Raw genomic sequence first — 72,089 nt, forward strand, 5'->3', positions numbered from 1 at the left:
ACATGATGGGTTTGCTTTTCACCCATTTGGAAGATACTCAGAACTGTATGCGTCACCTATTCATCATGAGCTCTTTAAACGTTTGGCCTAAAGGTATATCTTTATACATTTGAAAAATATAGCTGTTATTAAGCCTGGCTTTTCTCAACACAACATTACAGTATCAAGATTGCTTCAGACCTGGGCAAGTTCAAAGGTTTACAAATTGCATTTTGAATTTGCATTGGCAGTTTATGCTGTAGTTTTTGAAAGTGTTAACTGTAGAAGTTCTCAAATGAGGAGGAGCAGCAGAAAATACAGCTCGCTGTAAATGCTGTTAAAGTTGGGCTAACCCTTTTAACTCCTCCCAGAGGACCTGTTCAGCTGCTGCTTCTTGCAGACTTCAGGAACCAGGTCCCCACAATCGCCTTAATGTGACATCAGAACGTAAGTTTTTCAGATCCACTGACATTACTTGTACTGCTCCAGGATCAAATCAAATCCCTATTACGAGACTGACATCTGACTCTCTGTGCCTCTGCAAGAGGCAGCCGGGGTGTGATCACCATGTGCGTGCAATTCTGGAAATGTCAGTGTCTTCATATGTGGATGACGTCACAAGGAAAGATGACATGAATTACCTAATCTGCCGATTCTGGAGGAAGGAGACCAATTCAGAAGTCTTCTGTTGCCTGTTCTCTTGGGTCTTAGGGCTGGAGAATTGCATTGAAGCCAATCCTTGATTTGATCCAGTGTGTTCTGTATCTCTGCAAAGGGCTCTCCCTCTTGTTTCTCATCCATCCCCTTTCGGTCATGTTATCATCTCCTCACAATTGCACAAGTGTCTTGGGGATTTCCTGTCGGTGGTGCTACCCGTGCTCTTCTGAACCCTGTACTGCTGTGTGCAATCTAATTTTAACCCACATGTTTTGCTGCTGCATATCTCATTCTGTTTTATGCTCCTGACTTTCACTAGGTAAACACTTTCAGAACTTCTATTTATGGGATATTGATTTTGTCAAGTGGAGAACAGGCAGGGATTACTAGCAGATCTACTGAAAGTGCAAAATATATCAGTATCACTTCCAAACTGTGACACAAAATTGCAGTGTCTTGCCTCACAAGAATACGTACGGGGGTGGGGTGGGGGTCGGTGAGTTTCTGGGCTATGTATCCTTCTGTTCTGATGCAGTTCCAAACCAATCTAAAATGAAGATGTTCATCTCTAGTGTAGCTAATCACATAGCAATATGTGGCTAAGTACACAAATGTGCATTGAAACATCAAATACTTTAACTGTACACTCTGCTCAATATTTCCCAAAAATCTTTTTGTTATTAAAATACTATTTTCCCAGAGGCTATAATCTGTTCTTTGCCTTTTTGGCAGCAGAATGTTAATTGGATCTCCTTTGAGTTCACCTTGTGGGGAAAAGTGGGATAGGCTCTTCCTGGACCACAACAGTCAATTGATAACCTTTAAGTCGCTCGAGTGTCATTCCGACACGCAGGCAATCACTATAATCTAAATTATATAAGATCACCGCCGTGTCCGCTATACCGTAAATTAAGAAACGTGTAGTCAAAATTCATCAATCCCTATTTATTTTCAACCTCTCACTATTATTCATGTTTATATAGTAGTTACTCTGGCAGTCTGAATTTAAAAACATCTCTCAGCTTGGGAGTTCATTGGCTGGAACTGTAAATTCAGCAAGTGAGGGGCATAGAGAATTTACCGCCTTGAACTCCCTTTCCCCTAGAAAGCTTGTGTTCGGCCTGTATGACAGCAGAGATGGTTTTACCTCAACACTTACTGTTCAAATCAAAACACTCTAATGATGCTCTGAAATGATGGATATGGTCAGACCTAACCATGGACGCCATGTAACGTATGAGAGTCAAAAACGTATGAGGGTCAAAACAGAACAGACGTGAGGTTTTAAACCTGTGAACTCTGACCGGACACGACAAGGGGAGACATACCCAAAAGTTTAACACTGAAAATTTACACAGGGATGCAAAGAGAACTAAAATATTCCAGATAGAGACTCATTATGAAACCCTTGGACGGGAGATTGTCAGATCTGAAGACCTCTGATACAAGGACACCAGGCCTCGAAAAAATCAAAGGGTCCAGGGACATCAGTCTCTTACTTTCCCCAAATGTCTATTGTGTTACTCCTTCTGTCTTCCCTCCTCTTCTTATGCTATGTTCTTCTACCAAAATACATTTCCCCTTTCACTTAACTGTGGAAACAAGGCGTGGCTTTGACGTCATACCACTGCAGGCGCATGGGGACACATTCGTCTGTCACTGGAGGATCACAAACTTTGGAATGAAAGGAAGAAAGAAGGTATGTGATGGACGTCAGCCCAGCTTAATTCTCCAAATCCTCGGTTATTTCACAGGCTGGCTTCTCGGCCAGCAGACAGGGAATGTAAGAAGCCTGACTTCTCAGAGCCTCAGAAAATAAAGGAATTGTGGTGTTGGATAGCGTCACCTTCAAACACGTGTCATCACAAATACAAGCAGCAAGCCAGACAGGGTAAATCATGTCTGCAATCTTAGCCATGAGAGGCTGAGTCAGAAAGATCATGGTAAGATCCTTGGAGGTGAGCCTGAGGTACAGAGTGATCTCATGGTCAGCTGGAACTCCACAGTGAGATCCTGATTTTTTTAACGAGGCAGTGAAGAAAGGACAGAAGTAAAAGGACACTAAAATGTCTACATCGAGCTGTGGCCAGTTCGTTGGCTGTCTGCCTGGTGGGGCCCGCAGTTCACCTGCTTGGAACATTAACAGAAGACCTGGAATAGTCTGGCTTTAAAACGTTCCTGTCAATCTTTCTGTGCGTTACCCTGGGAAACAAATAAAGGGCGCTTTTGCGAAAGCCTTCTACCCGATGCCTGCTGCATGGACGTTGGAAGTTTCATTCAATAGTTAATTAAATAATAAATGACTTGTCTACTTGCATACTTGGTGGAGGTCACAACCCTCCTTGATATTTGTCTTATGGTGTTTTAAAAAACGACTCACATTGTTCAGAGCCTACAGCACATGTTTATTATTTGCCCCTCTACACATGCCTGGACACATTGGAAAGTCTTCGTGATTCCACATGAATGATTACATGGTGTGCCAGCGAGTGAACAATCACAGGACAAATGAAAATGCTGGCATCCGAGCCCACTCGGAATCCCAGTGATTGGTCACATTAGAGCACACAATACTGTTTTTTTTTCTCTACGAGCCACAGAATGCAATTATTCCAAAGGAATAACAGAGAGAGAGAGAGAGAGAGAGAGAGAGAGAGAGAGAGAGAGAGAGAGAGAGAGAGAGAGAGAGAGATGTGCAACCTCAAACCTTACTCAAGTAAATGCCCTATACCATAAAAGGGTCTGGAAGCTTACAAAACTCCTGAAAACTTAATGATAATTTTTAGAAAGCCAGGCATGGTAAAACATGCCTATAATCTGAGCACTTGGGAGGTGGAGAAAAAAATCAGGAGTTCAAAATCATCGTCAGCTGTGTACTGAATCCAAGTCCAGGCTCGCTGTGTGAGATCTCATTGCAAAAAATAAAAATATTTAAAAACACTTGTTCCTTTAGATGAAACAAGATACTAAATAGGCAGTGCTGTAGTGAGACCTCCCCCTCTGGTCTCTTAGGTGAAGAAGGACATGCACTCCAGACTTCCAGTAAGAGAGACGGAGTTGGCAGCCCTTGAGCGTGGTAGGTGGCGGCTACGAGGCTGCAGCCCCTTCTCTCCATCAGAACCTGAAAACACAAAAGGAGAGGCCAGAGCCAAATCACATATGTGTCGTCACCCGGCAGACCCTCCCACTTTGGTGACGCACCCAACCTAAGGTTTGTCCCTGCATCTGGGAACAGACACGTCCCCTTATCTCTGATCTGGGCTCCACCATTTTTCCGTCACAGTCACCAAAATACCACTTTGTCAAATCTGGGGTCTGTAGATAGGATCCTCACTGGGTAAGGGACGTTCTGCCCCTCCTCACACTCCTCCCCTAGATTTTCTGGCCTAGTGTCCATCACCATTTCTCCCAGACCTCTGTGAGAAGCAGAGAGTCAATTTTCCCTCATTGCTCTTCATTTTAGTGTTTCGACCACCCACAGTGGTCCCCACTAACGCCCTTCATCAGGTTGTTCTTCCTTGTTGTTTGGTTTGTTCTGCTTTGGTCTGGTTTGATCTGGTTTGCTTTGGTTTGGTTTGGTTTTGTCATCAGGGCTCGGCCTTCCTTCCCAGCCTCCACAGCTATGGAATTCTCTCTCCTCTGAGCTCATGACTGGAAGGCACGCAGCCTCCATATCTATACATCAAAATGCTCTGAGGTCATCCATCCCCACGCCCTCGTTCCCTTTCAGATCATTCCTTCCTGTGCATGACCTCCCAGGCCTCTTCAGTCTTTAGTGAACAGGGAATGCTGACCTGGGCTGGGAGTCACATGCCTAAGTCTATTCCCTCTATTTAATATGCTCTTGAACTCAGATAAGACCTGGCCACTTTGGGAGCCTTAGTCTACCTGGCTTCTTAGTTGTTGTTGTGATGGTGATGGTGGTAGGGTGTCAGTTTTGTTGTTTTTGGTTTTTTGTTTTGTTTTTTGTGTGTTTTTTGTTGAATTTAGGCACTGGCCATTTGCTGTTGAGCAACAGTTGCTAACTTAAGGTCCACTGAGCAGCCCCTGGAATACCATCTCCTAAGACAGACTGAGGAACTAAAGTGTCAGAGAGAAGACAGTTCAAACTCAAAGGTCCCAGGTCCAACTACATTACCACAACCCCTCCAACTTCCCAACTCTCTCCACCTTGTGGTCCATGTTCAGGAAGATAGCTATTTGGCATGTTGCCAAGCGGTTGTAGAGAGGCAAAGTTAGGAGGAGGCAGAGGAGTGTCCCTCAGAGCCAACAGAGCCTCAGCAGCCTCCAGCTTCCTCTGCCACTCTAAGGCAGCAGCAACAGAATCCTGCTTGTTGACATTAGGGACCTGCAAAGGAAATGACATTAGAGGATGACAGCTGGGCAACCACACCTCCTCCCACCAGCACAAGCGCCCCCTCTAAGTGCCCAGCTCCTCCCAGCGACACCCCCCATGGCTTCTACTCTTCCCATCCACTAAGCTCATTCCCTCCAGGGGACCTGGACCCCACTACTTTGCCAGGACCTGTGGCTGCAGTAGAAGAGGCCCAGAGATGGCACGGTTTTGCACGATCACACTTGAGTATCTGGAAACAAGGAGACGAGAGGCCAGGGGATTAAACCCTCTCTCTGGTGGACAGCTCCTACCAGAACACTTGGAGGACCAGGGGTTTGGAAATCTGGCTGGACACATCTGAATGGCTTTGAAAATGTTGGTGTTTTTCACCTTGGGACCCTCTTAGCCTGTTTCCTTTTAAAACTTTTCTATTTTTCTCGAGACACTAATTCATACCTCATCTTTCCTCCCAGAGCTACCTTGAAGAAGATGAAGGCTTCAAAGTGACTATGCTCTAATCTTCAAAGCATCTGGAAAGGTGTGAGTACCCTCCTTGTTCAGGGACTGACTCTTGCTTCCATTTTACCCAGTCTTCACTGGTCATGAAGGACAAGCCAGGAGTTTCTCTAGGAAGTTCTCTCTGCTGGCTTTCAGCCTTCCTCTGGGCCTCTATGGCCCATGTCCATCATGACCTCACCTCCCAATAGAATTGTCTCCCATATCCATCTATTGTACTACGGAGTAAGAGTCCAAGCCTAGTGGAGGTTTACTGTGTGGTAGGCCTTCTTCTAACCCTGTTGTCAGTGTCATAAATGTATACTGGTTGCCCAGAATGACTACTAGAGACCATATTCTTCAGTAAATGACATCAGTGACCCAAACTCTCAAGATTAGAACTTGTCAAGGCTGAGAGTGTCCCTCCCTTCACTTCTCCTTCCGAGGTGCTGCCTCCTTCACCCACTGCTTTTCTTCTTCCTTGTCCTCTTTCTTCTTTCGCCTTCCATGGCATCAACTGCAGTGTTGAGCATGGAATACTATGAGACCTTTCTGGCTCTTCATCCTCATTCAACTCACCTTTTGGGCCTGACAAAGGAATGGTGCTGCTCAGCAGGAAAAGAAATCACAGATTGCTGCTGCCAAGTCACTGGAGTATAGGACAGAATGGCATGTTCGCGTGGCTTGTTGCTCATCAGAGTGCCATGAGAACTTCCCTGCAGAAGTAGAGACAGCAGTAGAAATTTGGGTATCAGACCAAGCATGACCAGAGGAGAGATGGGCGTGTTGAAGGATGAGTACAGCAACCCAGGATGTCAGAACTTGAAGACCTTGAAGATCGGGGAGGCTTACCTTTCATACTGAAATGCAGGAAGATGTTACACCTAAGGTCGCATGGGAGGTCATGGTAGATTTAGTGATGGAATGCATGTTATTAGGACATAATGCAGGGGGACTGGCGAGTAGCTTCTGGAAGCACGCCCCGTAAGCAACAGAGTCTCCTTACCTCCCGTGGGGTTTTGTGGGGCCTGGCCTCATGCTTGCGCACACTGCTCTCCTTCCCATCTGCAAAACACCAGGTATAGCTTAGATGAACTTCATTGTCCCCACCATTCCAAATGTGAAGCATGAGTGTATCATAATGACGAACATCACTGTCCTCATCATTCCAACTATTCCAGTCACATCCTGGAGGCTTTGTCACATTATGTATCTTTCCCAGCTCTGAGATAACTTTCTTTTTCTAGTGAATGGCCACTAGGGAGTCTATGCAGAAGGATCACTTGTATGAGAACACTTTGGGTTAACTAGCAACATAGTGTCCCCAAAACAACAAACTTACTGACTCAGCAACAAAAATCTACCTCCGTGAAAACATAAGGAGTTAAACAGACATTTCTTCAAAGTGTCTAATTCCTAATATTAATAAGAGGCATGACTACCAACTGTCACACTACAATTTCAAAACAGGGTTGCTGACAGAATTACGCGTGCTGCCTCCTCCTAAACTTGTGTTCCTTCCCCAGTCAAAGACACTCACTGCGTTTTTCTGCTTCAACAGCCAACCTCTTGGCATGCTTGTGAAATTTAGGTGGAACGGCCATATTCTGTATCACTCCTTGATCCAGGGACCTCTTCAGTCGTGTACCCTGCTCCTTCTTTGGGGCACTCCCAGCAGGCAAGAGCCCATGCTGTTCCCTGAAGTGAAGGATTTAAGACTCAAGATGAGTCATGTGCCAGACATGATACTCACAAGAAGGTGCACCACTGACATTTGTGGGCCTGAAAGAGGCAGAGATGTTTTTGATCCCAGATTTGGATAGTGATGCAGTGGCTGTAGAAATAGTCAGAGTGACCTATATGTCTTCTCGAGCCAAATTCAAGCTCCCCCGGGAAGCTCTGACCTCATGCCTATGGTTGTACGTGGAGTCAGAATGGCAGCTGGGTACATCAGGTACGTCTGTGTTCCATGGCTTTGGGGTCTGGAGTGGAGGTCAAATAGCACCTGGACCCCCTATCCTCCAGATACTTACTCTGCCCATCGAAAACTACATTTTCAATGACTAGAATTGTTCTCTCCACTCTGCTCACTGTTGAAATAAGTTTTCACTCCCTTCTTTTTCTATTGCTTCCTCAACTTTGATCTAGATTTTCTTAATTACATAGTCTGCTTTCCAGAATTTCCAAGTGTGGAAAACTCTTCACAGACCCACCGAAGCCCAACATGATAATGAGTTTTCCTGCTTACCTTCATTCCTCACAATTCACTTTCATGCATAAATAGTCCTGAATCTTCAACAGTAACTATACTCCATTCTGTCACATTATTAATTGTCTTCCTTTGGGCCTGTATTCATTTACTTCCACCATGGGATATTATGACCCATGCTCTCAGTCTGTAGTTTCATAAATTCCATGTTTCTTTTAACTTTCCATTAAGGTTGCTCTCAGTCTTAATCTTAATCTTGATTGTTTCCTTGATTCCCCCTTTATACTGACTACTCTCTTCCTTCTCATAACAAAAACTCATATCATTCTTCTGAATCAGAGGTGATAACCGAAGCCATTGATCCCAGTACTCAAGAACTCAAGAAGCTGAGGCAAGAGGATTCAGAGTTTAAGATCACTTTGGATTCAGTATCTCAATATATGTAATATATATTGTATATTGTATATTATATACAATATATTGTGAATTATATAATTTAACAGTACAAAAACCTACATAAAATGTAAGCAAAGACAGAAATAGACATTTCTCCCAAGCATATAAATGACAAAGTGAAAAGATGCACAATCATCATCAGTGGTGAAATCAAAGCCATAATGAGGTTCTACTTCATTCCACTAAGGTAGCTCCTCTCTAAAAAGTTCTCAATAAGTCTTGAGCAACACAAGGAAAAACTGGAGCATTTGTACACTGTTGTGGGGACTATAAACTAATGAAATATGAAACTCTGTTTCAAAAACAATGTATTCTTCTCCCACATTTCCAGACATTGCTCAGTTATTACTGTCCCCACAACCCTTCTTTCATTTCAAGCCTTCTTCAGGCTAACAGATTTTGTTGTTGTTGAAACTCTATGAAATACTGGGCCTTGTTAGAAACAATAAACACTTCCTCAGTGGACTAATTTTTCTCTCCTTTGCCAGGAAGTAGCAGATATCACTTCCTCCAGTAGTGCACTACTTTTTTTCAGGAAATAAAACTTCTCAATTCATTTTATGGAATTAACATATTATGGAAAGGGAGGCCAGCAAGATAGCTCAATGGATAAAAGTGGTTGTTGAGTAAACCTGAATCCCAAGTTTAATAAAGAACTCACTCCTGAAAGTTGTCCATTGGCCTCCACATGCATGCTCTGGTGTATGTGCACCCTTGTATGTACACAACACACACACACACACACACACACACACACACACACACGCACACTACTTGCTGATGATACTACTAGTAGTAGTCAAAGAAATTTTAATATAGATTTAATTCTTTACATTTGGGCCCTGGAGATTGCTCATCAGATACAAATGCTTGCTGTACAAACCTGAGAACCTGAGTTTGATATCCACCTAAAGTCATGATGAGGATATAGAAAGCCCACAACACTCGTAGTGAGATAGGAAGCTGCCCTGGAAGCTTACTCTCTGCTAGTACTGAAAGGTACTAAGCAAGTTTCTGAAAGGAACATGTTGTCAACATTCTTACCCAGCTGTGTACCCTGTGAACTGCAATGATCACCATGGAAAGAGATGTCCCTGAGTACAATAGTGAAAAAATGGTATGGAAATAATTGCTTTCCAGTTGGATTTAAGGACTGAAAATGTCCAAGAACCTATGATTAGGGAGCTCAAAGGTCCCAGAGGTGAATCTACTATGATTATTTTACTAAATGGACATGGTACCACTTGCCCTTTAAATTTGCCCATGTCTGCTCTTTGTTTTTTGTCTTAGTCTCTGGGAGCTACTGGGGGTCCAGGTTAGCTGACACTGTTGGTCTTCCTATGGGGATGACATCTCCTTCACTTCCTTCAATCCTTTGCCTAACTCTTCCATAGAGATCCCTGACCTTTGTCCAATGCTTGAGGGTGTGACTACTCATAGGTTCACCATGATCCAGTAAATGGCCCTATACCCAGAAGTATATGGAGACCACAAATTGGAATCAACAGTATTTTTTTAAATAATACTAGAGATAAAAATCAGCAGTTAACAGCATGTGCTGCTTTTGCAGAGGACCCAAGTTCAAATCCCAGCATTCACAATAGGAAGTTCATAACCTGTAACTACAGTGCAGGAGATCCAACATACTTTTCTGGCCTTCATGGGCATCAGCACACACATGCATAAAGCTCCACATCCATGTACATAAATAGTAAATCTAACAACAACAAAAAAGACAAGAAGTTGGAAAGGTAGGAATGTTGGGAGATGGGGAGCTAGGGGTGGGTCTGAAGGAGTTAAGGATAAAAGTTGGGGGTAAATATGATCAACATATATTGGATGAAATTTTCAAATAATCAATAAAACATCAGGTATTTAAAAAGCACAAGAAATGTTATAAACCACCATTACTCATGAACATAACACAAACCTCCCTCATGAAATTTTAGCGGTTTGAATCAGTATGTGAAAAATATTCGTAACATAGTTTAGTCTAGGAGTGCAAGGCCATTTTACCTTTATATTTTTCTTAGATTTGTTTGTTTGTTTGTTTGTATATATGAGTGTATGCATGTGCAATAAGAATGTATGTATGTGTACCCCATGCCTGGAGCCTGCAGAGGTCAGAGGAAGGCATCATATTCCCTGGAACTGCAGTTGCAGGGAGTTAAGAGCCACCATGGGAGTTCTAGTTAATGAACTCTGATCCCCTGTAAGAGTTCATTACTTCTGAGCCATCACTCTAGCCCCTATTTTAACATTTGAATACCACAAATGAAGCTGGCCTGGTGGTACATTCCTGTAATATTAGCACTCAGGGAGCTGCAGCAAGAGGATCTGCATAGGTTGGAGGCCAGGCCAGACTGGGCTGTACTGTGAGCTCCAGGATAGCACACAGTAAGAACCTAGAGAGAGAGAGGGGGAGTGGGGGTACAGAGAGAGACAGAGAGACAGAGAGAGAGGAAAAAGAAGGAGGAAGATGGGCAGGGGAGGGGAGGGGAGAGGAAGGGAAAGGAAGGAAAGGAACAGGAGGGGAGGGGAGAGGAGGGGAAGGGGAGGGGAAAGGAAGGGGAGGGAGAGGGGAGGGGAAAGGAAGAGGAAGGGGAGGGGAAGGGACAGGAGAAGGAGAGGGGAGGGGAAGGAGAGGAGAGGGGGGAGGGGAGGGAGAGAAGGGAGGGAGGGGAGGGAGAGAGGGGAGGGAGGGGGGAGGAGAGGGAGGGGAGGGGAGAAGAAGCCCATGAATGAATTTTACTGTCCTAATGGGATAAAAGAAGAAGAGTAGTTAGTAAGATGTGAGACAGAAGGCAATTTAATAACATAAAAATTCCACAGACTATAAAAATCAAATACAAAAAAGTGTGATAATTTGGGAATATAAGGGAATATTCTCAATTCAATAATGTATACCTGCCAAAAAAGAAAGTCTGCTGCAAATGCTTGATACTGACAAGCTAATTCTTTTCAATTACTATGATTTCACTGCCAATTTATTTCTAGTTAACATATAAAATGATGAGTATTATGCCATTTTCACAAAGAAATACTATTTTACATTGCTCCTACTCATCCCTATTATGCTGTTGATCCCTCTCCATCCAGTCCTCTTTCTTCGAATAAAATGGTCCCCTTTGTACTTTCATGTCATATACACGCTTAAACACATTTACACTTGAAAGTTGATTCCACATGAACAAAACATATGAAATTTGTTGCTATTTTTCTGTTACCCTTCTTTTAAACAGTTTACATTCCCTTCTTCTCTGAAATACTCTCACTTTTTTTGATATATGATGTAGGTTGTATGTGTGACAGAAAACACATGATAATAGAAAGACAGGATGTTCCTGTCAATACCTTAGAAATGTGGCTAAATATATCTCCAGATTCTCGCCATATGTATACAGCACTATATTTTATACTGTAGCTGGATCAACAACACAAAATGTAAATAAAGGCATAGAGATTGAAAATGACAAATTAAAATACTATATTCGAGAAGGGGAATCTGGGGGGAATTGGAGTGGGAAATAATGTGATAAAATATATGCATGAAATTTGGAAAGATTAATTTTTAATAATGTTTTACATACTTTAGAAGAGTCATGTCCTGGTGGTCACAAATGATTTTAGCAAAGCTGGAAAATATGATAGTAGGACAAAACCAACTCTAGGTCAATAAAGTAGAAATGAACAAATGAAAACAGAATTTTTAACCACATGTTCCATAACAGTAAAATAGACGACGTATCTGATGGGAATGTTGGCCTAATCACTGAAAGACTCAATGAGAGAAAACTGTTAAAATCTGGCTGAGAAAAATTAAAATAAGAGAAAGTATGAAGCTCATCAAAAGGTCAGGACTGTCCCTCTCTGAAATCATTAACAAAATAAAAGTTATCGCTCAAAGTTCTATGGCAATGTGTAGGACCCAAAATGGCTGACGACATTTGGAGGAGGAACAAAGATGGAGGAGTGAACTCCAGAAATAAACAATTAGTATACAATATGGTGGTAAGCGCCACAGCATGGAGTCACCATGGGACTGAACATACACATCAGTGAATTCAAAGGAATACCACAAACAACACTGCAAAACCTCTGAGATAAGGAGATGCCCCCAAAGAAAATTTTTTTAAAAAGCAAATAGACCTCAATCGTTCCCATGGCTCAAAAGGAGGTAACTCAAATGGAGTCATAGATTTACGTTTAAACTGCTAACTTTAAAAACCTTTGTCTGGATCATGACGACTGCCCTGCCCATTGTAGAAACCTCTCAGGCCCCAAAATATATCCACCACCCCCACCTTCCACCAGAAGGAGTCACATGGGAGCAATTATGTACGCAACCTATAGGTTGCAATCCCCTCAGGGAGGAAGGCTAGAGACTAGTCCCTCAGGCCTCAGGGCGCCATGCCCAGCACAAACTCCAGGCTTTTAGAAAGCATTTGGACAAAGAACATCCTGAGAGCCATGAGAAACATCATAGTCCTAATTAGAGGAGGAGACCATAAACAGGCCTCAAGAGCACCCCACAGAAGGACCACTCACCGTGAACCCGAAGGCCTCTGCATTTTCAGTTCAGCCAGTGGAACGTGTGTTCAGGCTGCTGAGCTGACCAGAGTGAAGAAGGAAAGGCAGACAAGTAACAAGAAAGTTCGGAGGGGAGGGATTTAGGACACAGGCCACACACCAGAAATGTATCCACTGGTTGAGCACAGTGTTCTAGGCTGAAAGAGGGAGGAACCAGGCAATGAGAGGAGCTGAGAGCTATGAAGAAGGCGGGGTTTGGGCTATGAAGAGGGCGGGTTTGAGCTACACAGGGGGCAGGCCAGACATTCCACACCCAGCGTAGAGGGTAGCTCAGCAGATCCCTGAGGAGAAATCCTGCAGTGAGGTGTCCCTGGAGCCATCAGACAGGCTGTTGAAAGCATGATCTTCGGCCCCTTCTTTCCACCTCCTGAGTCGGTACATCTCATAGTATGTGGGCTGGAAGACCCTCAATGGGGGCTGGGGTCTGAACAGGACAGGTAGCCCCACTTCCCCTTCCTCCACATCTCCAACAGCTGTGCGGAAGCACAACACAGTACCCATATGTGGTTGTGGACAGCAGCCATGTTGGGACTGAGTGCCACCTTAACTCTAACTTTCAGATTGGGAGAAACCCAATACACTTCTCCCAGGATGGTGTGGTCTATGCTCACACCATGGAGAACTCATCCAACAGCCCAAGAGGGACCAGGGAGCCTGCTCCTCCGCGAAGGACCTGGAGGGGCCACTTCCAGAGAGCCCTGGCACGTGTGTCCAAGTTCTTCAGGTGAGGACCCCAGTCAGCCCTTGCCTCTCTCTCCACTCGCAGCTTGCCAGGCTGTCTCCCATGCTCTCCCCTACACAGATTCTGAGTCCTCTTCTCAGTTCCAGCAGGCCTAATAAGCGTCTACCTCTGTTTTCTCCTCAGGAGAGTACACCGATCAAGCCGAGGCTGAGACCACGGGAGTCCTAGACAGGGACCCATGCACAGTGATTAAGACCTTCGGCACCTCAGGTCCCTAGTCTCCGAAGAATCCTGTCCCGTGATGTTGAAATAAATGCTGGCAATGTTCTTTGGCTTTGTGAAACTTCTTTCACATTCCGTACTCACATCAACTTAAGAAGTGTTGGGGATGATGTTTCGGTGATGCGGGTGGGAATATCTGAGAGGGGAGAGATAGAATCATTCTACCTACCCCCAAAGCGATCGTGTTCCCTCCTTGAATCAATGATGCTTGCTCTGGGCAGGGGCATTTGTTACAATGCAGTCTTCACTCGAGTGTGTTTCCTCACAGATGGCAGCTCTTCCCAGAGCCTGCCATACAGCAAGGACCCTTGTCCTCTAAGAAAGCTTCATAGCTGAATATCTTGAGCAGTGGTTGTGAAGGGTGTGGGGCACACACACACATAAAGAATCTACAGAGACACTTAAGGGGCTTTAAAAATCATGCTCACAAACAGTATCCCCCCCAATCACAGCTCCTCAAGACCAGAGACCCCCACAAGAGGTAACCTTGCCTCCAACTAAGCAAGGCTGCTCTCCACATAATGACGGTTTCTTCACTTCCTGGTGACCTTGGAAGTTACAGCAACAGAGTTTCCTCAGGGCAAAGCTGGAAGGGAGGAGAGAGCACAGCTGCTCTTTTTACCCTGAGGTAAAAGCAGGCAGTTTTACTGAACTATGGAGTGTATTTTCCCTGTAAGAGAACATAAACGGCCTATAGAAACACCGAAAAAGGTTTCCCCCTTTAAAGAACATAGTCTCCGGTACACTTGAAACTAGTGAATTAAAATATGCTTGGCTGAGGCCAGCTGACCCTCCTCCTTTCTTCCTGGGAGAGGGAGGACCCTCTCAGAGGTGGTGTATGAGCAGAGAGCAGGTTTTCAAATCCCAAACCCTTGTTTTCAATTCCTGTAGAACAGCCAGGGCGAAATGCAGAGGGAGGGGACTAGCCAACTAGTCCCAAAGCCCATTTGCTCACAAACGTCATTGCTTTCAAAAATAACTCACAAAGTCTGTATCTCGGCTCACTGAGTGAAAGGTACACACCTGGGGCAGGAGAGATGGCTCAGGGGTTAAGAGCACTAACTGCTATTAGAGGTCCTAATTTCAATCCCACCAACCATCTGGTGCTCACAACCATCTGTAAAAAGGGCTCAGAGCCCTCTTCTAGTTTGTCTGAGGACATCTGCAGCATTTCATATACTTGAAATAAATAATTATTTTAAGAAGGTACAATTCATCCTGGAGGAGAGTGTGTAAGCAGAATTCACTGTGGCAGGAGCAGGAAACTTTCCCAGTTTTCACAACTGGGAAAAATGAACCTCATTGAGCAGGGGACACTGGGATTTCTATTTCCCCTTTTATTGAACCCTGAAACACAGTCCATGTAAGGACATGGTCCACACTCATAAACCGTCCACCTCTCCTCAGGACAGTGGTTCCAGAAATATCTTCACAGACATATGCGGAGTTATGTCTCCCAGTTGATTCACAATACAGTCAGATCCACAGTGAAGGCTGGTCATTACCACTTTGTTCATCCCAGTGACTTAGATACATTCTGTCTATGGCACATTTGATGCTCTGAGCATCATCTGTCCCCAACAGTCATCAGTCTACTCACTCGGGCCCTATGATAGCTGGTTTCCTATTGTTGTGAATAACACCATGGACCTAAAGCTATCTGGGTAGGAAAGGGCCTGTTTCATCCCACAATTTAGGGTCCTACTCTTAAGTGACCGAGGAAGACAGGAACTCAAGGCAGGAACTGAAGCAGAGTTTATAGAGCAAGGCTGATTACTGCCTAGTTTTCCTGGCTTGTTCAGCCTATTTTCTTACATAACATAAGGCCACTGGCCTAGGGACAGCCCTGCCCCAGTAGACTGGGCTTTCCACCATCACTGGTTAATCAAGAACATTTGCATGCCAGTCTGACACAAAGATTTCCCCAACTGAGCTTTCCTCCTGCCAGATGACCCTAGCTTATGTCACGTTGCCAAAAGGTAACTAAATCAGTCCAACCTCAGTTGGGAGGTTGAGCACTATACCATAACGTATCAAGTCATAGTTGAACCTGAGGTCCACCATCCCAAAAGAAGCATAGAATTTTCAATTCCCAGCACACAGTTAGTCTGCCCAGTGTTTATGCGATCTTACTTTATAAACCTATGCGTGTTCATGTGAGTGACTGTCTTCCTCTGTGTGTGTGTGTGTGTGTGTGTGTGTGTGAGAGAGAGAGAGAGAGAGAGAGAGAGAGAGAGAGAGAGAGAGAGAGAGATTAAACACTGGATGTCTATTGAAATATTTTGTGAAATGTGGTTGGACTCAGTAGAGACACTAGGACTCAGGTAGGACAAACGCAGCTGGATTGAACTATGAGGAGCCCTCGCAAATGCTCCTCCTCCCATTCCATACCCCTCTGCCCAGCACTCACTAGACTCAAGTTTACGATGGCCACAGAAGTACAATCTCCCCACTGACCACAAGACACTCACTGGTGTCATTCAGCAATATCAGGACATTTTCGTCTCCCAAATGATGTACCTCTGCCACTGATCTCACCCTTGCTCCAATCACCTATCCAAGTCCTTCTAGGACAATGGTTCTCAGCCATTGGTTCTCAACCCCCATGGGGGTTGCATATTGATATCCTGAACATCAGATATTTTTACTACGACTCACAACAGTAGAAACTTAAGTTCTGAAGTGACAATGAAATAATATTTTGTTGGGGTATCACTGCATTTGGAAGGTTGAGAACGACTGCTCTAGGTGCTGACAAGCCTGTCTCTTGCCTCCTGCTCTGTACACAGCTACAGAGTCGCAACTTCACAGGAGAAGATACTTTCGTCAGTCACCCTGGGCTCTCACAAGTGATTCTTGTACACTCACCAATTAAACGTTTGTTCTAAGCCAGGACCCAGGACACGGTCCAGTGTAAGTGTTGGCTCTTCTCAGGCCCAGAGCATGTGGAGTTTTAACCCTGGGATCTCATAGCTGTATGCATGTGTTCACCCCAGCGTTCTCAAAACAAAGCTCAAAATAAAAATTGTATGCAATTAGGATTTAAAAGTATATGAAACATTGTGAAATGACTACCATCAAGCTAAAAAGCACATCAGTCGTCGCCCAGAGTAACCATTATTCCTTTGTGGTGAAAACACTCAGGATTTCTACCTTGCTGGTTTCAAGGGCACAGGGAAGTCTTAAATATATGCTGAATGTAAGTGTTTGATACAGATTTAAACTTGCAATGTTGTATCATAATGGAACCAAATAGTAGACAATTTCGATGTGTTTTAAAAGTTACAAACAGCTAACACAGCCTATTTATTACGTACTTCATAGAGCATATACAGCACCTATACAATCTTCAGCTATGAATACTCTTAACCATGAGCACCGAAGTCTACATTATATTCTTATACAAAAAATAAGTGTGTGTCTGTCAACGGGCCTCTTCCCATTGGCCACCTGTACCTCCCAGACGATGGCAACCACTGGCCTCTCACTTTACCTCTGAGAAAGCAGGAAACACATCCTTCTTTTTTTGTTTTTGTTTTTGTTTTTGTTTTTTTGGGGGGGTTCTTTTTTTTTTTTTTTTGGAGCTGGGGACTGAACCCAGGGCCTTGCGCTTCCTAGGTAAGCGCTCTACCACTGAGCTAAATCCCCAGCCCCCATCCTTCTTTTTTAAGTCTCGGTGCACCTTAGTCCTACTTCACCCATGTTAGTGAACAACAGCCAACTGAAAGCCCTGCCGGTATTTCTCTCTATTGCTAGCTAAATGGTGTTTTGTGTGTGTGTGCACATATGACTCTGTGTCTGAGAAAGGGTATTTTTTAAAGACGCTGTGGTTTGTACATTAGACTTTTCACATGGTAAGTAAGCATTGTCCTGCTTGGCTATATCCTAGCCCATCTTTACAGTAGGAAGAAATTTGATGTTATCTACTACGTTTCAGCACGTTGTACTTACACTCACTCTCTAGCACATGCAAGCCTTCCTCCCTCTGAATCAGCCTCCAAGGTGCCTGAAATTGGAGGATTTGCCTCCCCACACTCAGATCCAACTATACTGGTGATCTATTTGTCCTCTAACAGACATTGAGCTTATATCGCTAAAACAGGTGTTGGTGGTGATTCTTCCCCCGGCATGGGAATGCAGAAAGTCTTGCAATGATTAATGGTATTTCCTTTGGACACACCACCAATCTGGGTGCAGCTAGAATGCAAAGTGGTTCACATTTTAATGTTTTGAGATATGTGCATGGTGTTTTCTTCAATAGTTGCTGTGCTGAATGGGGGAATTTGCTCCTCGTTGACCCTAATTCCCAAATCTGCCAATATGGTAATACAAAGGTGAGTCGACATCTCACTTTGAATTTCACTCATGTTTCCCTAATGATTATTGCTGAACACTTTTGTCTATATCTGTTGGCCTTTTGTATCTCCTTTCACCAATGTCTAATCAGGTCCTTTGTACATGTGTGATCCTCCTGCCTCAGCTTCCTGCAGCAAATGCTACTGGCATGTGCAACTACAACCGGCTCCTTTGTCCATTTGTAAGCATGGATGTCTGTGGGTTTATTTTGCTACTGAGTTCAGTCTCTTCCTTATATTTTTGATATTTATCATACCTTGATGCCCACATGAAGTCCTACCAACATTCACAGTATCTAGAGGACAGAGACCTAGCATTTGGAGGATTGTGTGCTGCCTAAATGGTTGTCTGAGGGACGGCACAAATTTTTCACCTCAGCTGAGACGACATGGCTCTCCACCCATTCAACACTTGTGGCTACAGTGAAGACCTGAGTTAGAGGAATGGACCTGGAGAGGCAGGTACTAAATAATGGTCAAGGCCAATGTGAATCTCTTGATACCCCTACCCCATACATCTTGAGGCTCACACAGGGTCCTGTCCAGCACACCCCATCCTCAGGGCAATTCTGGGATGTTTTGTCTCTTGGGGTGTGGTGGAAGTCAGACACTTATAAAGTTATAAGGACAGTTGATTGGAGTTTTTACAACAGTGGGCTGTGAAAGCTGGCAGTGAAAGTTTCCAGAGCTTAGCTTGGTCATTGCCTTGTGAGTGGGGAGTGTTTTTCCTTTTTACCTAAATTCTCACTATATCCAGCAGGTATGGCCTTGTTTTAATATGTGTGTCACTGGGAGTGGCTTTGAGGTTTCCAAAGCCCACAGCATTGCAGGCGACTGGCTCACACCCTCTCTGCATGCTTACTTTCTCAAAGACTTAGCTCACAGCTACTACTCCAGCAACGTGGCTGTCTCCTGCCTGCTAAGCACTATGTCTATCTGCCTACTGCTCTGCTTCCGGCCATGACTTTCATGACAATTTCTTAGTCTGTAAACAACCCCCAGCCAAACACCACTTTCTTTAGCTAGTTGCTTTGCTCATGGTGTCTCTTCAGAACAATACAGAAGTAGCTAAGACACTGACATGAAACTCATGATGGATATCACGCTATCCTAAAACTTACACTGCTCCAGCCTCAGTCTCCTCTAAGGAGATGGCAGGCATGTGCCAAAATGCCAGGCTTAGGTTATATTGCATGTGTTGTCCATCCACAGCTGAGAGGAAATAGTTGAGGAGCAGAGCTAACAATGGCAAGAGTCGGCATGGGCCCAGGCACTTGCATAGCACTTGGATCTCTCTCTCTCTCTCTCTCTCTCTCTCTCTCTCTCTCTCTCTCTCTCTCTCTCACACACACACACACACACACACACACACACACAAACACACACACACTCAAACACAGAGTAAAGCTGGTTAGCTGGCCCTATACACTTGTGTAGATCATCTTCGGAGCAATGTTCATCAAGGATTCCTCTCCTTCAAAGTTGGTTACATATCGTGCAGCTGAAAAATCTTTCTCCTTCTACTGCAGATCAGAACCATGCATTGGCCGTCTTGCGCCATGCTTGTATCCTCAGTGATACAGATGCTGAGGTAGAACATTATGAGTTCAAGAGCTACACTATCCACAACACTTTCCACAAGAGCTACAACAAAGCAAGCATCTGCTTCTGACACCAATGTTATGGGTCTCGGGTGTTAAGACCTCAGGAACAAGCACGATGTTCTAGCAAGCTTTTAACCCACATTGCTGCAGGCGATGCCAGGGCATGCTCAAACGCCAGTACCATGGAGAGTTCCCCTGGATTGGGGCCTTTTTCAAGACTCAACACTAGATGTGGATCTTCTGACAGATGCAGTTAGTGAACATTTTCTCCCATTCTGCACGCTGTCTTGTCAGTGGATTAGCTGCTCTTTGCTGTTGATCTCATTGGTAAAGAAGGCCAGGGCTTTACAGGAACTCCTCATCTGTGGTGATATCTGCATCTAGCAATTTCAGAGGTTCAGGTCTGACACTAAGACAGTCATTCGTTTGCCATGAATTTCTCCACAGCCAGGTGGGTAAGTAACACTGCTCTTCTGCAATTGCCATGTACATTTTTAAGTGAATTCAATCTGGCCAACAAATCTTGCATGTATTTTCCTTCTGAGGATCACGGGTTTTATATAGTTACATAAAATCATAGATACGTAGATGATACTATCAAAGTAGAATAGAAGCAGTGTAGAAAGAACTTGGGGCTTGCCATCCGTGAGGAGGGAACAACGTGAGAGGAAGTGGTTGTGGTGGGTTATTCATATACTTGCATGATATTGTCTGCATGAAACTCAGTTCTGTGTAAAATGAATAGACACCATTTATGAAACAAAATGCCTACTGGTGTGTTGAGCACATCAAGGAGAAGAAGACTTTCAGGTCCAGGATTCACAGGGTCTCTTTGAGACAGTTTCTGCCTGTGGGTTTCCATGTGGTACCTCTTGGCTTCCACCAACCCATGGAAGAGAAACCTGGAGTTTGGTTACAGATCCATGGTGGACCTGGGGTGTTAGACATGGAGAACTTATGGATGTTCAGGAGACCAAGAAGAGCCTCTCTGTATATTCACGGAATTCGCCAACATGAGGATAGAACTGGAAACTGGAAATATTCAACTGACACATGAATGTGTTATGTTTTAGTAACTGCAATTCGCACAGTGCAAATTCTTTGTTCCCCAAGTTTTAAGCTAGAGGATTTATACACACCATTTTCAATAACCCTGTTTATTATGGGTCTTGGTGTACTGTGCGGGTACAAACTATTGATTAGAACGGACTTGGAGGAGTAAGGAGGAGAGGAGTGGAAACAGATATGCAAGTCAGGGAGGAATCCCAAGGCTCAAAGGAGTCCAGAGAATGTATCAAGTTCTTGGCCAGCAAGGACTTGTCTGCAGAATGGACTGTGAAAAACAGGGCCAGGGACAAAGGGATAAAAACATCAGAGGGAACAGAACATCAACCTTCAAAACACAATGAGATGAATGGCTTTTCGTACCCCTGAAACTAACTCCTTTTGCATGCCACATGCACGTGACACTTCTGGAAGATCTGAATGAGCCTGCATACTGTTGTGTCTGAGACAGGACGTACCTGTATGAAGACAGAGAAATGCTCTCCCTGGAGGCTGCTCTCCACCCGCATGCAACAGAAAGTTTGGGTCCTAACATTGAAGGATATGTAGATAGATCTCACTTCCTTCGCCATGATAAGCAAACTCAAGAACGTGTGGTGTCAGCTTCCATTCAGTGTGACTGATTGTTTAGCACAAAGGGACAGGAACACAGATCTTTAAGATTCACTGCCGTGTGGAATGGATGTAGGTCTTGGCTGGCTGTGGTGGATCCTACTGTTAGGATATGTTAAAGTCAGAGTCAGACAGATCACGAAACTGAACCCACTGTATCTACAGAAAGCTCCCAACTAACACTTGGTGAAGGCCAGCAGTATCATGACTAGGCCTAAGAATTATCAGGGCAAGGACTGGCTATGCTTAACACATTGTGCTTCCTAATTTTTTATTATTAATTGATTATTTTCTTGATATACTTCCAAAATTGTGCCTACCTCTTGGTCAGCCCTCACAGAATTCTTCCCGAATCCTGAATTCCCTTTCTCTCTGAGAGGTGGAGTTGTGGGCAACGCCCCTCCTGAGGTATCACCTCTCTACAGAATTAGGCAATCCTCTCCCACTGAGGCCAGACAAGGCAGTGTTCTGCGACAAACGTGCCAGGGGCCTCAAAGCAGCCTGGTGTTTGCTTTTTGATTGGAGTCTTAATCTCTGGGGCGTCCAGGGGTTGTGGAGAGTGACACTACTGGCCTCCCTAAGGAGTTGGCGTCCCCTTCAGTTCCTTATTCATCAGGGAAATGTAAATCCAAGTGACCCATGGATTCCCTCTTACACGAATCAGAATGTAAGAGATCAAAACCACAAGCAACAACACATACTGCCAAGGCGGTGGACAAAAACAAGACAAACACTCCTCCATTGTTGGTGGGATTGCAAGCTGGTACGACCACTTTGGAATTCAATCTGACAGTTCCTCGGAAAACTGGAAATAGTTCTACCTGAGGACAAGCTATACCACTCCTGGGCACATACTCAAAAGATGCTTTACTTTACCACAAAGACACTTGCTCCACTGTGTTCATAGCAGCCTTATTCACAATGGCCAGAAAGTAGAAGCAATCCAGATGTCCTTCAACTGAAGTATGGACACAGAAAATATGTTTCAGCTACACAATGGAATGCAACTCAGCTATTAAAAACACAGACATCTTGAATATTGCTGGCAAGTGGATAGAAAGAGAAAATGACATCCTGAGTGAGGTAACCAAATCCCAAATGACCTGAAGGTTATACATACACTGGTAAATGGATATTAGACAGAAAGTACAGAATACCCATGATAAAACCCACAGACCCTGAGAAGTCAAACAAGAATGAAGGCCCAATTGAGGATGCTTGATCCCACTTAGAAGAGGGATCAAAATAATCATGCGAGGCAGAGGGAGGAAGGGAGCTGGGTGAGAGACAGGCAGGGAGAGGCAAATAGGTGGCAGAAAGCCGGGTGCGAAGGGACAGGAGGAAGGAGTTCCAGAGAGCCAGGAGAATGAAAATATGCAGTTGACGGGGGTTAGAGAGGTTGGGGAGCCTTATGAAAGTCCCAGAGACTTGGGATGGGGAGGATCCCAGAACTCAATGTGGGTGACCTTGGCTGAAATGCTCAATAGTGTGGACATGGAACCTGAAGAGACCACCTCCAGTAGATAGACAGGATTCCCAGTGGAAGGATGGGGAAACAAACCCATCTTCAAATTTTTAGACTCCAAAATATTCCTGTCTAAAAAATGAAGGAATATAAATGGAACAGAGATTGAAGGAATAACCAACCAGTGACCTGCTCAATTTGGGATCTATCCTCCGGGAGGGCACCAATCCCTGATGATATTACTGATGCTATGCTGTGCTTATAGACAGAAGCCTAGCATGGTTGTCTTCTGAGAGGCTCTAGTAGCAGCTGATTGAGACAGATACTCACAGCCCAGCATTGGACTGAGGTCTGGACCCCTATGTGGAAGAGTTAGGGAAAGGATTGAAACATTGTACTTTCTATCCACCGGTCTCCCTCCCTCTGCCTTATTTCTTTCTTCCTGTCTTTATCTTCGTTTCAAGGCAAGGTTTCCCACACAGGATGGCATAGTCATCACGATTATGTACTTGAGCTTCTGGCTTCCTGCCTCTACCTTCTGAGTCCTGCAATTGTAGATATTTGTGACCACACCTGGCTTTTGGCTTGCATGGATAATTTCTGGGGCTCACAGTATCCCCAGACCCAATATGCCCTTTTATCAACACCAGAATACATTTTCATAAGTCCTATTGGTCAAGGACGCTCAGTCTTTCCCCAGAGTCTTGAGGCACCCCTATAGACACTAGATAGATGATATGGGTGGTGGGGTGTCCCATGCGAGCACCCCAGCCAGTGTCTGCCTCTCTCAAAGCACCAACTCTAGCATGTGCCACAAATTCTCTACTTGCTCGAGGATCACTTACTCCTCTGGTCTCCTTCCCAAAGAAGACGAGTCAGGAACTCAGATAGCAACAGAGTCACAGACATGGAGTAACAGGTGGTGAAGTTCTGTCTGCTGCCCTGAGGTCCTTACTCTCAATGTTTCTCAACTTCTAAGCACATTTCAGTCGTGTGGTTTTATAAAATCTGTTCTCCCTGCCACAGGAATGTATATCCTCTGTATATAACATTTGTGTGTTTCTGAATTGTGGCTGTATAATATTGTTGGCCAAGCCCACAGGACTGTATACATACGGTCTGTGTATGTGGTTTACATGTTTTGCAGTAGGTGCCAGTAAGTCACTAACACATGAAGGTCACCATAGTACTGCTTTCTGGTACTTCATTTCAAGTGGTTGTCACCATCAGGCACTGAGGGACAGCTGTAGTGCTCAGTGAGATGACCGAGGGTGGAAGGTTATGGAGCTGGGTCAGAAGGAGCCAAATTTTCCCAGAAATCACCCTAGGGCACAGAGGAAGAAGTAACTTACAATGCCACCCCGACCCGAGAGAGTTTCATTACCACAAGGTGTCGTTCATCACCTCTGGTTATTTATAGCACAATGTGTCACCCTGTGTGTTTCTGCCTTTTGGGAGAATTCGGATAAATAACAGCAGGCATGATCCCCACCTGTCTCGGGTGCTAAGAAAATCCACAGAGGCACAAAAATGGTTTGACTGTGGCTGAGGCTTTGAGTAGGAATTTTGGCTTCCTGGGTACTGGGATCCTGCCAAATGGATCTGTTGAGCTCGTGGCACTGCCTCCCGTACAAGGTTCCACTCACTATGAAGCATCTGGCTCTGGAACGATGTGTACAGAAGCTATGGGGGATCCCCTTTGTTGTATGTTTTCCACATTTAGAATGTGTTCCAGTGCAGCACCCCAGGGAATAATGCGCCAAAAAATCAGAGTATAACAGGGCCCACCCTACTGCTTGCCAAACTTGTGTGTGGCTGTAAGTGCTGCTCCCTGCCTGTAAGCGTCCCCTGAGTACTGGGAAGCTGCTGAGTACTCTTCCATCTATACTCAATGCTATCTTTCCTTCAGATTGTCTCCCACCACCTGTCCTGCCTATATGTTTCAAGTTTGTGGAGAAACATGTGAGGTAAGCAAGCACTCTTCTAGAAGAGCCCCAAAGGACAACGTCATGTGGGCACTTGTGCCCCCGCCCCAAAATGGGCCCAACAGAAGGCCATGCTTCTAGCCCAGAGGATTTGGAAAATGTGAACTATGGCCTTCCTGTTCAAGGGCAGGTTATCTCAAGACTTAGCTTTCCCTTCCATCCTTAGGAAAACTTCCCTTTGCAGCAGGGACTGCACACAATCCTGGTGGAGATGGGCATCTGGCAGGGAGCCCATGGCAGTATATGTCTAATTGCCAGAAAGTAGCTGAGGCCACCATCCATCTGCCCATTAGGAACTGGAGCCTGCCAATAGTTGGTTCGCTTTCAGTCAAGCCTATGGAATAGACCCCATGGTCCCTGGGCGTCTGAAGCCTCAAATGCAACGGGGTTTCTGAAAGGGTGAGAAGTGGGTGCAGATTCCCTGATTCCCCAAACTCTCAGAGGAATAGTGTACATTCTCTTAAGCTGTTCTGCTTGGACTGATTTGCTAAGGATCAGTTACTAATGGGGAAGACAACAGGAATACCCACAGCTTGTGAACAAGTGGGAGAAGGCCTGAGACAGCCTGGGAGGGTTTCCTGTGACCTGGGAGGCACAGAATGCGCTCACTTCTCAGTAAGACCCTGGGTGGGGTCCCAGGTTTGCAGTGAGTCATCTGTGTGGCTTGAAAAATTTCATGATGCCCTTTAACCTGAGTTAGTGCTTCTGTGAAGTCAATGGACACTGACCTTCAAGACTTGTTAAATATACAGCAATTTAAATAGCCACTGTGGCAACAACTGGAATCCTCTAGGCACTTAGGAAGCAGTAGGCTTTACTATTAAGGTAGGTGACCTTGTTCCTACCCAAAATTCACCTCTCAGGAGTTTCCCCACTGACTCAGGAGTCTTCTGGTCCTAAAAACATTATCTGGAGGCAAAATATCTCTCCAGTAGGGAACACAAAATCCTCTGTTCTGGACGGGAGGCACATCAGACAGCATACATTTCTATAAACAATGGTACTGTGAGGAAGAGAACGCTGGCCTTATCAGTGCACAGAATGAGGCCATGTGGTATGGACAGAAGGCCAAATACACTCCTTCCACGGCCTCCATGACCCTCGTCTCTCCTGAATCCTCCCATCAGTTCCGTCCGGCGAAATCTGCCTGTTGTCCTTGACTTACTTTTTAGGTCCTGGCCCCCTAAATCTGCCACTTGTCAAGCATTTCCAATGTGCTGGGACCCTTTCATTTCTTTCACAGCCAGGCTGGAACAACAATTAAGTCCCATCCATGACCTAGTGAAATGGCATATCCCAGCTCCACCGGGCCACAGAGGAGAGGCTCTGGGCACTGCCCCTTGTGCAGTCACACACATGTACATTACTTTGGCCTTTCCATCAGGACCTCAAGAGGGTCCATTAAGCAAGCCCCACAACATACATACTGCACAAGTCCCAGGGAACATTCCTAAACAGTCTTGTGGAGCCTTCCTTCTCTATCAGCCATTTCCAAATGAAAAGATTTTGTAAGAGAATTTGCCTCACTTCCACACACCTTCCGTCTCACCCCCAGCCTCAGGAATCTCCACAGTACTGTGAACTCTGCCTTCACTCAACAAAGAGAACCTCCAATTCTCCTCTCCCTTGGGGCCTTTGCACTTCCGGCTCCTCTCTGGACCCACCGTTCTCTTACAAGGCGTTCACTTGCAATCTGGGTCTGTGAGACTGTAAATTAATTGCAGGCAATAGTTCTCCCCAGCACACACCACAAAAGCAACTCTTCTCCTGAAAGAGGGGCAGATCAGTGTGGATACTTTTGAAAAACTTCATGTGTAGAGGAAGAGCCTTATGAAACCAGGATGGGTCTGTGATGCTGATGCAGATGGCAGAAATTTTCTCTATCCCCATGTGATCCTCAAGTCTTCCTCACTTCCCCTTGCTGCTTCTCCTCCCATTCAATTCTAATCCACTTTCCAACCCATTCTTTCTTGCTACATCACTGCAGGCTGGTGGACATTTTCTGTTTCTGCTCTAATGAGTGCACACAACCCTACACACACCCACTCACACAAACACAGTGTTCTCTTCTCCCCATACCTGCTGCACACTGACCTGTGGCCTCAGGAAGAGCCATTGTCAAAATTGCCCATATTCAGACACTGCTCTAGGGAACAGCTTTGCCTTCATGACCTGTCCCACTCTTGAGGCATCTGGGAAAAGGCTACACACTCCCCTTTTGCTGGCCCCAACAGGAACCCAGACATTCGCAGAGCAGAAGGCAGACCCAGTTGAAGGGGGAGAGCAATCTGACTGAAGGCTTTTGGGAAATCCAGAAATGTCTGTAGGATGTTCAAATGAACACTGGGTAGTACTAGAGAGAGTTTGAGGATAGGGGAGGAGGGGGAGAGAAAGAGCGACAGAGAGACAGAGGAGGGGGGAGATGAGGTTCTGATGCCTGTTCTTCCTTTCCACTCTTCAGGACACTGCTGGAAGTAGAAACTTTAGTGAGAGGATGTCACTCTCCAACTCAGAAGAAGGCGAAGGAAGTGGTGAGACTCATCACAGCTCAAAACCAACAGGCCATGAAGGGATTTAAAGGAGTGGAGGCCTCAATATAAGGTGCCCTAACCTCTCTCTCCCTGCACAGCACACAGAGAAAGCCAAACAGAGGACTCCCATTCCCCATTCAGCAGAACTTGATGTCCCAGCTATACCACCTCACTCCTAATTGATTTGGCAGAAGGCCACTGCTTTTAGTGTCAGACTGGCACAACCCTCCTCAATTGTCCTTTTCGTGGTGGACGCTTCATTATGCCTTAGGTCCTGTCCCCCGTCCATGGGTTCAAGGCAGGACCCACAGGTCACCCCTAATTAGAATCATAGTGTTCTCAGATTGCTCGCTTGTCAGTGGTACCTTCTATCTCTGTGACAATAAACAAGGTGAAACTGTTTCCATGGCTACCATTCCCTATCATCTCTGTACAGCGAAATCTTTCATTGAGCGACCTATGAATTTCTGTATACCTGAACATACTTTGATTCCAAATCCCAGGGTACTGGGACAGGGCAGCCTGGTGGCAAGGTTCCTAAGGCCATCGGTGTCAGAAGGGGCTGCCTCCAATGAATTGTCCTCCATGTACCCATCTGCAATGACACTGTCACCCTGACATGGTCCTCTCATCATATCCAACATGGTCAATTTTCAAAGCCCAGTGCAACAATGTGGGTGGACTGAATAGCTTCAGTCAGACAGGTCTGTAGGACATCATCAACCCTGAAGTCACAGGACAGACCTCCCAAATGCAGACCAGTCAGATCCTTCCCTGTAAATTTCTCAAGAGCCAAACCCTTCTGAGCAACCTGCCCCAGAACACAGTGTACCCACTTTACAGGAAGCTGAACTCTGTTGTCTCCTGGTAGCCATGCTTAAATTTTGCAAACACAAGGTAGAGACAGCAGCAGCTGCTCCTTTGTGGTTTCAAAGGTCACTGCAGCTGCCTGGTAGTGATCCTCTTGAGTCCTCCCTCTCACAGCCCCCTCCACCATAGAATGCCTCTCCTCACTCATACCAGAGAACTAATCCTCTGCAAAACTTCCCTGATTCCATGGCAACCGCCAAGGCTGGAGAGTTTCCAGACTGAGCTGACAATCTCATGGTACCATAGCTTCTTCGATCCTCTCTGCTCTCCATGTGGCTTTACTGACCTCACCCCAGCCCAGGTAAGGAGGCCACCTCTGAGTACTGCCTACCCAGATTAAACCCTGCCCCAGGATCTCAGCTTGAGTCAAAGGGACATTTTCTCAACATTTCTCATATGTCAGCCATCAAAGTGGCAAAACTGAAGGGACAGCAACAGCAAAATCAAGACTGAAGGACAATAAACAACAACTGAACCTCACACGTGCACATATTTTCCCTGGAGATTCTTCCATCCATGGTCAATTGATGCTTAAATTTAACATTATAGGGGGCTCCAAATTGTATTTCCAGGTTTTTTCTAGAGAACAGGCTCTGTGACTTCAGAAGCGTGTTAAAAGTTGAAAGCTAAAAGGCTAGGAAAAGGTCCCTCCGTGTGGACATAAGGAAAGTTGGCACTTGGATTAGGTTACAAATACTGTGCGTGTGTCTTGAAACTTATCAGCTCATCGCTTTCTGAGATGACTGGTAAGTTGTCTCGATCGTCAGGTAAAATTAAAATAAAAAAATTAAAAAAATTTCTTTCTACTCTGTGCAATTATGAGTCTATTTTTGTATCTAGGAAAATCAGAACCATGTGTACCCTTGGAACCACACAGAGGCATGTAAATGCATGTTTGCAAAACCCTGAGTAACGGGGCTGGTGATGGTGGAAATCACATGGAGGGGCTTCTCTTAAATCTGTCACCTTTCCTGTATTCTTTGGTAAGAAGGTACAGTAGGACGATATGTGAGCATTACAAGATTTAAACAGGACCCATTGCCATGTGTCCTGCAAATAGATCTGTAAGCATTGTAATAAGCAACAGGCCTCCCACCTTTTAAAAGCTTCTGAGACGCCGTAGGCCAGTCACAAGACTTTCCTGGGACCCACCTATGCACATAGTCCTTCCCACAAACAATTACCTGTAATGTATCCAGTTGTTTCTCTGGGCTGACAGGATCTGGACTCTCCTCTCTGGAACACGCACTACAACAGAAGGCTTGAATGCACTCATTCTTCCCTTAACCCTTTTCTCCCACAGCATCCAGTAAAGCCTAGGCTGCCCCCAAATGGCTTTCTTTTTTCCATATGTAATATTTTGATAATTCGATGAAATTTCAGACATTACAGGAAACATTCAAACTCACAGTGGGAGAATCTATCATGCCACACCCTCTCCCACATCCTGAAGATCTCGGGGACCCATCATAATAGGTGAGTGTAGGTAACTTTTGTTCTTCACAAAATTCCAAAGGGGCAAACACCCATGCTTCACACCCAGTTTCAGTGTCCCAATGAGCAAGCTACCTGTGACTTATCCATAGGAACCCCGGGTTCATTCTTCAGAGAATCGCAAGGATGGGCACACTGGTCCACTCTGTGGACTTCCATAAAATTAATACCGAAGACAAGATGATTAGAACAACAGATTTATTTCCTGATGGTTCTGCAGACTGGCAAGTACAAGATCAAAGTGTGTCCAGGCTTGGCTTCTGCCTAGCATCCCAGCTTAGCCTGCTTCTCACTGAGCCCTCACACAGCATCTCCTTCTAGCATTTGTGCATACACAGAGCAAGTTGTCTGCTGTTTCTTCACATGATGACATTAATCCCTGTACGTCAGCCTCCCACTTATGGCTAAGATCCATCTTAATTCCACACTTAAGGTTCCAAACCCAATAATCTCTGGGTTTAGGTGTCAAAAACAGCAACATAAATTGTGAGGAGACATGATTCAGTCCAAGGCAGACTGAGAAGATCCTGTTGCTGACACTGACCTTCTGCTGTTTCTGATTCCCTGCTGTCAGATGACTGACATGGTTACATTACCTTGAGACAGTGACACATACCACTTCCCTCATCCTGTTTAAGCAGCCAACTTCCACACTGCCATGCTGGTAAGGGAATGGACCAGTAGGCCTACCCACGGGAGCCAGTCCTCCATCGTCACTGCAGATGTCAGGGCCTCTCAAGCAGGGCCTGTCTTCAAACAACTTACAGGACAAAATCTTGGCAAGGGCAGTTAGCTTATGACTGATTTGGGCTCCTGGGAAACCTGGTCCAGAAGCTGCATCATAGAGAGCTCAGGGGTTCTGTCTCCGACAGCTCTCCCATCTTGTTCTGCCCCCTGGTGGTAGCTCAGCATGGCAACAAGTGCTGGCCAGGGAACCAGGAGTTCTATTATGGTTGCTGGACCAAAAGGTGGACCTTTCTCCTGGTTAGCATAGGGACCTTGTGGGAGTTGGGTACATGGACTGGAAAGGGACACAGCGAGGACAAGGAAACATATTCACCTCAGAAGGGAGGCCAGGACAGTTCTGAGCATTGGGCAAAATGTACCTGGCGATTTCGGATCAGCACCTCAGGGACTACAGATAGCCTGTCTGGAATGAAAGAGTTTGTCTGGCAAACTTCCTCTTCAGTGACAGCCCCACAACAAGCATCACTCCAACTCTTCCCCCAATCTCCCTCCCACTCCAGGTCCACCTACAACTCTGTAGTGATGCCCATGGGGACCATCGAAGACAAGCGATGGCGGATAGCCACAAATAGCTTCACACAGCACATGTAGTCAAAGGCCAAAGATGCCACCCTCCATTTTCCTCCGCATTGTGAAGCTACAGAGGCACTTCAAAATGGCACAGCTTCATCCAAATGATCCCTCATGACTTCACCTACAGGATTTCACAGCTCAGTGTGTGAAACCCAGCGCAGAGATCTATGTCGGGAGCTCTATGATGGCACTGACTGCTTGAAACACAGTATAAAATGTCCCTGCTTAAGTGACACTAGACCGGAACTTTTGAAAGAACCAAAGACAAGAAACCTGACAGGTAGGTGCACACTGGGATCAGGAGAGTCTGCTGAGGGCACAGGATCAAATACTGTCCCCCCAAATGAGGTATGGCTAAAATTTAAGCAAGCTTTCTTCTCACAGTGGGACCACTGAGTGTCTCTCTGCTCAGGAAGAGAACTAGTCTTGAGGCTTCCGGGGTCCAGTGGAGATGACGGGCAGAGATCGAGACAGAGGGTGTGAAAATCAAAGTGAAGTTGGAAGAGGAGGGAGGGAGGGACACGGAGGAGATAAAGATACAATGGAAGGGAGGGGAGGAAGTAACCTTGAAGTGAGAGACACAGGAAAATAGAAGAGGTCACTTATCAAAATTGTATCCACTGGTGGGGCTGAATGTACCAGACTGAAGCCGGGAGGAATCATGGGCAAGGGAAGAGTGGGCAGTCACAGGAAGGAGCACTGTGGGCAGGCAAGGGGAGGAGCAAAGTGGGCAGGCCCTGTGAAGGGGCACGGTGGGTAGGAAGAGACGGGGCAGAATGAGCAGGCCTAGACACAGGCCGAGTGGGCATGCGCAGACTGGGCAGACTGGGCAGACTGGGCAGACTGGGCAGGCACTGTGAAGGGGCGTGCATAGCATTTATACTCAATCAGAGAAATTGAGAACAGAAATCAGCTCCACTGATCACTGCAAGGGAGTCCTAGGAGTTCCTCCAGACAGAACAGACACTCTGGGAAGGATGATTTTTGTCCCCTTCTTTCCGCATCCTGGGTCGGTAATCTCATAGTATGTGGGCTGGAAGACCTTCCTGGGAGGCTGAGGTATGAACAGGACAGGTAGCCCCTCTTCTCCTTCCTCCACATCTCCAACAGCTGTATGAATGCACAGCACTGTAGGCGAATGTGGTTGTGCACAGCAGCCATGATGGGAATGAGTGCGGCTTCAACTCTCTCTTTCAGATTAGGAGAAACCCAACGCACTTCTCCCAGGATGGTGTGGTCTATGCTCACACCATGGAGAACTCATCCAACAGCCCAAGAGAGACCAGGGAGCCTGCTCCTCTGCGAAGGACCTGGAGGGGCTGCTTTCAGAGAGCCTTGCCACGCGTGTCCAAGTTCTTCAGGTGAGGACCCCAGCCAGCCCTTGCCTCTCTCTCCACTTGCAGCTTGCCAGGCTGTCTCCCATGCTCTCCCCTACACAGAACCTGAGTCCTCTTCTCAGTTCCAGCAGGCCTAATAAGGGTCCACCTGTCTTGTCTGTTTCCGCCGCAGGAGAGGACGCGGATCAACCGGAGGCTGGGACAATGGGAGTCCTAGACAGGGACCCATGCACAGTGATCAAGACCTTCGGCACCTCAGGTCCCTGCTCTCCAAAGAATCCTGTCCCGTGATGTCGAAATAAATGCTGGCATAAATGTTCTTTGGCTTTGTGAAATTTCTTCACTTTTCACACTGATACTCGCCTCGGATGCAATGACTGAGCTGTCAGATTTGTGACGCTAAGGGCATCAGGAGTGTAAATGGCAGGAACTAGTGTCTTTATTTGTTCTGAAAGGCCACTCACTCACACTCTTTTTTTTTTTTTTTTTTTGGTTCTTTTTTTCGGAGCTGGGTTCCGAACTCAGGGCCTTGCTCTTCCTACGTAAGCGCTCTACCACTGAGCTAAATCCCCAGCCCCTCACTCACACTCTTGAACCACTGCTGCTTTCACAGTAATGGTAGCATCACTGTTCAAGGCACAGAGACCAGTCAACAGGAAATTTCCCACAGATCCACCTGTGATCCCCAAGGGGCACCTGCATGTTCCCAAAAAACCAAGGATGGAATCGCTTGTGTCTTTGCCCCCTTTCATTGCAAAAATACCCTCATATGGAGTAATCCTGGGCCTTATTCATCAATTGGTCATGGAGGGGTAGAGGCAGGAGTATTACAAGGAGAAGGGTTCATGAACAGGGGGTCGGTGGCCCTTTTAGAAAGACTCTCTGGTTCCTGTTCTAGCCTTCTCTCTTCACAAACATTTCCCAGTCCACACATTACACCTCAAGAGAGACAGCCTGCCAGAGAAAACCTTTGTGCCAACTACACATGGTTTTTCTGCCTGTGTGAGCATTTCTTTCTTCTCCTTGGTGACCTTGAATTTCAGTGTAACACAGTTTCCTCAGCACAAGGCTCCAAGGGAGGATAGAACACAACTGAACCCTTAATTTCATGTGGAGGAGAACATGTTACAAATCGCAACCGCTTGAGGTGGACAGATGGCTCAGTGGTAGAGAGGACCTGGCTCACACTATGACTCACAATGGAGCATGGTTCCAGTACCCAGACACCTGTCTCACCACCCTTTTGACCTCTGTGGGCACTGGACACACACCCAGTCACAGATGTGTGCTATACAGCCATAGAGAGAAAATAAAAATCATAATGGAAAATAGAGAAACTGCAACACCAGGTAGCAGAGAGCGGGACATTAACACACTGGACTTTAGAACTACGGGGAATTGGAATTCTTGGGACTCTCAAAATACATTGCTCTCTTTTCTGTGTAAATGGGGGCTTGTATCACACAGTGCTACCCAGAGTGTTGTCTCATCCTTCTAGAAATGGTGGAAATATTGTCTCCTCTTCTTAGGGACAACAACAAAAAGAGGAGCCATCTGCTTTCTATTGCTTTTATCCCATCTAGGTGGAAATATGTTTTCCTACATCTGGTATGTTCTGTAACAGTAGTGTTCCTGCACAATCATCACCCCGCCCCCCAAACAAAACCAGACAGGTGGGATGGACTTGGCATTTCGAGACAGAGATCATTCGATGGTGCAGGTAAGTAACAGGTGGACAGATAACATCCTTAGTGCTTTCAATGGGGCAGAAGAGCTCGCTAAGGTACCTATTAGTACTTTAGGATTGTGTGCTGTAGACAGTCTATCTCCATGGGTATTCTGGAGGAAAAAGAACTACCATATATGGCATTTATTATTCAGTGTTCACTATTGGCAAGGGGTTACCTGCTGATAGACACCTGGGGATGTCTGGCACACCAAGGAAAGGGCTTAGACTGATGTCCACATATTCATCCCCAAGAGCCCAACTCCAGAGAAAGTCAGAGATCATTCCCACAATCCCCACTACAGTCCGCCTCAGATTCTAGTGTTATGGTCACTCTCACCCCACCAGCAGACACTTCTCCTTGATGTCTACACAGTATTGAACGAATTGAGCAATTTAGATACAATGCTCTCTGGACTATATATATATATATCTGAGGGGAGGCCCCAAGAGTGCGGTGACCAGATCTGTTCACGGTTCTGTCTAGAGGCGGGGAGCTTTCCAAGGCACAGAAGCACACAAGTTAAATGTGCCCAGCAGTCTGTAAGAGTGAAAGGTCAGCTGAAAGGCCAGCTACTCTGCTCCTGATACCCACTGGAAGCTGGTCTAACTTATCACCGGATATTGGCTCCTTCAAATCCATGTCATGCAGGCCTATATTTCCATCAGGACCCTATCCACGCACACAACTTGTGTAGCTATGTTACACTGGACTGGTCCTCAGCTGGGCCATCAAGGCACTCACTGGCTCTGATCCAGGCTAAGACACACTTGTCTCTCACTTCTGTCCACAGTGAGACAACACTCCACACACCATCAGAATCCTTTACTGCTGTTCACACAGCTTTGTCTTTCTTTTTTCATTCATGAAACTTCCCTGGAATCTTACCAATACCCTCATAAAGCACTGAGCTCTGTCTCTCCCAAGCCTTGGGAGACAACCTCTGTTTTGTGCCCATGATTCAGGGGACAATCGCTGTACAGTGAATAGACAGTTACTACCATCCTGCTACTCCTTAGAAATGATGGATGAAAGGATGCAGAGTGTGTAATGCACTAGCTGCACGGGTGCCAGAATCCAGAGCAGACACCACAGCTGCTGGAGGTGGGCCTTCCCTCAGACTCACCTCAGAGCCAAGAGTGTCTACTCCCGGGTACTTCTCACGCCCTCTCTCCTCTCACAGCACAACTAAAGTGTGTGTCTTCTGCACACAAGTTCTCACTCTCACAGCCTAAGTCCAGTATCTTGCCAGGTCCACGGAAGCAAGATGTCTTCCAGGTATCCACAATATCCTACAGGGGTCTTTGGCAGTTTAACCGTCTCTAGTGCTGTAGGTCTCAGGTGCTGTTCCCTGACTTCAATAAAGCCTGCTGCTCCCTGCTGCTCCCCTCCCAGGTTGCCATGCCTCTCCTCTGGGCTCCCTGACCACCTGGTTCACACCATCACCCCATCACATCTGAATGCCACATCTACCTAACTTATTTACATGGAGAGCCTCAACCAGACTCTCAGGGGTGTGGCAGAGGCTGAATCTGGTGTATCCTCAGACTTCCAGTGCCCTGAACAGTGCCTCACGTATGGTAACCAGTCACTAGATGTATGTTAAATAAATGAGTCCATGAGCAAGGTGTCTAAGTCAAGTTTATTTCCCCTACATTCCAAAGCTCTGGGTTCATGCAAGTAAATGTCACCTGGTTTTGTTGTGTGTCAGATTTTGGCCACATTTGTGTTTTGCCTCTTAATATCTCGAGCAGGGGATCAGTGTGTTGGAAATTCCTTCAAAACCTCCAAAAAAAAAAAAAAAAAAAAAACAAAAAACTAACCACTGACGCTTATGTCGTGTATTTGAGATATAAAGTGACAGTGTGTCACATGTGTTTTGTGTAAATGAATAAACCTCTCCTAAATAAGGAACAAGGAAACACTGGATGCATGCCAAGCATGAACGTAGATGCTCCTACTTAATCACACGCCTTAGAAAAGAGAGGGTTTGGGAAAGATTTTAGTATGCCTTGACTTCCACGCTGATCTGACACAGTTCAAAGGGAGTCCCCTTTGATTGGTTTTGCTTTATGGTTCCTGGGATGGAGCCCATAGCCTTCCCCACGTGAGGAAAGACTTGCACCACTCAACCACCTCCTCAGCCTCCATCGCTTGATTCCCTCACAACCGTTCATCAACCGGAAAGGGGGTAGCTACAAAGCAAGCACGACCTTGCCGTGGGGATTGAGCGCCAAGTCACCGCGAAGCACAGAGAACTGGATGGAGCACAATACTGTGAATGCTTCCTGCCTCCACTCTGCCCCTGCACTCTTTCCACATCAGGGCCTCAGGGCCCGCTGCTCCTGCACCCCTTGGACTATCAAAACCAAAGCAAGGAAGCCTCAGCATCAGCCATCCCTGGTGGCAGCAGAAGCCCTGACTCTGGCCTGAGATTGTGACTGGCACCGGCACTGTCCCCGGTACTGACCATCGTTACTCCTACATGGCTCTAGCCCTGGCCCTGGCACTTGCATTGGCACTGGCGCTGACACTTGCTTCAGCCGTGGTACAGGCCCTGGGACCGGAACTCGCACTAACACTTGCACTGGTCACATCATCACCAGCAGCTGCTTCTGGGCCACCGCTCAGCACCGGGCACTTTCTCCTCTTCTTGCAATGCCTCATTTACTGCCACAGCAAGGCTCTGGGCCGGATGTCATTCACTTGGGCCACAAACTCCAGGACTTCCATCTGTCTTGTTTCCTTTGAAATCCCCACAAGAATACCGAGAGCAAGGGAGCGCTGTTGGACACCTACCCTCTGTGCACCAGATGCTTGTGCTGCACACAAGCTCTGGTGGTGCGTTTTGTGACGGCTCCCCAAGGACGGGATGCTTTGGGGCGAGCATACCTCCACACCCTCCACACCTCCCAGGACACCTCCTCTGGGACACAGCTGGCCTGCACGAAGATCAAGTCCGGGATACTCATCTGAAGGCCAGTCTTTGGCGTGCCCCTGTCGCCTGTCATGCCCCAGAGGCAGGGCAGGATGGATTTTTGGTTTTCCTGTGCGGGACATAGGAGTGCTCTGGAGGGCCAAGTTCCTTCACCTAGACCCAAAGACTAACTCGGGGAGGTCAGAGGCTCTCTTGACAATCTCGGGGAAGAAGCTCCTGCACCTTTAGGATGACACACTTCAGCATGTCTGCCCTTTTGATCCACACCGTCTTCGCGTTCTTAACCAGCAGGTACTGCGCCAGCAGCAGCTCAGCTACTTTCTAGCTCCCGGGGCCTCTGGGCATGCGCGCCAGGGGTGGTGGGGCCCGCGGGGTGCTCGGCGGGGGAACCCCTAGGGGCTTGTGGGGTCCACAAAGGAGCTCGCAGAAGCGCCTGGGCGGGGGCTACGTGCCTCAGAAGAAGTGCTCTCGGGGCTCGGGGAGCACTTAGCGTCCCCGCTGCAGGCGCCCCCGCGGGGTTTCCTGGGCAAGGAGGAGAGCAGAAGGAGGCCAGGGGGCCTCTGAGACCCGCAGGCCCTGGGTGCCACCTCTACCGCGGACGTTCTCACCTGCGGCTTTGGCTGGCCCAGGAAGCAGGAACTCGGGGAGGAGATGCGCGTCCACGGGCATTCGGCGGCCGGCCCGAGCGAGCGCTGGCTGCGAGGCCGCGAGGACCGTGACGTCGCCGCGGACGCTGCGGCGGCCGCCGAGAACACCCGCAGCCCCCGGCTCTGGAGTCCCAGGCCGCGGCCCTCAGACCCCAAGGACCAGGAAGCGGGCAGGGGAGGGGGCGCAGCCTCCGCCGCCTGGCTCTGCGGCCAGATTGCTGTGGGAACGCGCTGGCGCCGCCCCGCAGTGCCTCTGCCGGCCGGGGCCGGTACTGCAGCCCGGGGCCTGAAGGATGCGGGGGCGCTGCTCCCAGAGGAGGGGGTCCTGGTGCCAGCCTTAGAAGCGACCAGAAGCCTGGGGACCACACTTGGAGCAATACTCCCCCCCCCTCGGTTGCCTCTCACTGGGAAGACTCCTGTCTTTGGATCAGCTGTGTCTCCCACTCCCTGCCACTGGAGGAGGAGGCTCCCTGGGAGACAGATGCCTCTGCCCCTGAGTGGAGGCCTTACTCCAGCAGCAGGCCCTTGTGCTGGCACTTCAAGTGCTCCACTTAGAGCCTCTTTGCTCATCAGTGTCTGGCCCACAGAGAGCACTCGGTGACTGCTCCTTTCTCTTGGTCTGTCTCTTCACTAACTTCATACAGTACACACACATTGCTTGGCTTAAATCACAAAATATGGCCTGGAGGAAAAACACAGCCCTCCCTGGAGATGTGCTGGTCTGTTTCCTTTCCTAACTTTTGGCCAGTACACCGGGGGGGGGGGGGCAGGGGTGATACCATACCCCTCTGGTGTGTTACTTCTCCAGGAGATAGTCCAGAGGAGTGCTGGTTATAATCTAACTTTCCAAATTTAATGGTGTCTTGGTTCCCTTGGTTCTCTGCTTCCCACCTCACCGGGCGTCTCGCCCCTTTAATAAAGCTCGGGATCAATATCAACTCCTGGAGAGCCCCCAAGGAACAAGAGGTGGTCTCCACCCAGCAAGTGCTGCCTTTTTGGCAACATGTCCAACAGACTAGAATCGCATTTTTCATCCTACTGTTTCTAGACCATAACCATCCATCGTCTTTTCCTTAACATTGGTACCTGGCTCTACATCCCAGTACAATGGTTCCTATATTTCCACTTGATTTCTGATGCTTCTCTTGCCAGATTTCTCCCACTGCTGGCCTGCTGTGGAGAGTTGAACATCACTTTTCTTATCTGAGTAAAATAGCACCCCCATCATTTTTTCCTTTTAAATCTTTGTAAAAGGTGTGTGTTGTATAAGAACATCATAGTCAAAATCTGCCCACATCAATGGACACTTGGCTTGCACTAGAATTGCTTGCTCTGTAGATACCACTTCAAGGAAGGTTATCATCTGTAAAATGTGGAGGCTTGTCAACCAGACACAGACACACACACACACACCACACACAGACAGAGACACACAGACACACACAGACACACAGACACACAGACACACACAGATGACACAGACACACACACAGACACACGTAGACACACACAGACACACAGACACACATAGACACACAGACCCACACACACTCAGACACACAGACACACACATAGACACAGACACAGACACACAGACACGCACAGAGAGACACACAGACACACACATAGACACAGACACAGACACACAGACACACACAGAGAGACACACAAACACACACACAACACAGACACAAACACACAGACACACAGAGACACACACACAGACACACACAGACACACACACACAGAGACAGACAGACACACACAGACACACATATTGACACACAGAGACATACACACACAGACACACACAGACACACAGACACACACAGAGACAAACACACACACAGAAAGACACACACAGACACACACAAACAGACACACACACAGACACACACAGACACACACACAGACACACACACAGACACATAGACACACACAAACATACACACACAGAGACACACACACAGAGACAGACACACACAGATACACACACACACACACACACAGTATGTCTTCCATTGATCCCAGCTTCTATTCAGAGTACTATTCAGAGTTATCTTTATACCTGGCCTTCCGTGCCTAGTGCACATTTCTGATGCTTGTCACTGCCCTTTGTAGTTCTACTGCTGCTCTGGGTGGATATTCTCACGTTGTATATTCTAATTGATTTTTGACATGTCCCGAGTCGACCTCTGTCATACATTTGATAAGGCCACCTTAACAACTGTCCTCAGTTGGAGTTTGCTTTCAGTGGGTACTCTTTGCATGCTGGCATTGTTGTGCTCAGTCTCTTGTTTCTTACCACCCTGGCTAGGATGATGATACCACATTAGTTAATGTTACTACTGTGAGATTTTCTGCCTGTGGTTGTGGTTAACGTGAGGGACTATGGTGCTTTTGAACCCAGTACAGCGTGCTGTAGATTTCTGGTGTCCTTTGAGCTAGCTGTCTAATTATTGTTGTTTTATCCGGGTCCAATTCAAATTGATTGAGCCCTAATGCCTGTGGCCCTTTCTACTGTACCAGGAAGTGAGTGCTAGGTGCTATAGGCTCCAGGCACTGGAGTGGCCCAGCAGGGCCTAGCAGGAAATTGCATTCCTTCCATTCCAGTATTTAGGTTATTATGGTGCTCAGGGAAGGAGGTCAGAGGCCACCAAGACAAGCTCCAGCTGCCTGTGAGGCCCTGCTCTCACTTCTGCAGCTGCTTCTGAGCTGTCCGAGCTTCTCATGGGCCACCACACTCCCAACTCTGTAATGTAGGTCTCTTCTATAGAGCCACACAGACCCTTCTTCTCTGGCAAGTGTTTTCATCTTTCCACATCCCTGCCATTTCTAAGAGGTCTGATGGCAGCCAGGGAGGGAAACTGCTTTCTCTTACTCCCACACCCCAGGTCCTTTCTCACCCTACAGGTAGGAACAGGTCATTTGCACCCAAGACTTTTGAACTCTTAAAAGGACCCAATCACCCTGTGGACTGCTCAGGCAATCTTGATACACAGAGCGCTTAGTCTAAATGACAGCATCATTTCTGCCTCCAGATTGAACCCTCACCCTCAAGGGAGTTATCCACAGAGTTAGTTGTTTTTATGAGACCAACTGCTGTAGAACGCTATTTGCACATGCACTTTAAGTTCCCCTCCAAGGTGTTTCATTATTAATGATTCTCTCCTCAGATGGCGTTTCAACTTTAAAAATGAGGAAGGAAGGAAGGAAGGAAGGAAGGAAGGAAGGAAGGAAGGGAGGGAGGGAGGGAGGGAGGGAGGGAGGGAGGGACAGAGGAAGGAAGGAAGGAAGGAAGGAAGGAAGGAAGGAAGGAAGGAAGGAAGGAAGGAAGGAAGAGGAAAGAATGCTGAGGGAGCATGCCAGAACTTCTGGCTGCACATTCTGCAGAGTTCTGTCTCAGTACACAGTCTCCTCTCATTCCCCTCTAAAGGCTGCCTTTGGATACTTGATGGATTCTACCAGTGGTTTGGAGACTTGTTTCTTGGAGCATACTGCCTCCACTGTGAACCTTGCGCCAGCTCTTTTCTGTTCCTCTCTGCAAAGCCAGCACCACCCCAGAAAGATGTCTACTACTTACGTCTGTCCAAAAGCACACCATACTGGGCTCTGAAGTCCACAAAAGAGGCCAGAGGCCAAGGCCAGAATGCTTCCCACTACCCAAGAGGTGCCAGCACACAAGGACCCAGGCTTACAGTACCCTGATGCTATGCGTGTTTATGGTGTGTGGATGGAGTCACATTTCTGTCTTGCTCTGACTCTCTCTCTCTCTCTGTGCTATGGCTGAGACTTGGGCACTCTAAACTTGACCATTGCCACGGACTGCTGATGTTGGCCTGCTCTGGGAAAATAAAGAGATTGGAAAGGGCAAAGAAACATTGCCATCCTCTCCTGAGTCAGGAATTCACAGGGTGATAATTCTTCTCTCAAGTGGTCAAACCAGTGGGAAATGCTGTACAGAGACAGGTTTGAACCGACATATCAGCCAAGACAATTTGATGGGCATCAAAGGTGGTAAAAGACTAGAAATGGGCTTATAGTATTTAGTGACATTTTTAGTGCATAAGCACTTGCTAAAAGAGTTTACCTGTAGATAGGGATCTGGGCTCTGGTTGCCAGGTAAAAGGCAGGATGCCCAGGCAGACTTGACTTCAGGGGTACAGCGAAGATCTTTTTGGTGTATACTTTTCCTATGGGGAGAGGCAGACTTTTAGGAGCACAACTTCAAAAGCCTGAATAGTTATTATTTAGATGAAAATAAAATTTATCTAGATGCCCTGTTACTGTGTTTGCAGAGTCTGGAAAAATCCTCAAGCAATAGTCAGACATACTGAAAATGTGAAGAATTACTATTGCCATGTTATCTCTAAGAACCAGCGAAATGAGAATGCTAAAGATGTTTATGAGAAGAATCTTTGAACATCTACACTGTGACTAAATGCCCCATGCAAATTAAAAGATTGGTGTGTGTGTGTGTGTGTGTGTGTGTGTGTGTGTTGACATGAATAAAAATGTGTTCTTTGGTTACAAATATGAAATCTGATCATGATATCAGGCAACTGCCATTCCAACAAATGTTAGGACTTGGCATGAGTTCTGGACCTCAAAACCAGAAGCTTCTACAAAGTGATTTCTAGGCAGGCCTACCCTGCTGGGGACTGTCTCAAACTAAATGTCCTGGAGCAATATTTTGAATTTTATATCACTGAGAAAATTAAAGCAGAGAGCAAATAGTGCACAGTTGTGAGGGAAAGTCCATCAGTGTAAGTGCATAAAAGTAGGTCTAAAGGGATACACAGTGAGCTGCTTCAGTCAACTTTTTGAGTGACACCTTTGATTTAGGCATTTGAAACTAACTTAAACTTTAAACTTACCTAAACTTTCCAAATTATATCTCCACAATTTCAGAAACCTGTTGATATATCTCGCCTTGATACCACTCAGTCAGACCTAATCTAGGTGTTCTGTCATTGGAAATGGGTCTGGGTTTGGCACTGTGTGGACCAGGCTGATCTCTACTTCTGGTGATCATCTAGCCACTGCCTCACCAACTCTGGGGCTGCAGGCATGTGCACACAGCCTTGGCCTCTATGGGTGCATCTTTAAATCACTTATACTAATGCATGTTTCCCCTCCTAGTCTTTCACTTCCACAGTGACATAACAACTGGAAATGTGCACTGCTCTCCGTTCTACAGGAAAATCTTCAATCCATGAGTTCTCCACCTTCTCTAGAGGGAAACTCCAAATATCTAGGACTGTTAGCCAAAGTGTCGTCCAGAGGTGATGGGATAGTATGGCACGACTGTGCCCTCACTGAAAATCATCAAGGTAAACACAGTGTTAAGTCTGCTAAATTCAGAAACGCTCTTTCTGATTGGCTTTTAGGAACATATAGTTCCCAAGTGCAAAGTCTCAGGTTCAACTAAGACCATTAAAATACAAATAAATAAGTACCCATAGGGAAGAAAAGGATCAGAAACAGAGAGAGATTGAGAAGCTGAGTGGAAATACAAATTAAAAATAAAGCTGGAGTATAGATTCCTGTTGAGGGTGATTTTGTACTGAGTTGATTTAAGTGTCAATTTCATTCTCTAAAATGCACAAATCCAGGTGGTAAGTCAAGAGATAGCTGATTATTGCAAAATGCACTGGACCTTGTAGGAGAGCACAGATCAGAATGCGGATAATGTCAGTCAGTCCCAGAAAGAGCCCTGTGTTCCTCTCTACTCAGTACCCACTGCCCTCCCCAGGTACACCTACCTTCCTTTCTTCTTTGTGTCAGCTTAGATGAGTTTTGCCCATTCTGTCCCTCTTTACTTACTGAACCATCAGATGTTCTTTTGCCTGACTTCTTTTTCTTTTTAAATTGGGCAGTGTTTTATGTTTTAGTTTCCTCTACAATTTAATAAACGCTTCTTGATGACTGCACATGGGTAAGGCTGCTTGGTAGTTCAGAAAGATCACAGCGATGGCGTTTTGCTGACAGTGAGTAGTCTCAGGTAGTGAGTGGAATGCCTTGATGACATCACTGTCAAACCAGCAAGACTGCATTTATGCACCCATCATTTTCAGGATTGTTGGTAACTTGAGCATACTTTCCCCAAATCACCCTGCCTCCTTGTGTCACAAGGTCCACTCCCTCACATGCATTTCAATGTCCGGTAGTACCTTTGGTGCTCACACCCAGGGTTGTATATAAAGGGGTGGATGGATTCTTTTTCACCCCGAGTATGGGCAGGCAAATGGTAGCTTTCAGCTCAGGGTGTATGACATAGGCTTTTTTGAAATGTAGACCCATCAGCCTAATGGGCCTTTCATACTTAGGTGGTTTTCTTGTAAAACCGTCACCAGCAAAGCAGACTTTTGTAAGCATTCTATTCCATGACTTCTTTTTTCTTTCTCCTGTTCGAACAACTTTTAATACTTCTGATTCTCCTTGGGCATGAACTTTGGATAGAGGACCTCCCATTTTCCCGCCTTTACTTTCCGTTTCTGCTTAATTTTGTTGGAAAGTACTTTTGCTCTCCAGTACCACTCTCTGTGTAGCAGGTAGGCAGGGACTGCTCCCTGTGGAGTCTTTCTCTTTTCATGCATCGTTTTCATTTGGGTTTTCTCAGCCTGGCAGTGTTTATGGGAGAGCTTTACCTACAGGTCAATTTTTTTTTTGCCTTTTTTGAACATTCACAGTCCTTCCAGCCTTTCTTTCTCTTTGTCTCATGGTAGTCAAAACCATATCCATATCATTTGCGGTGCAATTCAATATATTCATTTTGTGGCATGATGACAGCCACAGAGCAGCCATCCTCGACCTCCTGGGTTTCAAACACCTCTTAATTTCTGGGTGTCACTGGCCCATTATGAGCCTGCTTTGCTCAGGCCTAAACAGGAAAGGCTGACTTCTTTTTCTTAGTATGACGGCAATGATCCACATTGCCTTCCCTATTTCTGACTGGTATCCCACTTGTCGATGAATATACACCCCCTCCCTGAAGATGGGTATTCTGACCACCTGCCAGGTCTGTGCCTCCCTGTCCTCAGGAGATGTGTTTCAAAGTCAAGATGTAACACATGCTAGACCTAACACTAGGCCAAACAAGACCAATATTTACTGCTTACCTAGGCATTTTATTCAATGCGAGGTTAGTCCCTGAAGGAGAAAAGACTCCGCAGAGTGCTTGGCAACATGTGAGGCAGGACAACCTACTGAGATTTGTGAATAGTACTGAAGGAAGGATCAATTTCTTGCAGACCACTGAAGTCAGGAAAAATGGGGGAGGAAACGCCATGTTAGCAGATTGCGGGAGAGGTTGCTAAGAGAGAGATTAGCGAGGTGGGATATCAGGCAAGACTTTTCCAGGGTCGAGGTTGGGGGATAGGAGCCCATTCCTGCTCAAATATTCTATTGCGAGGACTCCTTTCATATGTGGGGGAGAGAGATTATCCAGTCACAGCCTGCAAGCAGGGGAAACTAAACAACCATGTATATTTGAGTCGCTCCTGACCCATACTCCTGGCAAAGGAGAGGGCGATGTGATCCTGAGAACAGGTGGGAGCTCTGACATTAGGGGATGCAGCTTCCATGATGAATACACTTTCATAAGCACAGTTAGGCCTAGGCAGCAGCTTCTCCATGAGAGGTCCAAGGGGCAAGTTGTAGTCCCAATGGGGGTTGATGTGGTTGAATTCCTAATGTGGGAATGCGCGTGCCACTTAAGGTGTGGTCGGCTGCTTGTGATGTGCACAACAGGATCAACGAAGGCTGTGACCCAAGAGCCTAGAATATGGGTGTTGTCTGAGCCATAACCATCCATTGGGATAGGAGGGTTGTTTGGCTCTGAACATGGGCTTTGAAGACCAGTACAATTCTTGGGCCAGATCCAGGGCGCGGTCAAGTCCAGAAAGTCTATCATCAACACTCATATGAAGATAAGTCAGAAAATGACTACAAACGGGGCTAAATTATTTCCTGTTCAGCCTGATGTTCAGTCTGGTAGTACTAAAATGTGCCTTGCCTGTGGTAGTGTAGAGGAATAGTTGCACCATAACAACAGGGATCCTGTTGGAAATTCTAGGTAGGCTATTAATTGGAAAACCAGGCCCTCAATACAAGACGTAAATCAGGGAGCAACACCAGGCCAGCTCTAGATGAAAAAAATATGCAGGAATATTTACAAGATTTTAGAGATTGCTTTGAATCTTGGGTGTCTACGTAGAACAATGGTGGCCTTCTATGTTTAGCTCAGGGGTCTCTGAGAGGCAGCCCAGATTTAGGACTGTGAGTGGTGAACAAGTAGCATCAGGCATGGTATTTTAAAATGTTGACATCATGGCCGTCTTGGAGTCTGTTTTATCCCTCTGCAAGCCTGGCATACTGTTACACACTGGTCTCTGTACAAAGATCAGTATTGCCTGGGAGCAAGGATTTGACATCATTTAACTTTTAAACCCATCGTAGCTGATGAAAGTTTTAGAATACTAGCACCTACTTTCTAGAGAAATACCGCCAAGTGTTTCCTGTCCCATCTATGGTCAGGTTGCCTCGGTGTCCTGCGTGCACTGGTGCAAGTGTCATTCCTTTGTGGATTAGGTTAGGATTGGGACAAAATACAAGCTCCAGTAGCAGCATTCTAGTATAGGGGTGCATCAGAGAGACCTCAGGGCCTGGAGCTCCAAAATTTGTCTATTGGAGGATCAAATTTTGCAAATGTAAAAAATCCCCCTCGGGTTCATTTAGCTTGTCCAACATTTAGCAGGGATTTTTACATACTGAAGCTTACTTCAGCATCAAATGTTACCAACAGCTACTTTCCTGGCCTTATGGTCATTGTGAAACCTGCCAGAATATTGATGCTGATGGAGTACATTTAGTGATCAATCATCTTTGCACTGCCGTTAACAAGTTCCGTACAGATGCATCTTAGCAGAGGAGGGAAGCCTCAGAGTTTCAGACTGGAAAGGCAAAGGAAAACCTCACAGGTTCTTTCCAGCTTCTGGCTATTATAAATAAAGCTGCTATAGACATAGTGGAGCATGTGTCTTTGTTATATGTTGGAGCAACATTTGGGTATATTCCCAGGAGTGGTATAGCTGAGTCCTCAGGTAGTATTATGTCCAATTTTCTGAGAAACCTTCAGACTTGATTTCCAGAGTGATTGTACCAACTCACAATCCTACCAAAAATGGAGGAAAGTTCCCCTTTCTCCACATCTGAATAAGCATGTTTTGTCACCTTAGTTTTTTATCTTAGCCAATTTGGTATCAGGTGGAATCTTAGGGATGTTTTCATTTGCATTTCGTGATGACTAAGGATATTGAACATTTCTTTAGGTGCTTCTAAGCCATTTGGTATTCCTCAGCTGAGAATTTCTGTTTCGCACTGTACCCTACTTTTTTTTTTTGGATTTTTTAATTTACATTTCAAATGTTATTCCCTTTCCCGGTATCACTGACATAAGCCCCCTATCATATCCTGCCCCTCCTTCTATGAGGGTGTTCACCTCATTATCCACGCACCCTTCCTGCACTCCCTGACCTTCCCCTACACTGGGGTGTCCAGCCTTGATAAGACCAAGGGCTTCTCCATCCATTGGTGCCCATCGAGGCCATCCTCTGCTGTATATGCAGCTGGATCCATGTATACCCCACTTTTTTTCCATCTTTATTAACTTGGGTATTTCTTATTTACATTTCGATTGTTATTCCCCTTCCCAGTTTCCGGGCCAACATACCCCTAACTCCTCCCTCTCCCCTTCTCTATGGGTGTTCCCCTACCCATCCTCCCCCCATTACCGTCCTCCCCCAACAATCACGTTCAGTGGGGGTTCAGTCTTGGCAGGACCAAGGCCTTCCCCTTCCACTGGTGCTCTTACTAGGCTATTCATTGCTACCTATGCAGTTGGAGCCATGGATCAGTCCATGTATAGTCTTTGGGTAGTGGCTTAGTCCCTGGAAGCTCTGGTTGCTTGTCATTGTTGTTCATATGGGGTCCCCTTCAAGCTCTTTCAGTCCTTTCTCTGATTCCTTCAACGGGGGTCATGTTCTCAGTTCAGTGGTTTGCTGCTGGCATTCGCCTCTGTATTTGCTGTATTCTGACTGTGCCTCTCAGGAGAGATCTACATCCAGTTCCTGTCAGCCTGAACTTCTTTGCTTCATCCATCTTGTCTAATTGGGTGGCTGTATATGTATGGGCCACATGTGGGGCAGGCTCTGAATGGGTGTTACTTCTGTCTCTGTTCTAAACTTTGCCTCCCTATTCTTGTTCCCCTTTTAAAGAAGGAGTAAAGCATTCACTTTTTGGCCATTCTTCTTGAGTTTCATGTGTTCTGTGCATCTAGGTATACCCTACTTTTTAATAGGGTTATTTGACTGCCTGGAGTCTAACTTCTTGAGTTTTTTGTATATATTGTATATTAGACCTCTATTGGATGTAGGATTGGTAAAGATCTTTTCCTGATCTGTGTGTTGCCATTTCGTCCTATTGGCAGTGACCTTTGTCTTACAGAAACTTTGCAATTTTATGAAGTCCCTTTTGTCGATTGTTGATCTTTGAGCACAAGCCATTGGTGTTCTAGGGGTTAATTTCTGTTGCAGATCATCAAGTAGTTGAGTCCAGGATGGCCTCATGGCTGACCAACAAATAAAATCCAGGTGCTTCCTCCTTTATAGTTGTACCAATGCCATGAACTTCGAGGACTGGTCCCAAGAAATTGTTCGTTCTCGCTGCAGCTTAGCAGGCTTGCCCAAGACTAAATTAACATTTATTCCACACCGAGAAAGTGTCTCAAAGTATCCCAAATATTCCAAAGTGGCAAACTTCTCAGAACTGCTAGACTTTTGCACGATTGCAGTGTTCCTTCAAACCCAGCTCAGGTACCATGGATCCAAAATGAAATGACAGAGTGATCTGCTTACAAGTCTGGAAAACATAAATGTAGGAGGGAAAATTGGGTACCTGTCTGGGGAATACAGTGTTCTAGAAGGACCATTGCAAGAGGTCAGAAGAGGCAGTCTCCAGGTCATTAACCAGGAGATCACAGGAAATACAATCTGATTCTTTTTTGGAATGGAAAACTGTCCTTTAAAATTAGTGCAGACAAGGAATAATAGCCTATCATCTCCCTTACAATTCTCTGACTGAATGAAGTACTTCAACAGTACAAAGTGAATTGAGATTATTATAGATTTTATCTTTTTATTTTTAACAAATAAACTTTTGTTATGAAAATACAAATTAAAAAATACCACACACCTAAATTTTCCCAGTCCCAAGGTCTACTCAACTTAATGAACGTACATACAGTCAGAACCAGTATCGAAAAGAGAAGCTGTAAAGCATCACATTAAATCTTATTCTTTAGGTGTCAAATACATTTCATCCACTTATCCACAAACATTAGTTTTATGTCAATTTTATACAACCTAGAGTGATTTTTGAAGAGGGAAACTTAATTGAGAAAACGCACCATTGTTTGGCCTGTGATATATTTCCTTGAATGATGGTTGATGTTAGAGTTCCCACCCCAACATGCATGAGGCCATCCCTAGGCTGATGGCCCTGAGTTCTACAAGAAAATAGGCTGAGCAAGCCATGAGGAATAATCCACTAGACAGCACTCCTCATTGGCCTCCGCATCAGCTTCTGTCTCCAGATTCTTGCCCTGCTTGAATTCTTGTCCTATTTGCCTTTGATGGTGGCCTGAGATATAGAAGTGGAAAAGAAATAATCCATTTCCTCCCTGAGTTGTTTCTGGTCACAATGTTTTATCACAGCAAGAGAAATGCTAGCTAAGTCAGTACGATAGAGTTGATACAAGAAAAAGAATTATCTTTCTATGCTCCTTCATATCTCATGCCTGCGCTCCTCCTCAACCTGTAACACGAAGCCCCTTTTCTTCTTCATGTTCTACTGCACTGAGCATGTCTACATTACAACCAGCTATATTTTCCCTCCCTGATCTTACACCCTTTGAAATGAATGTGTAACTGTCTATTTTTAAGGTATACAATGTAGGAACCTGCCATATTTATATTTTTATGATCATGAATACCAAGGGCAATGCAGAGGGAAGGACAAATGGCTTTAGAACTCAGGGACGCAGCTCACTGTTTAGCACAATCAGGATAGGTAAGCCTCAGTTGAGGCTTGGCCCCAAAGTCTAAAGGTCCTGACGACTTCATGTTATTATGGAGTTCTGCTTGTTTGCTCTCCTCACATCACCCTTGATCTAAGAATTGCATAAAAACTCTCAGGACTCTTTAGCCCCTCACTGGGCAGAATCTCTGGCATTCACAATAATAGTGTTTAATCACTTTCAGGCATTGCTACTAGAGCAGATTAGTGATTCGATCACTACTCTAGGAAAGAACTTTTACATGTAAATTGTCAGCAGGGACCACCACTCTTAGAAAGCATTTGGAAAAATAGTATTGTTAGTCAAGCTAGGCTAGGATGTTTTTGCTACCAGCTCTGGTGTAGAAAATCATAGGAAACAATTTGAAGTTCAGAAAGGCAAACTTTTCCCTCCACACCACCCCACTCACACCCAGAGATGGCATGAGCCCCAGGAGTTATGAAAACACCAGGCTCACAGGTGAGTTCCTCACTGCCCCAATTCCTGACCTACCTGGGACATCCCCCAGGACCCAAGTACACAGGACTTCCACCTTGCCAAAGACACACCTTCCTTCTGATTCTCAACTGCCTCCAGGAACAGATCCTGTGCTACAGCATCCACGACTCTGCCAACACCCAGAGTTAGTTTGACTCCCAGGAGACCTGCCACATCCAGGATCACAGATCAGATGCTCCAGAGCCCCTCCCACACCCAGAGACAGCTTGACCCAAGGATGCTCAACACAAACAGGATCACAGGAGGGAACAGGCTCCAGTCAGAGACAGCAAGGCCAGTTAACACCAGTGATAACCAGATGGCAAAAGGCAATCACAAGAACTTAAGCAACAGAAACCAGTGTCGCTTGGCAATGACAGAACCCTGTTCTCCCACCACAGAAAGCCCTGTATACCCTAACACACCTGAAAAGCAAGATTCTGATCTAAAATCCTGTCTCATGTAGATGATAAGAACTTAAAGTGGACATCAATAACTCCCTTAATGAATATGGGAGAACACAGGTAAACAGGTAGAAGTTCTTAAAGAGGATACACATAAATCCCTGAAAGAAATACATGAAAGCACAATCAAACAAGTGAAGGAAATGTAAAAAAAAAATCCTTAGTCATCAGGGAAATGCAAATCAAAACAACCCTGAGATACCACCTCACACCATTCAGAATGGCTAAGATCAAAAACTCAGGTGCAGGATTTGATGGTGAGTATGTAGAGAACGAGGAACACTCCTCCATTGTTGGTGGGATTGTGAGCTGGTACAACTACTCTGGAAATCAGTCTGGTGTTTCCTCAGAAAATTGCACACACACTAATAAGTGGTTACTAGCCAAAAAGTACAGTATACCCAAGATACAGTCCACAGAACTTGAAAAGTTCAACAAGCTGAAGGGTCAAATGAGAATGCCTCAGTTCCACCTGGGAGGGAGAGGAAAGCAATCACAAGGGGGGAGGGAAAGGGAATTGGGGTAGGGGGAGAGGGGAACATGATCTGGTTTTGGGTGGGAGGAAAGGACTGAAGCCCTGAGGGCCAGCAGAAAGAATGGAAACAGTGACCTTGGCAGAAAGTAGGTTGGGAGGACCCTCTAGAATGTACCAGAGACCTGGGAAGTGAGAGACCCTCTGGACTGAAAGGGGGGACCCTAGATGAAAGGCCCTACAGTGGGGAGAGGGAACTTATTGAATCTACCTTCAGGAGAAAGAGAAGGCATCAAGTGAAGGATGGGGTTGTCATCCTACAGTCAAAACTCTGACCCATAATTCTTCCTGTCTGAAAAAAAATACAGGGATGGAAAAAGAAAAGAGTCCGAGGAAAGGGTCCAGTGACAGGCCCAAAGTGGGATCCACCTCAAGGGGACGTCCCTAAGGCCTGACACCATTACTGAGTTGTTGGGCCATTCACAAAAAGGGATCTATCATGACTGGTCTCTAATAGACCCAACAAGCAGTATAAAAAGTCAGATGCAAATAATGTGCACCCAACCAATGAACAGAAGTTGCTGACCACTCTGGTTGAATTAGGGGAAAGCTGGAGGAAGCTGTGTAGGAAGGCAACCCTGTAAGAGGACCAGTAGTCTCAATTAACCTGGACCACTGAGATCTCTCAGACATTGGATCACCAACCAGGCAGCATACACCAGGTGAGATGAGGCCTCCAGCACATATACAGCAGAAAACTCCTGGATCTGGGTTCATTCAGAGAAGATGCAACTGACCCTCAAGAGACTGGGGGCCCCAGGAAGTTTAGAGGTCTGATGATGTGGATGGGGTGGGGATGTCCTTGTGAAGACGGGGGTGGGGGAGTGAGTGCTGATACATGGGTGGATGTATGGGATGTGGAACTCTCGGGTGGGTGAACTGGGAGGGTAATACAATCTAGAGTGTAAGAATAAATTAATTTTTTAATTGGACATAATTCTAACTGAGGGCTCCACTATACCACTCCTGGGCATATACCCAAAAGATGCTCTAATATATAACAAGGACACATGCTCCACTATGTTCATAGCAGCCCTATTTATAACAGACAGAAGCTGGAAAGAACCCAGACGACCTTCAACAGAGGAAGGCGTACAGAAAATGTGGTACATTTACATAATGGAGTGTAGCGCCCACCTTGTCCAGCAAGGAAGACGCAACACCGTCAGATCCTTCTTAACAGCCTTTATTGCAGGACCACCTTCATTTTGCTGATACGGGGACCTCACGCAGCAAGAGTTCTTGCCTTATATAGACAGCAGGCTGAGGCTATGCTTATTTTCCTTCAGGGATTGGGGGAGCACGAATCACCTCATTAGCATGGTACTGCTTCCTCATTAGCATATTACCAGCCAACTGATGCCAGGTGCAAAGCCTGTGCATGTGCAGTCCCATTGTTCACCACAGGAGGGCGCCCTACATCTCCCCCTTTTTTGTTTAATAAAATGACTGGTCTAGATCTGGGTGTCATGTCAATCTTGTCATTGCTCCTGTCTTAGGTCGTTCTCATCCAAACTCGGCCTTATCCGTCATAGAGTTACCCTATCGTCACTGGGCCCCATGTCTTAGGTTGGTCCGAGCTCGAGGAAAGTTGCCCGGCTCTGGATACAATGACTCCACATGACAGTAACAAAAATGATCTAGGGCGAACTCGTAATCTTTCAAAGAGGCCAGCCATATGTTGGGAGAAGCACCCTTTTTAATGGTGGTCATAGCCTGGTAAACAACCACTTTGTGTCTGGCATGTTCTCTTTTTAAACAGCCAATAAGCCAGAGACCTACTCTGCATCCCAGGAGGACAATAGCTCCCCAGGCAAACATGCCCGTTCACTCCTTAAAAAGGGAGAAAGCGTTGGTGATCCATGAGGTCAAATCTTCAACTGTGATGGGGTCCAACCTAGTGCTGTTGAGGACAGCAATCTGCATCAGCAATTGTCTTGATAGTTGCTCTGTTTTCATGGACCAGTTTCCTTTCAGATAATTCGAGATTTCTTTGCTCTGTTGAGAATGCTGAGAAAAATTAGCTCGCAAAGGAATAATGCATAAACTCTAAAGGAGGAAACGAATGACAGCTGCGTCATATGACACAGTGCTTCAATTTGTTCTTGAACTAAATCAATCCTTTGATTAGCTAATAGAAAGCCAGATGCCAAATGGGTACATTGCTCACATTAGAGCTTATATTATATTGAAACAATTTGTTCTTGAACTAAATCTATCCTTTGATTAGCTAATAGAAAGCCAGATGCCAAATGGGTACATTGCTCACATTAGAGCTTATATTATATTAAATATTGAAATGTGGCTCTACCCGACCAAACGCAGGGCAGGGAAGAGTTCTTAACAGTAAAACATAAGGTATGCAACAGAGAAAAGTTAATGGCGGCATACCGTTGGGGCATTTCTCCATTTGGCACTATACAGGGAACATCACACAAACAGGAGGTAGAGAAAAAGGTTGGCAAAACAGTAGAATTGCTATGAACTGGCATGGGTACTGGCCAGGATCTGGCAATAGCCCACAAGATGAGTGAATCAACCTGGATTACCATTCCCAGTAGTAATAGTAGGGTTCGTTGTCTCATCTTCAGGAAGAGCAGAAGGCAATCTTCCAGTCAAGCGCTCAGGTACCCAAATTGGATTTTCTTGATTCTGCAGAAAAACACAAACAGCTCCCCTAGATCTCGAAATCACGGGATTTGGGCCACGCCATTCATCAGTTAAGACATCCTTCCACTTTACTTCTGCATTAGTCATAGGTGTAGTAGTAGTATGGCGATCTGCGGCAGAGCGGCCATGTGCATCCAAAATTAAGAAATTTAGAGTAAAAAGAGCCAAAGAAAGTTGTTCTTTTGGTGTTCGGCGGCTGGCAATTCCCTCTTTTTGTTTTTGTATAAGCTCTTTTAAGGTATGATGCACTCTTTCCACAATCCCTTGACCTTGAGGATTGTATGGTAATCCTGTAGTATGACTGACCTGCATTGTCTGGCAAAATGCCCAAAAGGACTTTGCAGTGTAGGCAGGCCCGTTGATGTCTTGATACTATCAGGCTTTCCCCAGGCTGCCCATGCCTCTAAGCAACGACTAATGGCATTACAAGCCTTTTCACCAGTCATCAGAGTAGCGTATACAATACCGGAACAGGTATCAACAGAAACATGAGCATATTTTAAATTTCCAAATTGAGATATGTGTGTGACATCCATCTGCCAAAGTTTTAGCGGGATCAGACCACGAGGGTTAATCCTCACATGACGAGGGTGGTGAAATTGAACACAACTCTGGCAACGTAACACCACATCACGAGCTGTAGCCCTAGAGATGTTAAATTTTTGTTGAAGAGTAAAAGCAGGAACATGAAACTTTTGATGAAATTCTCTAGCGAGATCAACTGGAGCAGTATGAAAAATAAACTCTCTACGAGTACTAGCATCCACCAGGGCGTTATTACTGGTCATGGGACCAGGCAAATTAGTATGGGCTCGAATATGTTGTATAAAAAATTTGTTTTTTCTGGCCCAAATACATAAGCGGAGTCAGAAATTAAACTAAAAGAATCATGAAATCTTTTAAAAACTTCCAATACAATTTTATATTCCGTAATTTGGGGGGTGCCTGAACTGTATTGAATTAATACTGGTTCTTGAGAATCAACCCTATAGGCACCTACACCTGTTTTGGAGCCATCTGTATAAATATCTAATGCTCCCGACAAAGGCTCTGAGGCAGTGACCTTTGGAAAAATCACTGGATGTTCAGTAAAAAATTGTAGCAAAGGATCCTTAGGATAGTGATTGTCAAACTCTCCATCAAAACTACAGTGCAATATGGCCCAATCATCTATCAAGGCACACAATGTTTCTATCTGAGCTGTTGTATATGGTATAATAATTTTCTTGGGTAAAATACCAAAATGCTGAATACAAGATTTTACGCCTAACACAGCAAGCTGTGCAGAAGGGTAATATTCAAGGGTCTTATTAATCCCATCTCTTTCCACACCTCTGGGCAAAAGGAAGTAGCTTGTGTAGGCTTCACCATGCTTTTATGTTGAGGGTTATACGGAGGTGCTGTTGGTATAACTGCTTTCTTGTCTAATTGTCTGCCTCGTTGCCACGTGCACTAGCGTGTGGCCAGTCTGGATCATATCTCTCCCTCTCACATTGAGCAGCCTCTTCCTCGAGATCAACCTCATCATCCTCACTAAACTCTGAATCATCTGACATTCCTAAGGTCAAGGTTTTTAAAGAAGAATAGATCTTATTTGTTTCCTGGTCCTGATTATCCTCTTTTTTTATCTCTGCCTTCTCTCTGTTCCTTTTATCTCCTTTTCTTTTCTTTTTTTTTCTTTCGAGACCTTTTCTCCCTCCGATATACTTTCTTGTTGCTCTGCAAGGACCCTCTGACCTGTCTTAACGGCTTCCTCACATCGTTTATCCTCCAAGCAGGCAGGGACCATTCGCCAAAGAAGTTTTGGTCCGGGCCTAAGCTTGCCCTCTGTGGCTTCTCTATCCCACACAAAGAAAAAAAGAAACAAAATTACAAGCCCTACCCACAAAGGATCAATTGGAAACAACATTGCCGTAGTTCACAAACCTTTTGGCCTCTATACCAAGGCTTTCAACTTCACAAACCTTTCCGCCTCTATACCAAGGCTTTCAACTTCACTAACCTTTTGGCCTCTATACCAAGGCTTTCAACTTCACTAACCTTTCCGCCTCTATACCAAGGCTTTCAACTTCACAAACCTCTAGGCCTCTATACCAAGGCTTTCAACTTCACTAACCTCTAGGCCCCTATACCAAGGCTTTCAACTTCACTAACCTTTCGGCCTCTATACCAAGGCTTTCAACTTCACTAACCTCTAGGCCTCTATACCAAGGCTTTCAACTTCACTAACCTCTCGGCCTCTATACCAAGGCTTTCAACTTCTCTGCTTACCTTCAGAGAACTTTATTCATCGTCTCTGCTTACCTCCAGAGAACCTTATCTTCCCTTATCCGGGAATTTACCGACGTCGCTGTCCTGAATCTGAAGACTTCTGGATCCATGAGAATATTCTCGGGTCCCCGTACAAGGCCACCAGTTGTAGCGCCCACCTCGTCCAACAAGGAAGACGCAACACCGTCAGATCCTTCTTAACAGCCTTTATTGCAGGACCACCTTCATTTTGCTGATACGGGGACCTCAGGCAGCAAGAGTGCTCGCCTTATAGACAGCAGGCTGGGGCTATGCTAATTGTCCTTCAGGGATTGGCGGAGCACGAATCACCTCATTAGCATGTTACTGCTCCCTCATTAGCATATTACCAGCCAACTGATGCCAGGTGCAAAGCCTGCGCATGCGCAGTACCGTTGTTCACCACAGGAGGGCGCTCTACAATGGAGTACTACTCAGCTATTTAAAAACTGATTTCATGAAATTCTTAGGCAAATTGATGAAACTAGAAAATATCATCCTGAATGAGGTAACCCAATCACAAAAGAAGACACATGGTATTCACTCACTGATAAGTGGATATTAGCCCAAAAGCTTGGACTACCTAAGAAAAGTTCACCAATCGTATGAAGCTCAAGAAGATCCAGGAAGACCAAAATGTGGATGCTTCATTCCTTCTTAGAAGGGAGAACAAAATACTTACAGGGGGAAATAAAAGGACAAAGAGTGGAGCAGGGACTGAACAAAAGGCCATCCAGAGACTGCTTCACCTGGGCATCCATCCCATAAGCAACCATCAACCCCAGTCACTATTGCTGATGCCAAGAAGTGCTTGCTGAGAGGAGGCAGATATGGGTGTCCCCTGAGAGGCTCTGCCAGAACCCTACTGATACAGATGAATGTGCGTGCAGCTAACCACTGGACCGAACAAAGCTACCTCAGTGGAGGAGTTAGAGAAAAGACTGAAGGAGGTGATGGGGATTGCAACACCATAGGAAGAACAACAACATCAACCAACCAGACCCCACCGGTACTTCCAAGGTCTAACCCATGAAACAATAAGTGAACATGGAGGGACCCATGATACCAGCCACATGTGTAGCAGAGGATGGCGTTGTCCAGTATCAATAGGAAGAAAAGCCCTTTGTCCTTTGAGGGCTCATTTCCCCAATTTGTGTGAAAGACAAGGCATTGAGGTTGGAGTAGGTGGGTGGGAGTGGGAGCATCCTTAAAAAAGCAGGAGGAGGGAGTATGGGACAGGGCGGAAAGGGGATTACATTTGAAATCTAAATACATAAAATATCCAAGAAAATAAAATTTAAAAATAGAAACAATAAATAAATAACAAAAAGAGTCAACCCTGTAGATGGAAAACTTAGGAAAGAGATCAGGAGTCACAGATGCAAGCATTACCAACAATATACAAGAAAGCTGTGCTAAGAGGAAAACTCATAGAGCTGAGTGCCTGCAGAAAGAAACAGGAGAGAGCATATGTCAGCAGCTTGACAGCACACCTATAAGCTCTAGAACAAAAAGAAGCAAATACACCCAGGAGGAGTAGAAGGCAGGAAATAATCAAACTCAGAGCTGAAATCAACCAAGTAGAACCAAAAAGGACCATACAAAGAATCAAAAGAACCAAAAGTTTGTTCACTGAGAAAATCAATAAGATAGATAAACCCTTAGCCAGACTAATGAGAGGACACAGAGAGTGTGTCCAAATTAACAAAATCAGAAATGAAAAGGGAGACATAACTACAGAATCACAGGAAATTCAAAGAATCATCAGATCCTACTACAAAAGCCTATATTAAAAAAATTGAAAATCTGCAGGAATAGGACAATTTCCTAGACAGATACCAAAGTCAAGTCAGGAACAGATAAACCATTTAAACAACCCAATAACTCTTAAAGAAATAGAAGCAGTCATTAAAAGTCTCCCAACCAAAAAGAGCCCAGGACCAGATGGGTTCAGTGCAGAATTCTATCAGACCTTCATTGAAGACCTCATACCAATACTATCCAAATTATTCCACAAAATTGAGACAGATGGGGCACTACCGAATTCCTTCTATTAAGCCACAATTACTCTTATACCTAAACCACACAAAGACCCAACAAAGAAAGAGAACTTCAGACCAATTTCCCTTATGAATATCGACGCAAAAATACTCAATAAAATTCTGGCAAACCGAATCCAAGAGCACATCAATACAATCATCCACCATGATCAAGTGGGCTTCATCCCAGGCATGCAGGGATGGTTTAATATACGGAAAACCATCAACGTGATCCATTATATAAACAAACTAAAAGAACAAAACCACATGATCATTCCATTAGATGCTGAGAAAGCATTTGACAAAATTCAACACCCCTTCATGATAAAAGTCCTGGAAAGAACAGGAATTCAAGTCCCATACCTGAACATAGTAAAAGCCATATACAGCAAACCAGTAGCTAACATTACACTAAATGGAGAGAAACTTGAAGCAATCCCACTAAAATCAGGGAGTAGAAAATGCTGCCCACTCTCACTACTTATTCAATATAGTTCTCAAAGTCCTAGCCAGAGAAATCAGACAACACAAGGAGATCAAAGGGATACAGATTGGAAAAGAAAAAGTCAAAATATCACTATTTGCAGATGATATGACAGGATATTTAAGTGATCCAAAAAGGTCCACAAGAGAACTACTAAACCTGAGAAACACCTTCAGCAAAGTGGCTGGGTATAAAATTAACTCAAATAAATCAGTAGCCTTCCTCTACACTAAAGAGAAAGAAGCTGAGAAAGAAATTAGGGAAACGACACCCTTCATAATAGTCCCAAATAATATAAATACTTTGGTGTTACTTTATCCAAACAAGTGAAAGATCTGTATGGAAAGATCTCCCATGCTCATGGAGTGGCAGGATTAATATAGTAAAAATGACAATTTTACGAAAAGCAATCGACAGATTCAATGCAATTCCCATCGAAAACCAATCCAATTCTTCAGAGAGTTAGACATAACAATTTCCAAATTCATCTGGAATAACAAAAATCCAAGGATAGGTAAAACTATCCTCAACAATGAAAGGAATCTGGGGAAATCACTATCCCTGAACTCAAGCAGTATTACAGAGCAATAGTGATAAAAACTGCAGGGTATTGGCACAGGGACAGACAGATAGACCAGTGGAATAGAATTGAAGACCCACAAAAGAACCCACATGCCTATGGTCACTTGATTTTTGACAAAGGAGCCAAAACCATCCAATGGAAAAAAGATAGCATTTTCAGCAAATGGTGCTGGTTCAACTGGAGGTCAACATGTAGAAGAATGCAGATCGATCCATGCTTATCATCCTGTACAAAGCTTAAGTCCAAGTGGATCAAGGACCTCCACATCAAACCAGATACACTCAAACTGATAGAAGAAAAACTAGGGAAGCATCTGGAACACATGGGCACTGGAAAAAATTTCCTGAACAAAACACCAATGGCTTATGCTCTAAGATCAAGAATCGATAAATGGGGGGTTAGGGATTTAGCTCGGTGGTAGAGCACTTGCCTAGCAAACGCAAGGCCCTGGGTTCAATCCCCAGCTCCGAAAGAAAAGAAAAAAAAAGAATCGATAAATGGGATCTCATAAAACTGCAAAGCTTCTGTAAGGCAAAGGACACTGTGGTTAGGACAAAACGGCAACCAACAGATTGGGAAAAGATCTTTACCAATCCTACAACAGATAGAGGGCTTATATCCAAAATATACAAAGAACTCAAGAAGTTAGACCCTATTAAAACTGGGGCTTGAGACCCCATATGAACAACAATGACAAGCAACCAGAGCTTCCAGGGACTAAGCCACTATCCAAAGACTACACGTGGACTGACCCTGGCTCCAACCTCACAGGTAGCAAGGAGTAGCCTAGTAAGAGCACCAGTGGAAGGGGAAGCCCTTGGTCCTGCCAAGACTGAACCCCCAGTGAACATGATTGTTGGGGGGAGGGTGGTAATAGGGGGAGGGTGGGGAGGGGAACACCCATACAGAAGGGGAGAGGGAGGGGTTAGGGGGGTGTTGGTCGTGAAACCGGGAAGGGGAATAACAATCGAAATGTAAATAAGAAATAGTCAAGTTAATAAAGATGAAAAAAAAAAAGAATTGACTAGAAATTTTGATGGGGATTGCATTGAATCCATAGATTGCTGTTGGCAAAATGGCCATTTTTACTATATTAATCCTGCCAATCCATGAGCATGAAAGATCTTCCAATCTTCTGAGATCTTCCTCAATATCTTTCTTCAGAGACTTGAAGTTCTTAATACAGATCTTTCACTTGCTTGGTTAAAGTCACACCAAGATATTTTATATTATTTGGGACTATTGTGAAGGGAGTCATTTCCCTAGTTTCTTTCTCAGCCTCTTTATCCTTTAAGTAGAGGAAGGCTACTGGTTTGTTTGAGTTAATTTTATACCCTGACAGATTGCTGAAGTTGTTTATCAGGTTAAGTAGTTCTCTGGTGGAACTTTTGTGGTCACTTAAATATACTATCATATCATCTGCAAATAGTGCTGTTTTTATTGCTTCCCTTCCAATTTGTATCCCTTTGACCTCCTTTTGTTGTCTGATTGCTCTGGCTAGGACTTCAAGTACTATATTGAATAAGTAGGGAGAGAGTGGGCAGCCTTGTCTAGTCCTTGATTTTAGTGGGATTGCTTCAAGTTTCTCTCCATTTAATTTGATATTAGCTACTGGTTTACTGCATATGGCTTTTACTATGTTTAGGTATGGGCCTTGAATTTCTGATCTTTCTAGGCCTTTTATAAGGAAGTGGTGTTGAATTTTGTCAAATGCTTTCTCAGCATCTAATGAAACGATCATGTGGTTCCTATCTTTGAGTTTGTTTATATAGTGGATTACATTCTTGTATTTTTGTATATTAAACTGTCCCTTCAGTCCTGCGATAAAGCCTACTTGATCATGATGGCTGGTAGTTTTGATGTGTACTTGGATTCGGTTTGCCAGAATTTTATTGAGTATTTTTGTGTCAATATTCATAAGGGAAATTGGTCTGAAGTTCTCTTTCTTTGTTGGGTCTTTCTGTGGTTTCGCTATACGAGTAATTGTGGCTTCATAGAAGGAATTCGGTAGTACTCCATCTGTTTCTATTTTGTGGAATAGTTTGGAAAGTATTGGTATGAGATCTTTTGTGAAGGTCTCATAGAATTCTGCACTAAACTCTTCTGATCCTGGGCTCTTTTTGTTTGAGAGACTTATTATTAACTGCTTCTATTTCTTTAGGAGTTATGGGGTTGTTTAGATGGTTTATTTGTTCCTGATTTTTTGGTACCTGGTATCTGTCTAGAAAATTGTCTATTTCCTCCAGATTTTCACGTTTTGTTGATTATAGGCGTGTTCAGTACCTTCCAAAGATTTTTTTAATTTCATCTGATTCTGTTGTTATGTCTTCCTTTTCATTTCTGCTTTTGCTAATTTGGATACACTCTCTGTGAGCTTTGGTTAGTCTGGCTAAGGGTTTTTCTATCTTGTTGATTTTCTCAAAGAACCAGCTCCTGGTTTTGTCGATTCTTTGTATAGACTGTTTCCTTTCTACTTGGTTGTATTCAGCCCTGAGTTTGATTATTTCCTGCCTTCTACTCCTCTTGTGTTTATTTATTTCATTTTGTTTTAGAGATTTTAGGTGTGTTGTCAAGCTGCTGACATATGCTCTCTCCTGTTTCTTTCTGCAGGCACTCAGAGCTATCAGTTTTCCTCTTAGCACAGCTTTCATTGTGTCCCATAAATTTGGGTATGTTGTACCTTCGTTTTCATTAAACTCTAAGAAGTCTTTAATTTCTTTCTTTATGCCTTCCTTGATCAAGTTGTCATTGAGTAGAGCACTGTTCAACTTCCATGTATATGTGTGCTTTCTGTCATTATTGTTGTTATTGAAGACCAGTCTTAATAAGTGGTGATCTGATAGGATGCATGAGATTCTATCTTCCTGTGTGTGTTGAGGCCTGTTTTGTGATCGATTATATGGCCAATTTTGGAGAAGGTTCCATGAGGTCCTGAGAAGAAGGCATATCCTTTTGATTTAGGATGGAATGTTCTATAAATATCTGTTAAATCTATTTGCTTCATAACTTCTGTTAGTTTCTCTATGTCTCTGTTTAATTTCTGTTTCCAGGATCTGTCCATTGATGAGAGTGGGGTGTGGAAATCTCCTTATCGTGTGAGGTGCAGTGTGTGTTTTGAGCTTTAGTGAGGTTTCTTCTATGAATGTAGGTGCCCTTGCATTTGGACCATAGATATTTAGGATTGAGAGTTCATCTTGGTGGATTTTTCCTTTGATGAATATGCAGTGTCCTTCCTTACCTTTTTCAATAATTTTTGGTTGAAAGTAAATTTTATATGATATTAGAATGGCAACTCCAGCTTGTTTCTTTGGGCTATTTGCTTGGAAAGTTGTTTTCCAGACATTTATTCTGAGGTAGTGTCTGTCTTTGTAGTGTCTGCATGAAGCAAAATGCTGGGTCCTCTTTCCATATCCAGTCTTTTAGTCTATGTCTGTTTGGGGGGAATTGACTCTGTTGATGTTGAGTGATATTAAAGAAATATGATTGTTGCCTCCTGTTATTTTCGTTGTTAGAGGTGGAATTATGTTTGTGTCTCTTTTGGTTTCATTGCAAGGAAATTATATTATTGCTTTCTGTATGGTGTACTTTCTCTTCTTGTGTTGGAGTTTTCCATCTATTATCCTGGAGTTGTAGAAAGATAATGTGTAAATTTGGTTTTTGTCATGGACTACCTTGGTTTCTCCATCTATGTTAATTGAGAGTTTTGCTGCATACAGTTGCTTGGGCTGGCATTTTTGTTCTCTTAGATACATGACATCTGTCCAGGATCTTCTGACTTTCATAGTATCTGGTGAGTGTCTGGTGTAATTCTTTTTTTTTTTATTATTAACTTGAGTATTTCTTATATACATTTCGAGTGTTATTCCCTTTCCCAGTTTCCGGGCAAACATCCCCCTCCCCCCTCCCCTTTCTTATCGGTGTTCCCCTCCCCACCCTCCCCCCATTGTCCCCCTCCCCCCAACAGTCTAGTTCACTGGGGGTTCAGTCTTAGCAGGACCCAGGGCTTCCCCTTCCACTGGTGCTCTTACTAGGATATTCATTGCTACCTATGAGGTCAGAGTCCAGGGTCAGTCCATGTATAGTCTTTAGGTAGTGGCTTAGTCCCTGGAAGCTCTGGTTGCTTGGCATTGTTGTACATATGGGGTCTCGAGCCCCTTCAAGCTCTTCCAGTTCTTTCTCTGATTCCTTCAACGGGGGTCCTATTCTCAGCTCAGTGGTTTGCTGCTGGCATTCGCCTCTGTATTTGCTGTATTCTGGCTGTGTTTCTCAGGAGCGATCTACATCCGGCTCCTGTCGGTCTGCACTTCTTTGCTTCATCCATCTTGTCTAATTGGATGGCTGTATATGCATGGGCCACATGTGGGGCAGACTCTGAATGGGTGTTCCTTCAGTCTCTGTTTTAATCTTTGCCTCTCTCTTCCCTGCCAAGGGTATTCTTGTTCCCCTTTTAAAGAAGGAGTGAACCATTCACATTTTGATCATCTGTCTTGAGTTTCATTTGTTCTAGGCATTTAGGGTAATTCAAGCATTTGGGCTAATAGCCACTTATCAATGAGTGCATACCAAGTATGTCTTTCTGTGTTTGGGTTAGCTCACTCAGGATGATATTTTCCAGTTCCAGCCATTTGCCTACGAATTTCATAAAGTCGTTGTTTTTGATAGCTGAGTAATATTCCATTGTGTAGATGTACCACATTTTCTGTATCCATTCCTCTGTTGAAGGGCATCTGGGTTCTTTCCAGCTTCTGGCTATTATAAATAAGTCTGCAATGAACATAGTGGAGCACGTGTCTTTTTTATATGTTGGGGCATCTTTTGGGTATATGCCCAAGAGAGGTATAGCTGGATCCTCAGGCAGTTCAATGTCCAATTTTCTGAGGATCCTCCAGACTGATTTCCAGAATGGTTGTACCAGTTTGCAATCTCACCAACAATGGAGGAGTGTTCCTCTTTCTCCACATCCTCGCCAGCATCTGTTGTCCCCTGAGTTTTGGATCTTAGCCATTCTCACTGGTGTGAGGTGAAATCTCAGGGTTGTTTTGATTTGCATTTCCCTTATGACTAAAGATGTTGAACATTTCTTTAGGTGTTTCTCCGCCATTCGGCATTCCTCAGCTGTGAATTCTTTGTTTAGCTCTGAGCCCCATTTTTTAATAGGGTTATTTGTTTCCCTGCGGTCTAACTTCTTGAGTTCTTTGTATATTTTGGATATAAGGCCTCTATCTGTTGTAGGATTGGTAAAGATCTTTTCCCAATCTGTTGGTTGCCGTTTTGTCCTAACCACAGTGTCCTTTGCCTTACAGAAGCTTTGCAGTTTTATGAGATCCCATTTGTCAATTCTTGATCTTAGAGCGTAAGCCATTGGTGTTTTGTTCAGGAAATTTTTTCCAGTGCCCATGTGTTCCAGATGCTTCCCTAGTTTTTCTTCTATTAGTTTGAGTGTGTCTGCTTTGATGTGGAGGTCCTTGATCCACTTGGACTTAAGCTTTGTACAGGGTGATAAGCATGGATCAATCTGCATTCTTCTACATGTTGACCTCCAGTTGAACCAGCACCATTTGCTGAAAATGCTATCTTTTTTCCATTGGATGGTTTTGGCTCCTTTGTCAAAAATCAAGTGACCATAGGTGTGTGGGTTCATTTCTGGGTCTTCAATTCTATTCCATTGGTCTATCTGTCTGTCTCTGTACCAATACCATGCAGTTTTTATCACTATTGCTCTGTAATACTGCTTGAGTTCAGGGATAGTGATTCCCCCTGAAGTCCTTTCATTGTTGAGGATAGCTTTAGCTATCCTGGGTTTTTTGTTATTCCAGATGAATTTGCAAATTGTTCTGTCTAACTCTTTGAAGAATTGGATTGGTATTTTGATGGGGATTGCATTGAATCTGTAGATTGCTTTTGGTAAAATGGCGTCTGGTGTAATTCTTATATGTCTGCATTTATATGTCACCTGACTTTTTCCCTTACTGCTTTTAATATTCTTTCTTTGTTTTGTGCATTTGGTGTTTTAACTATTATGTGATGGGAGGAATTTCTCTTCTTGTCCAAACTATTTGGAGTTCTGTAGGATTCTTGTATGATTATGGGCATTTCTTTCTTTAGGTTAGGGAAGTTTTCTTCTATGATTTTGTTGAAGATATTTACTGGTCCTTTGAGCTGGGAGTCTTCACTATCTTCTATACCTGTTATCCTTATGCTTGATCTTCCCATTGAGTCCTGAATTTCCTGTATGTTCTGGACCAGTAGCTTTTTCCATTTTCCATTATCTTTGACTGTTGTGTCAATGATTTCTATGGAATCTTCTGCTCCTGAGATTCTCTCTTCTATCTCTTGAATTCTGTTGGTGATGCTTATATTTGCGGCTCCTTGTCTCTTCTTTGGTTGTCTATATCCAGGGTTGTTTCCTTTTCTGCTTTCTTTATTGCTTCTACTTCCATTTTTAATTCCTTGACCTGTTTGTGTTTTCCTGGAATTCTTTCAAGGACTTTTGTGTTTCCTCCGTAAGGGCTTCTACTTGTTTACTTGTGTTTTCCTGCATTTCTTTAAGGGAGTTCTTTATGTCTTTCTTAAAGTCCTCCATCATTATCAAAAATGTGATTTTAAATCTAAATATTGCTTTTCTGGTGTGTTTGGATATCCAGTATTTTCTTTGATGGGGGAACTGGACTCTGATGATGCCAAGTAGTCTTGGTTTCTGTTGATTGGGTTCCTTTGCTTGCCTTTAACCATTAGGTTGTCTCTGGTGTTTGCTTGTCTTGTCTCTGAGAGTGACTTGACCCTCCTGTAGGCCTCTGTGTCAGCACTCCTGTAGAACTGTTTTCCTCTTTTCTTTCAGCCTTACCTGAGAACAGGTGCTCTGATTTTAGGTGTGTCAGCGCTCTTGGAGATGACACGTCTTTCAGCTCTAGGCATGGGCAGGAGTCAAAGGGTCCTGCCCCTTTTTGCTCATATAGGTCCTTGCACCCAGCAGGCACAGTTGGCACTATGTGATTCTCTCGTGGGTCTGGACTGTGGGCAGAGGGTATTCTCTTCTGACTTCTCAGGTGTATACACACTTCTGAGGGTCCAGCTCTCTCCCCCATGGGATTTCAGTTCAGAGAGCTGTTTGGCCCGTTCAGTTCAGTCCTGGGCTCAAAACAAAAGTACAGGTACCAGGGGCTGTCTGTTCCTATATTCCTGTGTCCATAGGCAATCTGTAGTTTCCCCTTGGATCAGGGATGTGGGCAGAGGTGTGCAGAGGTGGCAGTCTGTCCTGCGGTCTCGGGATGTCTGCACTCCTGGGTGGTCAGTTCTCTTCCCCACAGGATTTGGGTACAAGGAACTGTGGGATGGTATCAGCTTACTTCCGGGCAGAGCCAGAAACAGGAAGTTCCCTGACCCAGAGGACTTCTTCCTCTGTGTATTCTGAATCCAACAGGCAGGTCACTTGGTAGCAGAAAAGTGGGTCTTACCTCTGCTCTCAGCTGTGGCAATGCTTCTGGAAACTGTCTTTGAGCTCTCAGCATGGGCAGGAATCAAACTGTCCTGCCTCTAATTGTTCGTATGTCCTTGCACCCAGCGGGCACAGTTGGCACTATGCAATTCCCCATTGGGTATGAACTGTTGGCAGAGGGTAGTCTCCTCTGACTTCTCAGGAGTACCCACATGCCTGAGGGTCCAGCTCTCTCACCCATGGGATTTGTGTGCAGGGAGCTCTTTGGCTGGTTCAGTTCAGTCCTGGGCACAGACCAGAATCGCAGGTACTGGCGGCTGTCTCTTCCTAATATCCCTGTGTCCAGAGGCACTGTGTAGTTTCTCCTTGGACCAGGGACATGGGCAGAGGTGACAGTCTGTCCTGCAGTCTCAGGATGTCTGCACTCCGGGATGGTCAGCTCTCTTCCCCCTGGATTTGGGTTGAGATGTGATTTTTAAATAAGAATCTTGCTTTTCTGGCATGTTGGGGTATTTAGGAATTGCTGTAGTGAGAGAACTGGGTTCTGATGATGCCAAGTAGCCTTGGTTTCTGTTTCTTAGGTTCATGCATGTGCCTCTTTACAGCTTCTTATTTCTGGTGTTACTTGGTCTTCTTGTTTCTGACTGGAGCCTATCCCTCCTGTGAACCCATGAACCTGTGATCTTAGGCGTGACAGCACTCCTTGGAGACCACCTCTCTCAGGGCAGCAAGATTTGGGTCTGGGAAGCTGTGCCACAGGTTTAACTCTGGGGCGCAGATGAAGACTGTAAGGTTTCAGTCCCCAGTTCTCCGAGATTCCTGAGTCCTGTGATCTCCTGGCAGGCTCCTCTTTGTTTCAAAAATGTTCATCTCACCTGTCAATACAATCTCTTAAACCCAGGATTCCTTCCCTCAACTTTTAACTCTCAACTCCATCCAAAGCTTTTAGGGAAACCTTAATTGACTATGCATATGGCTCTCCCTCCCCAACAGTACCCTACAGCCTCTCTTTGATTCTCTAAAAGGGGATAAATAAGCCTCCTCCCTCTGCAAGAGCTCTCTCCTCTGAGACAATTGGGACTTTAGGTACCATTAATGTGCCCTAAAGATATGATACTCACAAGTTGTGATCCAACAATGCCTTGAAAGCTTCTTATTTTTAACTCCTCCTCTACCCTTGTGGGAGCACTGTGTCAGCCCCAGGGAGTGCTGAAATGGCTCCACACCCTGGTGGTTAGTGCACCTAGAATTCTGAGGTTAATACACTTGCTATTATTCTTAGAAATGGCAGAGATAGAGTCCTACCTACAAACCTTAGACTAGGAGGAACCTGATATTCTTGTCACCTCATTCATTCTCTCTCTCTCTCTCTCTCTCTCTCTCTCTCTCTCTCTCTCTCTCTCTCTCTCATATCCAATCACTACTCAGAAATCATGCCTTCTTTGCTATTAGCCTAATAAGATTCCAGGGACAATTTGGTAATCATTACTCTAACAAAAGAGGGGTTTCTGCCCAACCTCTGTTGGGATGGCTACACCACCTCCAGTTCTTGGCAAAGAGGCTCATCACTGAGGCTCCCTCAGTGTTTTTTATGGAGGAAACAGGGGAGCCATGGCAAAAATATGTTACTCCCCTAGGAATGAATCCCCCACTATTCAATTCAGAGAGTTACCCATTTCTCACCCTAATACAAGGAAGTATATGCTATTTATTTAACCCTCAAGGAAGCCAATGGGCCCTTTAGCCCTCTCTGAAAACAGTTTATATGCTGTTGCTTTGCTTTTTTGGTTTTCAAGATCTTTGTGAATTTAGACACCAACCCACTCTCCCCTCTGTTCATCTGTGTCTCCACCTTCTTACAGGGAAGGGTCATTCCCCTCTACATCCATCATGTCAGATCTCACAGTCTTCTGCCTGGTCCAATACTCTTGCTGATCAGACTGCTTCTACATGAATATTCACAGCCTCTGTTAAGTAATCAGATCATTTTCATGTACACACACACACACACACACACACACACACACACAAATGTAAAAGGGCTTGATACCAGTTTCCCCCATGTCCCTCTTGATCAATTTCATAGGATAATAAAAATATGCTCCTTTTGTGCATTCCTTGTTACTTCCTCAACTTTACAAACTAAGGCCACTAACACCTGAGGTCTCAAATTCAATGCCCGTTGCCTAATTAATGTCACCCACATCCCCAAACTCAGCCTCCAAAAAATGTCTTTATCACTGTTGACACATACTCCCATTTCACATGGACAGCAGCTCAAATGGGAGAAAGCTCAAAAAGATTAACACACTCTCCACCTTCACTGCCATGGGCATTGCTCAACAGATAGAAACTCATAATGGTCTTGCTCGTACTAGTTCCCAATCCAAGACCTCTGTTCACAATAGGAGATTGGCCGTCAGGCGGGGATTCTTACAGTCCCCAGAGCCAACTCTAAATGCTTAACTTACAAAACAAAGAACAATCACCTATCTGCTAGCATACAATTAGCAATGGACCTAGCAACTCTACATATATTTAATATTTACAAAGACTCTACACTTCTTATTTATCCCCACTGGCACCAGGAGTAACCCCTCCCATCCTGGAATGATGGCCTGATCCCTTAGACAGAGTATGAGAGGGACCCAACCCTCCCTCTCATCATGACAGGAGGGGATTTTGCTTGTGTCTTTCCACAGGACATGCTGAGGCCTATATGGGTCCCAGACAGGAAGGTCTGATATCAATCAAGAAGATAGACACTCTATCAACAAGTCAAGGACTTATGAGGTGACAAAGACCCCACCCACAGCAGGACAATGAGATCTTCTAGAAAGGACATCTATGACCTGGTGGCCTAAGCCCAGGCCATGTGTGTCCCACAGGCCTCTGTCCTCCATTCTTATGGCTGTTTTTGTTATTCCCCATTACTAACTCCGGTACTACTGCCCAGCCACTCCCTAATCCTCCCAATACACAACACTGGAGATTTATTGTTAGAAAAACATATTACAGGTACAACAACGTTATAAAAACAGAGGATAGCTCTCCAAAAGGGTGCCAGAAGCCTTTAAGAATCCCAATATATCCAGACTCACTTGGTCTTTATCACCCCTTTGCCTGGTTCCATTATTCGCAATGAAAAAGGGGAAAATCCTGTCTTCAAGATGTTAACACCTATGGGAGCTGTAGCTATTGGAATTGCAAAGTAGAAATATATTCAAACCAACAACCAAACCCCAAGAAGCTGTATATCCCAGTTCTCTAGAACTAACATTGGAGTGCAGGAGTATTTGGCAAATTTTATTCCCACCCATTTACCCTGTGGCTGATTTACACATTTCTCAACAAGTGTCCCAGCTCCACAACCAGTCCTCGTCTACCAATGCATTGTAGACCAAAAAGTCAAAGTCATCAAGGCGCTCCACGCCAACCTTTCCTGGTTACAATACATCCTCCAGTACATGGATGATTTCCTACACCTAATGACTCACCCCAATTCCTCCCAGTGCTTTTTCAGTGACTCTGTTTCCCAGTTATTGTTGCTAGCTGTTCCCATTAACTTCTCACTTCATGATCCCCATAGATCTTCACAGACACAAAAGTTACAAAGCATTTCAGAACCTTTTAATCTAGCCTTCTCTTTTTGCCTCATAGGGCCCTTCCAGGTCCCATTCTTCATGTTCCCATAATATCACTGACACCAAGCCTGTACGTGTTAGCCCCACCCCTAATCTTCTTACTGCAATAACACCATAAGTCCCTGTGCTAACTCCTCACTCCAAGGTATTTGCACCCCAGCAATGATTACCCCACAGGTCTACCTCTACAAGTTTGAAGAGATTGCCTGGCAGTGAGGACGGGACTGGAGAAAGAGATAGTCATTCCCATGCTTGTCCTGGCCATCTTGGCAGGTACAACAGGGGCTGCCGGGGTAGCCCTGGCACAGACACAATACCTGGCTGATGACTTCCAGGACAAGCTTGACCACACCATGACCTTACAAACAGGAGAGTTCTTAACCTGCTGACAGCTAAACAGGAAGGGACTTAGGTTGTAGTGGGGGAGGAATGTTGTTTTTATGTGAATGAATCTGGCCTAGTAGAGCAAAACATGCTCACAGGAGGAAATACAGAGACAAAGTGTGGAGAAGAGACTGAAAGGCTACCCAGAGACTGCCCTCACCTGGGGATCCATCCCATATGCAGTCACTAAACCAAGTCACAATTGCAGATGCCAAGAAGTGCATGCTGACGTGAACCTTACATAGATGTCTGCTAAGAAGCTCTGTCAGAGTCTGACAAATATAGAGGCTGATGCTCACAGCCAACCATCAAACTGAGAGCAGGGTCCTCAATGGAGGAGTTAGAGAAAGGACTGAAGTAGCTGAAGGGATTTGCAACCCCATAAGAAGAACACAATATCAACAAACCAGATCCCCCCAGAGCTCCAGGGACTAAACTATCAAAGAGTACACAGGGATGGACCTATGGCTCCAGCTGCATATGTAGGAGAGGATGGCCTTTTCGGGCATCAGTGGGAGGAGAGGCCCTTGGTCCTGCCAAGGCTTGATGCAGCACTGTAGGGGAATATCAAAGCGGGGAGGCAGGAGGGGGTGGGTGGGTGGGTGGGTGAGGGAGCACTGTCATAGAAGCAGGAGGGTGGGGTATCCAGTTTCTGAAGGGGAAACCAGGAAATGGGATAACATTTAAGATGTAAATTAAAAATGCATTTAAAAAGCTAAAAAGAATCATTTTCACTATCCTGGGTTTTTTGTTTTTCCATTTGAAATTGAGAATGGCTTTCAATGTGTTTGCAGAATTGAGTTGGGGTTTTGATGGGGATTGCATTGAATTTGTAGATTGCTTTTAGTAGGATGGTCATTTTTTACTATGTTAATCCTACCAACCCATGAGCATGAGAGATCTCTCCATTTTTCTGAGGTCTTCTTTGATTTCGTTCATAAGAAACTTGCAGTTCTTGTCATACAGATCTTTCACTTGCTTGTTTAGAATCATCCCAAGATGTTTTATATTATTTGTGACTATTGTGAAGAGTGTTGTTTCCCTATTTTCTTTCTCAACCTTATTTATTTGAGTTAATTTTATATCTAGCTACTTTGCTGAATTTATTTATCAGCTTTAGGAGTTCTCTGGTAGAATTTTTGGGGGTGACTTATGCATACTATCATATCTTCTACAGATATTGATATCTTGATTTCTTCCTTTCCAATTTGCATCAGCTTGATCTCCTTTTGCTGTCTTATTGTTCTAGATAGAACTTTGAGTACTATAATGAATAGATAAGGGGAGAGTGACCACAAATACAGGAGAGGACTGCC

The 72,089-nt window shown here is 45.0% G+C and overlaps 1 protein-coding gene, 1 long non-coding RNA gene and 1 pseudogene across 7 annotated transcripts; 1 reads left to right on the forward strand and 2 right to left on the reverse strand.

Annotated features, from left to right (window-relative positions):
• Positions 1-3,020: 3,020 nt before the first annotated feature.
• On the reverse strand, positions 3,021-37,873 carry Dmrtc1b (DMRT-like family C1b). 5 transcript variants are annotated; one of them, XM_039100206.2, is made up of 8 exons: positions 37,598-37,873; positions 29,358-29,421; positions 7,008-7,165; positions 6,474-6,532; positions 6,047-6,183; positions 5,162-5,222; positions 4,807-4,984; positions 3,021-3,757 (listed from the first exon to the last, which is right to left on the reverse strand). In XM_039100206.2, the coding sequence occupies exons 1-8, from the start codon at positions 37,656-37,658 to the stop codon at positions 3,645-3,647; spliced, it is 831 nt and encodes a 276-aa protein (XP_038956134.1). In that variant the 5' UTR covers positions 37,659-37,873; the 3' UTR covers positions 3,021-3,644. The 5 variants fall into 5 exon arrangements, with proteins under 5 accessions (XP_038956134.1, XP_006257202.1, XP_038956133.1 ...); XM_006257140.5 differs by lacking the exons at positions 29,358-29,421; positions 37,598-37,873 and adding exons at positions 11,723-11,767; positions 12,681-13,292; XM_039100205.2 differs by lacking the exons at positions 29,358-29,421; positions 37,598-37,873 and adding an exon at positions 36,851-37,591.
• Fam236d (family with sequence similarity 236 member D) lies at positions 12,963-13,731 on the forward strand. Of its 2 annotated transcripts, none has more exons than XR_005498128.2 (3): positions 12,963-13,097; positions 13,283-13,446; positions 13,588-13,731. It is a non-coding gene; the product is annotated as a family with sequence similarity 236 member D (long non-coding RNA). The 2 variants fall into 2 exon arrangements; XR_010061430.1 differs by having other exon boundaries at positions 12,973-13,159.
• A 5,724-nt stretch (positions 37,874-43,597) lies between the features above and the next one.
• LOC134484185 (ribosome biogenesis protein NSA2 homolog) lies at positions 43,598-44,420 on the reverse strand (annotated as a pseudogene).
• Between the last annotated feature and the right edge of the window lie 27,669 nt (positions 44,421-72,089).

Source organism: Rattus norvegicus, chromosome X (assembly GCF_036323735.1).
Source record: "Rattus norvegicus strain BN/NHsdMcwi chromosome X, GRCr8, whole genome shotgun sequence".
NCBI classification, from domain to species: Eukaryota; Metazoa; Chordata; class Mammalia; order Rodentia; family Muridae; genus Rattus; species Rattus norvegicus.

Excerpts from the sequence above, each read along its gene's own strand:
- Dmrtc1b (XM_039100205.2), bottom strand. The coding sequence starts at position 37,062 with ATGACAGGCGACAGGGGCACGCCAAAGACTGGCCTTCAGATGAGTATC. Across the intron at positions 6,533-7,007 it reads TGTTGAAGCAGAAAAACGCA|ATGGGAAGGAGAGCAGTGTG; the intron begins GTGAGTGTCTTT and ends GGTGTTTTGCAG. Across the intron at positions 5,223-6,046 it reads TCCTTTGTCAGGCCCAAAAG|ATACTCAAGTGTGATCGTGC; the intron begins GTGAGTTGAATG and ends CCTTGTTTCCAG.